General features: G+C 28.7%; 1 protein-coding gene across 1 annotated transcript; it reads left to right on the forward strand.

Annotated features, from left to right (window-relative positions):
* Positions 1–1890: 1890 nt before the first annotated feature.
* On the forward strand, positions 1891–39111 carry LOC129960525 (uncharacterized). Its single transcript, XM_056074015.1, has 8 exons — positions 1891–2023; positions 4698–5132; positions 17754–17922; positions 19238–19307; positions 26324–26456; positions 26567–26649; positions 35707–35783; positions 37436–39111. The coding sequence occupies exons 2-8, from the start codon at positions 4714–4716 to the stop codon at positions 38213–38215; spliced, it is 1731 nt and encodes a 576-aa protein (XP_055929990.1). The 5' UTR covers positions 1891–2023; positions 4698–4713; the 3' UTR covers positions 38216–39111.
* Positions 39112–72089: the final 32978 nt, after the last annotated feature.

Genomic DNA, 72089 nt, shown 5'->3' on the forward strand with positions numbered 1-72089 from the left:
TTAAAAAATGTCGTGAATTAAAAGAGCAATCACCATAACCATCAACTACTTTTCAAAGGCACGAAGGCGCATCGGATAAGGAGCCGTTCGGTAACTTAGAGTTCTCAGGTTCGAATCTTAAGGTGAGTAGAAAACCTAAGCCAAGTGCATTTCGGTTTAAATAAATGGTGCATAAAGTAAATGAAATTTTTTACACTCTAATAGGTAATTATATTTAATTTTAAGAAAATTTATAGTACTGGGAACTAATTTGTACAATACCGGAAGATTAGATTATACAATATAGGAAACTAACATTAAAGGAACAGAATACTGATTAATATGACAAAAGTCTTATACTTGACACTGTTTCAGTATTGTAAAACAGTATTCTTTTTCTAAATTTTACAATATATTAGTCTATATAGCATAATGTGCTATATGGGATAGACTAAAAAATTGTTTATTCTAATATTCGCCAACTCATTTTCTCAAATTACAACTTGGAGAGTTTCGACAAACAATTAAATGTATTTACGCACAGAAATGATTAAAGCCGAAAATTCTTGAAGCTGTCCTGTGCCCCTTTCCATTTTCTAAAAAGATATCCCCACTTGCTGTCCAAGATTTTACGCGCAAAATGAACATCAAAAAGAGTCTATAAATGTTACTAGTGCCTTGGTAAACTTAAATTGCATTTGGTTTACAATATTTCCTTCATCTCTTGTAATACGTAGTCTGAAAAAAAAAATCAAATTATTACACTTACTTGGTTTCCATTGTTTTCCTTAAGACTCTAATGTCTAAGCCCTTGCCTCCTATTCCGTTGCTTTGATACTGGATTATATTAAGATGTGTATCTCCCCTAAAGTCCAGCATTGCTGCCTCATCACGGCGGGGGCGTGTTCCTGGGCGGAATGGACGAAATACGTCGAGTGAGTATTCTCCTGGTAGGGTCACCCAAGGCGTGAAGGCCATTCCATTATGCTCAGCTAAATGCAATGCAATCATGAGGCAAAGTCAGCCTTTGGTGCCTCTAGGTCCCTGACTTCTTGAAGTTGCATTTTAAGCCCCTTTATCATGACTCGTTGATTAGTCATGGACCTGGTTTGATGTTACTGTCGACTAGGTAGGATAAGCCATAACACAAGATGTGTGTATACATTTAACGATAATTTTCTTCAAATGGCAAAAAATTTAAAGTTTAAAAAGGCATCTGCTATAAATCAATGTGGTTAGAAGAATCAAATCAAACCTGAACTTTTGAATTTGGTTCGTTTCATATCATGCTAGAGCTGCATAGTTGAGAGTTTGCAAAAGTTATTCTATGTTCAATCCCACAATTTAAACTTTTTAAAAAAGCACCACTTATAGGTTTTCTGGTTTTTAATTTATCTGTTTCGAAATTTAATATAAAAAATTCAGGCAATCATCGCTGTAACATTATGCGGGAGTAAAAAAAGAATTCCTAGAATAACAATTGCGTATAATTACATCTTTTTCTCTTGACTACGCTCAGATGTAAGCCACAATTATAAGCACTATGGTTTAACTTCAATTTGAATATCTCTTATTTCAAGAATTTCTGATTTAAATTTTTTTGTGACATGTTTCAGGCATTGACGAAAACGAAACTAAACAATAATATATATATTAAACACTCTAAAATAAGTAAGGATTCTTTAAAACTGCTTCATTTATCTCCAAATTTTCATATAACATTTATGAATTTTTAATTGACTCTAATTATGTAAATGCTGAATTTGAGCAATTGCTATTACAAATGAAATGTATTCTAGGCTGATACATATTTCATTTTCTATTTACTGTTCACAGTTTTCTGACACCGGCTTTTAAATCTGGCAATCTTCCTGCTTTGTTCTTGTTGTGAACTGAGTAGCGCCACTGCTTAGTTCATTATTACTTAATTTTCGTTATTGTATTTGATTTTTGCCGTAAAAATTATTCGATTGCATCTCACGCGAGATGTTTTCGTTTAAAGAACTTCACATTTCCATCATGTTGCTTTGCGGTTTTTGAAAAGGTAATTATTTATTGTTATTTTCATATTATTTAAATGCTTCAAAATTTATTCCAATTTGCACATTCATATCGTTAGTTTCAATCAATATTACTGCAAAAATTCGACAATGTGATGTTTGATGACAAACGATCTGGTACTCTAAAACATGCTTACATTTTTATGAAATCGAGAGAAATCCGAACATGCTTACAATAATTATCCTGTTGTTTTAAAGTTTAAAAAATATTATTTAATATTTTTTTTTAAATTTTTAAATGATGGGATTCATTTTTGAATATATTGATCGCTTTCATAACGTAGGAGTGTCATGAGTTTCTTTTTGAAGCATAATCTTAATTTTAATTCGGCAATCGGGAAATAAGTTTCAAGACGGCCATGTGGTTCTTCCGTTGTTTTTTAGTTTTTTCATGCATGCAAATAGCATTGAGTCTGTTTACTTTTTTTATGATCGCTTTTTTTGATGTGTCACTATGTTTCGTTCTGTGAACTAGTGATGTGCTTGAAATATGTTTTTGAATTACATATAGGACATTTTAATTAAAATTTATTTTTGCCTGTCGAATGAATGCATAATTTCTTAGCAATTGATTGCTTTTTAAACAGTTTGAAAAATTTGTACCGATTTTTTTTCTCATCTTCCGATTTTTTTCTTGTCGAATTCTTGAATTTTTTAAAATTTTGTCAGGTTAGTTTTAATTTTATTTGTTTAATATTTTCCCCTGGGGGAAATTAATTAAATTTGTTGTAAATAATAAAATTTTGAATTAATTACGAAAATATTTGTAATCGCTTTTATAAATTTCAGATTACAGTAAAATATTTTCTTAAAGTTAATTTTCTTTATTTTTGTTCTTATTTTATGGGAAATACATTTTGTTATTAGAATAACTTTTGTAAGTTTATGACTTTAATTCTTTCCTAATTCTGTTTCAAAATGTATTAAAAGTAGTGTGATTGTTTGAATTGTGCTTTTTTTAAATTTCTGGCCATAATTACTTTTTTAATCGAAATTATATTTAAGATTCCATATATATCTTTTAAAATCATGTCTTTAAAACTTATGTCAATAAGACATGTATATAAAATTTAACTTGATAATTTTTCCCCCCCTTCAGTTTAATGGTATGCGAATAAAAGTATTCAGCAGTTATAAAATTAGCCTGAGTTTTGATTTTGGAGTAATGATAAAATTATTTTAGTAGTAATGAATAAGAAATCAAATTAAGAAGAATTTAATCAAGGATGCCAATAGGTATCAAGGTGTATATAGATGCAATTCATATTTTTGTAGGCTATATAATTTTAAGCTAAACTTAATTGGTTTTGCAGGGGGGGGGGGAGTAATTATTTTTTTTAATTATAGGGCAAAATTTAACTAAAAAGCTGAAATGTTATAGAAGATGTTTATTTATAAGATCATTTTTAATTTCGCATTACTGTTTTATAATTGATTGTCAGAATTTCTGTTTGTTTAGTCTCAAATAGTATTTAATATATATTAATGTTATTTATTATATACCTTTTTTTATAATTTATTTAAAAGATTCACATCCTATCTGAAATCAGACAGGGAAAAAATTGTCCCATCTTATAGTATTAGTAAACTTCTCAATTTTAGTGATGTAACTTTTAATTAAATGTTCTGTGATTCTAACAAACATATACTTAATTTTTTAATTAGTTAAAAATAAAACACTATTGTAAATTATAAAGAAGATGCATTGTATAAGCTTTATCTATTAATTTTTAAAATTGAATAACACTTATACTCATGTGGACTGATGGTACTTTTTATAAATTTGAATTTTTTGTTAAAACCTATTAAGTTTTCTTTAATTGGAATTTTTTTTGAATAAATTTTTAACACAGAATAAATCATATGTATGTTATATTCTTTATTATAAATTAACAATTACTGATTGCAAATAAAAGATAGTTGAATTAATGTTTGGACAAAGTTTTATTTAAGTATGGTTTTGTTGAGTTGGAAAATAGATAAGAGAAATTATTAAGTGTACTTATTCATTTTAATTAAGATTTTACCATAGGATGTTGCTTGCAATTTTGTTTCAGCATAAATAATAATTTTTTTTCTTATAAATAAATGCTAGTAAATTTTGTTCAGCTAGGTGTGAGATGACTTCAAAAATTTTGAAATTTAGTTAGAAAGTTTTCTTTGCTCATTTTTCGATACTATCTACTTGTAGTTGAGAGTTTTTATAAGTTATCTGCTTGGTATTTATTTAAAAAGACAAAACAGTTGCCCCCCCCCCTCTCTTCCTATCTTTCTTCCAGAAATTTTAACTGCAGATCAATGTTTCCTTTAGCTTTGTTCAATTTGGCTTAGTAAATATTTATAAAAACTGTTTTTGGGTTTAATCATATGTTTGATACAGCAATATCTAATGTTACTTTTGTATCATTAAGCCTATACATCATTCTAGAAAGTTGTTTAGGAGTAGTATATATCTGCTTGCGAGAGGCTGTTTTTTTTAACATTATAAATGTACATTATTAATTTGTATACATATAAAATTAATTTATCAGAGTGTGCATGTATAAGAAAATATAGTTTATATTAAATAGTATCTTAAGATTTTCAAATTATATGATCTGCAAGTTACTGAATTGATTCCTTATTATATTTTTTTCCTCCTTTCTCTCTTATTTGAAGGAAATAATATTTTAAAATGTCATCACCTTCCCATACATCAGAATATTCATATTTGGGACCATTGTCAACATCAACTCTTTATGGACACAATGAAGATTGGCAATGGTCACCTGAAGACCAGTACAATCACTATACGTACCTCACATCTAGCAGTACAAGTCAAGAACCTCTGGACTATAGCATTGGATCCTCAATGTTTTTCTCAGGTGAAGAAAATGTCGATAGTTCCTCTTACAAAGGAAAACCAATGAATTCTGATAGTGGTTATCCTATGGATAGTAATGAAAGGCTGGAAGAAAGACCAGCTGATGAACAAGTTTTTGAAACATTAGGACAAACTGTGAAACACGATCCTTATCAGTATGAAGACTATGATGATATTCCACCTCAACCTAAAAAAAGAGGAAGAAAGAAGAAAGAACCAAATGGAATCAGGTAAATAAATTTTATAATATTTGTTTTGTTCCTATGCAAGTTTTTAAGGAATTGTCCCGATTAAGATTTTAATTTTTGATGAAGCAGCAAAACCCATTATATTTATTTATTTATTATTATTATTATTTTGAAAATGGTTTTCTGAAGGACTATTTAATATTAATCTACTGTAAAGTTTCTTCATTATATTTCTTCAGAATTTGCAACCATTCAGTGGTTATTTAATAATCATATCATGAAGAGTCTTATATTTATTAATTTCAGAGAAATAATTTAATAACTATGGTAGACTTCATGTGTATTGGTTTCTCTCTTTCTTCTCTTCCTCCTGCCAATGAACTATAATATTAGCATATAAAATAAAAGAGTTCGATTTTTGTTACATTGTGAATGGTTAGTTGATTTGGAGCACCTCGTGTGGTAAAGTTCCTCTCTTCTTTTATCTAATTGTTTTACTTCAAGTTATATGTTACAAGTTTCTTGCAAATTAAATATATATATATATATATATATATATATATATATATATATATATATATATATATATATATATATATATATATATATATATATATGTATCAGAAGATTTTGAGAGTGATTTTCTGCTTCAAGCATATTCAAGTTTATAAATTTATTTTGATTAACATATATTTTTGATTTAAAAAGTCACCTTTCTCTTTCAAACTAAGATCTACCCCTTACCTGTCTATGTGTTTGTTGATAAATCACTTCGAATGTATAAATTTATAAAGATATTTTTATAGCAGAATTGCTTAGAGAAGATATGTCCAAATCTGTGTTTTTCTTTTATTAGTGAATCATATTTATTTCAAACTGATTTTTGATTTGAGTATTCATGAATATAATAGATAGAGAAGATCCCACTATAAGGAATTAAAATGTAAATATATTATATATTTACATCTAAAGTATACTACAAATAATTTTTTAAATATTCTGCCAATATATAGGAAATTTTTTTACTGCAAGTTTTATTAGTTAATCTATGATAATCATATCCAAGAAATTGTGAACAGACTAATAACCCATCTAGATGAGCACATCTTTTAGTTAAATTTCAAGAACTGGACAGCTAAGGCTAAATTCTTTTTACTTATATTTTTTATAAATCTTATAGCCGAATAATTTTTATATAGATTCATATAATATCAGTACTTTCTTTCATAGAAGTAGTTTAAAAATTCTTGATTATAAAATATTTTACAAGCACTTAGACAGATCTTGAATTTCACTCCCCCCCCCTCCCTGCTTAAATATCTCAAAAAAGGAAAGTATAAAGGAATTAGTGGTTGCAAATATTAAAACATATTATTATTAAAAAGAAAATTTCCTGAAAATACATATGCAGTATTATTAATTAATTTTTTTCTTTTTTTTATAATCAATTGAACTCTAGCTTCACTTTAACTTCTGGGTTGCATAGGCTCTTATTTTCTCATGATGACTCTAATTTGTGTCAAACCCAAATCATTGTATCAGCAAATTCCTTAAAACTATAGAAGTTCAAAATACTTTTTCACAGTCTCTTTTTCTTGCTTCCTATCTTCCTCTTCAGACTTCTGGTTATAACTGCTATAAGGAAATCTTGATTACGAATTAATATGTACATTTTGCAAAAATTTGATTATGAATAAAAAATACTGTTGAAGAACTCCATGTGTGGTTATTTTTTTAAATAAAAAATGTTTTACATATACATATATTGGTAATGAATGATTTATAACAATAATTACTGTTATTTATGAAATTTTGAATATGAATAGTAATGTAAAATTTCTTAAATAGATGCATTATGCAGTTTCATTAGTAATATTCATTTTATATATGAAATGATTAAGTGTCCCTCCTCCCTCTTGACAAGCTCAGGATTCTAAACCATATTAGCTATTTTTACTTTAAAGGTCTGTTCCATTCATTTTATCTCTACCCCCCCCCCTTCCAGTATAAGTTACATATTGTCTGCATATCTTTACTTCCTTTTTTTTTTTTTTTTTCCACGTGTTCTTTCACTTTTTATTTTATCTGTATATGTTTATCTAACATTTTCTTCAGTTCAGGACTGATTGAAGTTGATTTTGTTTTATTATGCAACCTAAAAAAAAAAATCTTTGCATTTAAAAGCAAATATATTTTGCACATATATATGTTTTTTCAAATTCTATCAATGTATCATGTAAGTCAAATAACCTGGTACTACTTTTACTCATCTGTAGGGCCATTCTGTTGTGATTAACTTTGGAAATATTTTAACAAGCTATAATATGATGAAATATTCTACAATAATCTCTGAGAAAACCTTTTTATCCTTATATTTTATATAATATAAATCAGTATAACATATCTATGCAGAAATTATTTTAAAAGATAATAATTTAAACAAATTAATTTAATTTTTTGTTTGTTTGTGAATTATGTAACTATACGGTTACCACATAAATGATAGTTTAACATTAGATTTTTCTGAATGTATTACTATTAATTACAGGTTTTTTTATAATAAAAAACAATAATAATAATTATTATATAACAATTATTATTTCAATGGTATTAACATAATGTAACTATTGGACCATCGGTAATGAAAAATTAAAAAATGGAGAATTGATGTAAACTTTTAATACAAATGAAGCCCTTTCTTAAAATTTTTATATGAGACATTAATGCCTTTTCTAGTTTCATGTTTGATGTATAATGACAAATTTCTACATGATCAGTAGGTCCTGACAAAACAAATTTTTCTGAACCATTCGAACACCATCAACATTTGGCCATTTAAAGCTTAAGTCAGTTTCTTGCAAAAATTTTATTTTGTACATTTCTGAATTTGCATGATATTCTATTACTCATCCTACATATTTTTTCCTGGACCTTTTCCCGTGATATGTAGTTGTGAAGTTCCACACACAAAATGTTGCATTAGAAAACAGTAATCAGATATGTTTGCATAGAATTTTATTTGAAATTTTCACCAGGAGCAGCATGTTTAAAATCTCTTAGTACAGTGTATATAATCACTATTATACAGTGTATATAATCACTAATAAGTCTTAATTTGCCTCCAGTAGCCAACCATCATTTCATCAAATTTGGCATTTTATTTTATAGATTTGGAAGGAGTAAATTGGCATTTACTGCTGTTCACATGTTAAACTATCTTTTTCTTTTTTAACTGTCTTGCTTGATACAACATATTATGAATGCAATTCAAGGGGTTGTTAAACGCAAAATCGACTTTTTAATGAAATAGTTGATTTCAAGAATATTTTTTTTGAATTTTCTTATGTTCTACAGATTTATACAAACTTATTTTACATCTAAATCCAGTTCTTTTTCAATTAATTTTCATTGAACAGTTGCAGCAGTTTATTTTCATTCTGTTAGTACTATATTTGTGGTCAGCAATTAAGTCACTGGAACTTTAATATTGTTATTTTTCCATTGGCACATTTTTAAAAGGAAAGTGAAATTCTCAAACTATGAGCACTAGCAAACTTGCTGATCCAACAGAATTCAGTTTTAATATTGGGATGACCAATTTTAATTAACTGAAATGTATCTTTTAACTAGTACAGTAACAGAGACTTCTGCAAAATTGCTTTTTTATTGATTTTTGTATTTCGATTGGACTTCGTCTTTTTTGTTCTATGAAATTGTCTTGATTCATCAACTTGATATTAAAAATTTTTCTCTTGCTCAGTAGCATCTTTGGAAAAGCCATTCTTCTTGAATTCAGTATTTGGAATAAAGAGCCATGTGTTTGAACCAGTTTCTTTACAACTGTTTACTTTTTCCTTGAATTAGAAGACAAAGACTGCTTAACTTATCTTATTTCTTTACCTAATGCTTGTGGTAATGAAAATGCTCTAGAAGTCGGTTGTTGGCTTACAACAGACTCTGACTCTCATCTGTCTTATTCTCAGTTTTGTTGTTTCAATTTCCTTTTCACTTGTTTTATCCCATTTATCTAGTTTTAAAACTTTTTTTCCATTAAATTTTTTTTATTTTATTTTATCTTCACATTTTTTTTTGCTTCACTTTGTTTAACACATCCCTTTTTTTTTCCCTCTGCTGCACTTGCTCCCACCATTTTGATTTTTTCTGAAAAGAAGTTTAATTTTAAAAAATATATTAGCAATACTTTTTGCAATGCTATAAGGGCAAAGTTATTTGAAAGAGGAAAAAATGTTACTAGCATAGCAATAATATTTTTACTTTACTCATATTTGATGAATTATATTAATCATATCTCTAAATCATTATAAACAGAACTGAATAAATAATTTTAAATGATTATTATATGTTAGCTAACAAGTTAAGAAAATTTACAAAATAAAAATTCTAGAAATACTATCTGTAATTTAATAGAGAAAATGAAGAATTTTGTAACTAATGTAACAAATAACAACTGAGTAAAAATTTGTTGAGAAAAATATAATTATCTCTTAAGATATTCAGAAATTGATTTTTTGATGTGCTGTTAGCTGTACAATCTTCAAATAAATGTATTCATTGAACAGGAAAACTGGAAATAACTTTATAAAAAAATTTGCAAGCTAAGTAGAAAATATAATCTTAAAATAATATAAAAGCACTCAAATATATGTGTTCTTTTAAAAATAAAATTCAAATCACTATTGGAAAATTGTATTGTCAGATCCAGAAACTAGAAAAAACTTTCTACTGAAAAAAAAATAAAAAAATGATGTTTTATAAATACGATTACATTGAAATTTTATGTAGTTGTAAAAGGTGACTATTTTTATGGAATGACCCTATACTTAAAATCATGCACTATATACTAATTTAATTAGAAAGGATAAAAATATATTTTCTCTTGACTGTACTTAGAATCTAATTAGATTACAGTATATTATTTATTCAATTAGTAAAAATAAAAATGAGTTCCTGCATAGTATTTATCTTGATAATAAATTAATTCATCAAGAAAAAAAGTTACTTTATTAACTTTCTCCCACTCAGGAAATTTGGGGGGGGGGATGATTAAAATTTTTTTTAAAGATGTTGTAACAAATTTTGGACAAAAAAAATTAGTTCTTTTCATTACCAGTGAATAGTATATGCTAAAACCATCTTTGTGTAAAATTGAAATATTAGCTCTATGTGAGAGTAAAAATTATGCTCTAAAGGCACATATTTATTCTGGGAAAGAAGCTGTGTTAAAATCAGAAAAATGTCAAAAAAGACATGTAAGTGATCTGACATGTAAACTTAGAGGACACAGTATTCTAAAAGTGCATATTTCTAGTACATTATTAGTTAAAATTGCATCAATTTCTTCTTTAAAAAATTATGCTTGGTACTATCAGAAAAAATAAACCTGACCTTCTTAATTGAATAACAGGCAAAGAGACACATAATTCAAATTTTTATTTTGTATTTGATGCAGTTGCTATGAATTTCATTCAAAACAAAAAAAGAAAGAAAGAAAAAAGAACAAGATTATCACTTTTCTGAATACAATATGCATGATAATTCTATTAGTAGGAGGCCATATAAAAACTCATATATGATATTAGATAACAAAACCAGTAAAGTAGCTGTGTATAATCTTGATTACCTTATGAATACATATACTTGTAAAAGAAAAACAAAATACTGAATAAGGTGTTTTTTATAATAATTCTTTTAATAGTTTTGCTTGCAATGCATTTATTCTTTGGGCATCAGTAAGTACTAAATAAATTGAAAACACTTGACAAAAAGGCTGATTAATAGAAAAATTAGTTCTAATCGTAAAACTGAAGACCTGCATTGTATTATCAAGAGATTACAAGGTAAAAGACAGAGTGGTTTATCATGAATATCTACTGTTAATTTGTAATTGTAATTCTCCTGTAACAAATGTGCACATTTCAGTCTGTGTCCATCAAACAATCATAATAAATGAAATAAACTGTGTAAGAATTATAAAAACATGTCTGCAAGATCCATGGAGCATATTTTGTCAAAATTGAAAATTTAATGGATGTAAAAAAATTTTAAAATATGTTCGAATACCATTTTGATTTCAGATACATAGGCTTTTATATTCAGATGTTAATTGTATAATTTTTCAATTATGTTATGTTTATTCTATTAAACTTTTATTCATCTCAGAACATACTAATTTTCTGAAAATAGGATGGACATAGGTTGCTGAAATTGTTATTGAATGTTCGAGCCACATTAACTCGAACATTATATTTGCAAAGTAAATGCGAGCAGAACATCAAGGTTAATTGAATGGTTCATTTTGTAAAGGTGTCATCTTCGATTTTTTCGGACATTTTTTTTTTTTTTGGTGGTTTCATAATCTTTTTACCATCGATTTGTATATTCAATAGGAAAACAATTCATACCATATGTTTAAATACTTTTTGATGCATCTCATTTCAATGTTCATTGTGAGAACAGGTTTGCTGCTAGAATGGGTCTCTTATTTTTTCTACAATGCATCCACTGACTACCTAAATATGTGGATTACTGTAAAAGTGCTAATAAATTCAAAGTAACAATGTCACACTCTGCGATGTAGCTGACTTTAAAACTTGGTGGCCAGTCTTCTTTAAAAATAAAGTTGCCAACATTCATCAAAGATGCAGAAAAATGGTTTTTCAAGGACAGAAATTTTATTTTACAGTGAATGGTCATTTTACCTGTAAAGAACGAAGAATTTTGATGGCAAGTTCTGTGTTAGCATCATCTTGAGGAAACATTATTTCTATTTTTATAGAAGCAAACAATAATAATAATAAGATAGCTCGCTACTGTTCATTCCAAATATAAAAAACGACTTCTTACTAACGAAAATTTCCAATCCAAAATTCCAATTCTCAAAGCAAAATTTAGCAAAGTATACAAAAAAGAAACTGGAAAAACGTACTTTCACCGATGAGTCAAAATTTAATTTTTTCATCGATTGGAAAGATAAAAGTGTGGCGAAACTCTAATAAAAAACTAAATCCAGGAAATACGAGAAAAACTGCAAAACATGGAGGAGGAAAGTGTGATGGTATGGGAGTGTATGGTTGCAGCAGGTGTTGATCGACTGTCCTTTATAAGAGTCTTCGATGGTTTAGTATACTTACATCATACTAATTCTTCTAAATGATGTCTTCGGTTAAAAAATAATTTAAACGCCAGTTAAAAAGTTTCATTAAATAAGGTAGAACAATAGTATGAAAATACTTTGGTTTCTGTAGAGGTTGTTCGTAAAAAGTTAAAGTAAGTGATTTTTATACGTCCTCCATTGCGAAAAATTGTCAATTAGTGAAGGTTTCTTTTACATTTGTCTTTGCTCACACACAAAGCTTAACATTTCTATCTGGAAAATTTACAGAAATATACTTATTTTTAAATTTAGGGGGATTAATCACACATTAAGATGAAAGCATTTATTTCATTATTGCGAATTTATTCAATACAGAAAAATTGTCATATACAGATATTTCTATAGTAGGACATGATTCAGTCGTCATGATTTTGAAGAAATTACTAATCACTTATAATGTGAATTTGCTAATCATACACTTGGATTGTGCGAGAATTACAACAATGGCTTTATAAAGAAGGGAAGAAAGAGTTGAGAATTTGGACATTTAAGATGTCTCAGATAAATACTAGAATGCCTAGTAAGAAAATAAAATTCTTTGTTGGGACTTGTGTACTTTCTAAAATTCAGTAACAAGGAATGGTTAGATATGCTGACAATTTATGCTGCACATAATCATAATGCCGGCTTAGTTGTAGAAGAGTACAAGTGTCATTTTCCAAATTCCTGATATTCTTCTAGGAAGTAGTTTTATGAAATTGTTCAATGGTTACAAACTACAGATATCTTTACTTTCCTTTTAGGAGAGAAATGGGATGGAAGAGGCGTTATACATGTAAAGCAGAAATTGACATTTCTGCTTATTTTTCAAGTTACCCTGGTCAAAACCGACAGTTTAAAGAATATTCCAATGTAATAACTGGCATCCTTAACAGCATTAGTGGAGTCCATGACTGCAACAGTTACATGGACAACTACACGATTATCATCTGGAATTTTATTGTGTGACCCAATTTAGATAAAATCAAATCCTCCTTTTCTGAGGATTGCACTTTGGACTGATGATTGTTGTTTTAATTGAGATAAAAATATTAATCTTTAAAACTATAACTTCTGGAACTGTAAACATTCATTCTTCGTACAACAGGATCATCATTAGTGCCAATCTTTCTTTATAGTAAATATGAAAGTGTGCTTGTACATATTTGGGTTGACACTCTACTGACTAGGCCATATGACATAGAGCTACCACACATGGCACATGTATACTTTAAAGCGTAGAAATGTGCACCTCGAAACTTTTTTTAAATAAAAGAAAATAATAAAATTTTGATGTTTTATCGTGATAACGTCCGAAAATACTATAGTCCTTAAGTGATTTTTACATCAGCTTAAAATTAAAAAAATTATTTTTTTAATAATTCCAATGTTTTTGCTGTACTATAATTATTTTTTCCTATATTAATCGATTTCAAAAAAGTATTTATAGCATATTTTCCAAAAAGAATTTTAAGAATTCTGGACGAATATTAATCCTTCATGCATCATGTAGCTGTTTGGCTATAGATTTTAATTTCCGTTTATAAGTTATTCACCTGACTGTTTCAAAGGGCAACAATGAGTACTTGGTAATTATTTTTTTTAATGCGTTTTGATAAACGTGCAGAAAACACCGATACATGACAAGAGCGGAACTAGAATGAGATTTTAAACTGGACACTTAGAAAAGTTCCAAGGTGTCTTTTGTATGAATAAATTTACCATTAAAATTACTATCAAAATATTTGATTTCCATTGTAAAAAATATATTGGTAAAAAGAGATTTTTATTTTTATTGCAGAGTTGTTATAATGTGATTTATGTCCCTGGGATATTGTTTAATTCACAATGTAGCCAATTGACACATTTCAATTGTTTTGTTAAAATTTCACCAGAAAAAATAAACTGAAATTTTTAAAATTATTCTCCTAAATTATATAGAGCTATTCGAAACACATGTATTTTTCTCTTTAAAAAATGAAAAGTCATGCATTCTAGGATAAAATGTATTACGAAAGACGGTACAAAAGAGTTTAATTCTAGGAGAAGATCAAAGTTGTTGATTATAGTCGCTATTTAAGCTGCAGATATTTTTTGGTTTTGTTTTGCAATTGGTTTTGTTTTGCGAATTATTATCCTGTTCTTAAAACAAATTATTATTAGCAAAATAGATTTCTGAAAAGCAAGCGATATGTTTAATGAAATGTGTGTTAAATCAGTAAAAAAATTCAGTTTATATTTAAAATACAATTAACATAAAGCAAAAGATGTCAAATTTCACATTTTTTTTTAGGGTAGAAATTAGGTCGCATTGTTAACATGTGTATCCATTTTTTACAATTTTTAAGGAAGCTGACAAAACATAGAGGAAATGCATTGTAAATTGAACATAATGACATAAGGCTTTTAAGTATGGATTATGTATCAAAATTTGAAGCTTAAAAATATCTTATCGACGAATATATTTATACCAAGTTACACAAAATATATAATTAAACATTTAAGCTATCATTATTCTCAGTGAACCAGCTGGTCATCAAATTTGCTATCTTTCCATATGAATGTATGGTGTGGTATTTTTAGAAATCCTTTGGTTTGTTCCATTTTGTTCAACTATATGCTGAATTGTAACCGAATATGCCTTATTTGATGGCATTTTATTTAGCCAGTTAATTTTGATTGACATTATGTCTGAAGTAAGGAATGAATTAGTTTTGACTGTGGCTGTAGATCTTAGTCAACGGATTCAAAAAGTCTTAAAGTCACAAGAGATGAACTTGTTCGCGTACGTGCAAGTTTTTTAAATAATGCATGCGTATATAGATATCAAAAATTGATATCTATACAAATTGAATTCTTATTTTAAGCAATTTTTTTGCACTTCAACTAATGTTTTATCTGATAATTTCTTTTTAATTAATGAAAGTTTTGTTTTCTGGTTCTCCCATTTAATTATGTTCCGTGATATGTATAATACCCTTGAAAATTACAGCAAAGGTCAGAGGAATGGAAAAAGGACCTAAATCGGTAAATTTTTAATATCTAAGAAAAAAATTTAACCATTGACACTTTATTCTATGGGGGCTGTTTAAAAATGTAATTTTTGTATCTTTTTAATATCTCTATACAGAAGCCAAAGTATTTTCATACATTTGAGCACCTTATTTGATGAAACTTTGTAGTTGGAAGTACTATATGTCTAATTTCAGTAGATGAAGAAATAAACGCTTGCACTTTTTTGGGGCACGTTTTGAATATACAAAACTTCATGGAAGTATTCAACGAAACATGTCATGTTGGCATATTGGAAGGTTTTCAAATTTTTAAAATGTCTTTTTTACGAATTTTAGATAAATTTTAAAATTAGTATTAGCCAAAATAGTAAAAATAAAAAGGAATAAAAATAGAATCAAAAGTAAAATCAAAAATTAAAAAATATATATATTTTTATTTTTGATTGTACTTTTGATTCTATTTTCATTCCTTTTTATTTTTACTATTTTGGTTATGTTCATCTGTGTTTTAGTAGTAGCAGCATTAGCGCTCTCTAAATACAATTGTGCTTTTTTAGTTTGATTCAGAAATAATTTTAGTTTTTTTAGACTGCTTCAGAAATAGTTTTTATTGGAATTTTCATAATGCTTATATTTTTGAAAGTATCTTAACATTAGTATTGGTAAATTGATGGTGGAGTTGAATTTTCTAAAACAAAACTGAAAAAATGTCTTGAACTTAATCCCCTCAACCATACCTATTGTGTGATAACTAACATCACTTTCATGTAGATAATCAAGTTAGTGCTAGAAACGTATACATTTTTTTAGTTAACTTATTTTAAAATTAATTTGATACTTTTGTTAAAATGTAATGCAACGTAATTTATCAGAAAAGTATGAGTAATTAATTTTTATCTTCTGATATTTGTATCTTTTAAGTATTTGAAAGTATGTCATCTATACTTATAATAAAGCTCAATGTGTGTGTGTGTGTGTGTGTGTGTGTGTGTGTTGGCGCTCTACAGGCCAGACCGTTTGACATACAGCTACCAAATTTGGTACATGTATACCTTGGAGGTTGGGAATGTGCACCTGGGGTTTCTTTTTTCGAATTTTTAATTAGAATTTTAATTATTAATGAAAAACTAACTTTCCTGCCAAAAAAATCTTCCATTTTCCCCACCGCCAACTTTTCCGCCAAAAAAATCTTCCATTATCCCCAGCGCCAAACGAGAAAGGCTTCAGTTTTTTTTTTTCTCCCAACAGTAATGAGGCTAGGGTTAAAATTTTTCGGCTGATTATTTCAATCGGTTCTGTTTATTTCCTTAATGTTTGATGCATTTAAAATTAAACATTGTTAATGAATCAATCTTTCAGATTCATTCTGAAGTACTTTTGAATTAAAATAAAACAGAATAAAGGAAATTAAAAATGTCTAATCCGCATAGCGTTACCCCAACTGGCGTAGAAAAAATCACGTATTTGCGTTACGTAACCGGCGAAGAAAATTCACGCATGCGCATTCTGTTCTGATTGTTGCCATGACAACGATATCAATGGATGATTTAAATTATTTTTGGGTTAGTTGCATGCTTTTGTAAGTAAATTGTATTTATGTTAGTTATATATATTTTGTATATGCTTATAGTTTTAAGTACATCGTTTTTTAAGTAGTTTTTTTAAAAACTGTTTTCAACCGTTTATTTTAAACGATTCGTTTTATTTTCTTAGTGTTTGATGCATTTAAATTTAAACATTGTTAATTAATCGATCTGCTCATAATGAATCTAAGAAAATTTTGTTGACCAACTCTTGAGATATTACATAAATTTAAAAAGATATTCTTTAGTGCCCATAAAGTTTAAACGCTGAGTGACTCTATTTTCAGTAATCAGATTATAAAAAAATGCTTTGTTTCAGTAAAAAATATTATTATATTAATTGAAGATAAATTCTTTCCACTTTAATTTAAAGCATAAATTCTACGGGTGCTAACAGAAAATGAGAGAGATACATATTACGTTATGACTGAAGGCCTTTATAATATTATTAATGAATTATATGATAATCAAAATTTGAAGTTTTAAAATATTTTGATGAAGAAGCTATTAAAGTAGAAATTGCATAAAATATTTAATTATTAAAATTTTAACGAACATTAAGATTGGCGAACCGGCTGGTCGCCAAAGGCGGCTAGTTAAAAATAAAGTTAATGTTTTCCTATTTTCTTTTGGAAATTAATTTTTTTATATAACTTGAAATTTTTTTAATATAAAACCTTATTTATTGTAATCTGCAAATAATCTTGCTTATAAATAAAATTTCTTAGCTATACGTTCTCAGTTATTGCAAATTGTCTCCAGTTACTTGTTGTTTATTTGTTTATTCTCTGCTAATTAGAAGAAGCTCCTTTTTTTTTTTTTTTTTGTTAATGTGGGTTGGATGTTAATATTTCATTTGAATATTCATAATGTTAATACTTGAAATCTAATATTCTTTCTATATCTTGCTTAGCTATGAATACATTAATACTCCTGATGGTGTGAAATGTGTCAAGCAAGAAAGAATAACAGAAACATTTAAACAGAGAAAACGGATGGATAGATTTGATGGAATGCCTGAAGAAGAGGTTATGAAGAAGTCACTACCAGACCATTTAAGCCATGGTCTAGATATTGTTATTGTAAGTTGGCTTATTTATTATTTCTTTAAAAATATTATATTTTTTCAAATGCATGTTAATGAGGTATATTTGATTATTTGTTCTGAAAGAATTTTGTTAACATTTTATTGTTATGAGAAAATTCATTTCCTTTCTCTGTTTATCTAAATGTATTTGACTAAGTGCAAAACAAACTACAAAATTTGATATTTTTCACACTATAATAAGCTTTAATAAAATATTTATTCTTTGGTCATTATTTATTATGTTTTTCATACCAATTTACTATTATTGTTCTTGCAAAAAAAATGTGTTTGGTTAAACTTCAAAGGATGTTTGTTATTAAGTATTATTTATATTTTATCTCGCAACGGGAGGACACTAGTTGGAAAATTGAGTTCTTGGTGGGATTTTATATGATGGATAATATACGTTTATGGTATTCATACAGTAAAATTTTAAAGCGCAATAATCAGCTAATTCCGAGAAAATGATCCTCAAACTTTAAACATAGCTTATATACTTGTAATTTGCCATCGTCGCTAGAAGTCCGGACAGCGCAATCAAAAGAGCACTCCATGTCCACGAGAGTAGGGTTCGATCCAGGACTCTCCCCCCCCCCCCTCCTCAACGACGGACAATCTTTTGTATCTGATAAAAAGAATATCTTCGACTTATTCAAAAATACTGTAATTCAGAAAGAGAAAATGCGAAACTTTTCGTAGTGCCGTCATTAATTCTTCGGTTTGCATGGTTTCATTATGTTTCTGCCTGACGAATTTGATGATGGCCGGTTTTTTATCTTATTCCCTTTCTGGAGATGGTCAGTTCTGCAGGGCACGCATTTTTACTTTCATTTTAAGATTGGATCAGACCAGTTTTCAAATATTTTTGTGTTGCAAGTAGCAAAAGAGATCAAATACATTTAAAAATTTTAATAAAATTCTGAAGGAAAAAAATTACCACTTTTGTAGTTACATGATACATTTATTACTTATATGGTATTTGCAATCTCCATTTAATTTAGGTAGTTGGTACTTTTCAATAATTTATGTGGATTTTGGCTTGTACGTGAGGAATTCTGACAAATGACTCAGTAAATATCATAAAGTATTCTGTTTACCAATTAAAAAGAATGCAGTGATCTTAATGAGTGATTGTCTTAACCAATTATTTGTTTGATTTCAAATGTTTCGAAATTCTAATTTAGGTGATAAATTTGAAATTTACCCAGTAGAAGATAATTTAAATTGTTTTCCCATAAGCTTTTTATATTCACATGGAAGTTCATATGTTTTATTTATTTCTAAATTAACTGTAAATTTATTTTTTACAGATTGGCATCAATCCAGGCTTAATGGCTGCTTATAAAGGGCATCATTATGCTGGTCCAGGAAATCATTTTTGTAAGTCTTAATTTAAAATGTATTTGTATAAAATAAAGTTAATGCAGTTTAGTTATTTCTAAGTGATAAGCTAAATGCATCCATATGTGATATGCCTGTGTGTTATTCCTTACATATCTGTTGTACCCATCAACCATCAAAATTTTAACCAATGAATTATTTTTTTATTATTTCATTTCTTTTAATAAAAAGTATTTTATTTTTGCTGAATAATTTCAACTTTCAATTTAAAAAAAAAATCCGTTCTGCAAGCAGGGAGACAAAGGTAGATTGTTTATCAACTAAGTTATTGTTTTTAGATTACTTTCAATACATAGACAAAATAAATGAAATATCACATTTTGAAGAAACCATGGATAACGATTTTATTGCTGTCCCACAGTTCAGTATATTACAAAATAAATAATATTACGGTAGCATATATTATAAAAATGCTATATAAAAATAAGCTTGTTAAAAAGTTTATGTTAGTGAAAAACTTTGAAGTTTTTAAGTAAATGCCAAAGGCTTATATCAGATGATAAGAATTAGAAGTTTATTTCTGCATTTTAAACATCTGAAGAAATTAATTATCGTTTTCTATTTTTCTACTTGCAATTAAATGCAAATAGCGTTTTATAATAGAAAATACAAATTTATTGTTTGATTTTTCAATTATATTGGAAAGGAAATTCGTTTTCTATTCTTAAATGTTGGAATTAAGATCTTATCTGTTCCGGTTTTGAATATTTCAGTTATAAATATTGATTGGAGCAAATGGGAATGTAATGTCAGATTTTTTTCTTTCTTTCTCTAATATACTTCGATACTTATGTATTAACTACATGCCACTGGTGAACTTAAGTCTTACCTGAATGTCATGGACGAACATAGTTAATAGACTATCATGATATCTTCCACGATTATTTTTTTAAGGCTGTATACCCTCAGTAACGTTACATACTTCAAACCAAAGGATCACTAGACCAACAAAAGCTCCGAAATAATGAATAATGCATTTAAAGAAAATATCTTAAGTTTATTGTACAAAATATGCAGAATTTTATGAAAATTATTCTTCATATAATGAGTATTGCCGAATATAATTCAAAACTTGGGCAATAAGCTATTTTATGCGTTGGCAAGATAATTGAAAAACGATTAATAAGTTGATTGTTTACTATAAGAATCAGTTTCATACTAAATATTTCTTTGGATAGCAAAATATGAATTAAATTTTTCCGACAATATTTAATCATATTTAACCCGTTGAGGACAATGATCACGTAAGTCTCTCTTCACGGCCCGCGGTATCAAATATGCGATGAGCTTTTCCGTTTCTATGGGCCCTCGATCACACCGTCGCGATTTCTATTTGGAACGCTTTATTTAAATTTTTAAACAACACTAGATGGCTTTTGAAGTCCCTTATAACTTTGGAGTATATCTCACAGAGTGTTGACCTTCAATATGCGCTTTCGGTTCTGATCTTTTTCTTTTCTTTTCATTTTTTACTTGGTCTGGTGTATTTAAACATGTAAACGTGTTCGGATCTTTCGAGACTATTAGACATTTAAAGAACCATGGTTTATTTTGCTCTGGGTTTTTGTTTATATTTTTACTCAGTGGGAAAAGGATGAAATGTTTATTGGATTATGTAGGAGGAATAGATTTTTTGTTTGCAGTTTCGGGATAGCTATATAGTATTTTGTATGTTTTTGATCAGTTCTATTTTGCCTTTCCATTGTGAAAAGAGTGAAATATTTAAGTCTAATTGTATGGCATTTGATCTTCATATGCGAGCAGGCATTGGTTTCTGTTCTGCGTTTCTAGATTTGATAGATTTATTGGTGTAAATAAACGGCTCTCTGAAAGTTCATGTGTGATTTAAAGATACTACAGCGTTCTTGTTGATTTTTTTTTTTTTTTTTTTTCGTTAGGGAAAGTGTAGATGTCTGATGCTGGGGGTGAGAGTGAAATATTATACAATTTTTATATTTATAGCTTTGTTTTCATGGGTATAATATTTGTTTTCGTGGGTATAGTTAAAAATTAAGTGTTTTGCTTATTTCATTCATTTCTATTGTTATAATCTTTATATTAATACATATTAAGTAGTAGTATATTGTAAACGTTACTTGTGAAATTGAAGTCATTATATTTAAGTGAGAATTTCATATGAATTTTTTTTGTAAAATTATTCTTAATTGCGAAAACTACGGGGGTCCGTGGTGACGCTCCGCTTCGGAGCGCTCGGGCCTGTGAGAGCGCTTCGTTCTCCACTCGCTGGTCCTGAAGGGATTAAAGAAGAAATCTGTTTCCGAATAAACAAACACCGGATGAATTTCAAATGTATCCCTAATGATTATTCAGATCTTGTAATGAATTACTTTTTGCTTTTGTGTAGATATTTGGTTTATTTTAAAAGAAGAAATGGCCATATGAGAGAAGTTAGTATGCGGCAGCAGGGTGTCAAGTTGTAATTTTTTCAACGATAAGGTTCCAAATGTGTTAAGCCTTTTTTTTTTTAATTCTTATTATATTAGTTTTTAGTAGTTATTTTAATGGATTTGGCTAGAATTTTTCCCATCGTGGCCAAAAAACAATACTCCAACTTTAACCCGAGCACTAAATTAAACTCACTCACATTCTTGCTTCCAAGAGAAGGATTATAATAAAATATATTCAAAAGAACTAAAAAACATGCAGTTTCTGCAATTTTTATAATTGATCATTTTTGCCTATTGTTACCATTAAATCTTTTTCCTTTAGTTTTATTCAATTAGTTTTATTCAAGCTTTTGAACTTAAATTCATGCACATTTAAACAATTTTAAAGCATGGAAATTAAATAAATTTAGAAGTTTTATGTCATTTTTCTTCAAAGACTGTCAACATAAATTATTGATGTTAGAAGTAGTCAAAATTAGGTTTTGAAAATCACTTTTTGGTACTTAAGTTCTAAACAATTGCAACTATAAAAAAAAAACTAAATATATAAGTTGTGCACCTAAATGAAGTGTTGACTCAACTGATTTGATTTACTTTCATACCTTCAATGTTAAGGAAGTTATAGGTAATTGGTAATTTGAGCTAGATGGCCCATCTACTAACTCATCTATGGTTTTTACATTTTTTTCAACATATTTCCAACCAGTTAAAATCCAAAGAAATTTACTCTTTTTATCATGTTAATAAGATAACATGGACAAAGCATTATATATATATATATATATATACACCGGGTGTCCCATAAATTTGTAAATACTTTGAAAATTCATAAAAATTGACGGACTGGGTATATTTGAATGCGGTTTGCGAAACTATTATTCTCATGAAGGGGGATTTTTTTTTATACAGAAAAAAAAAAGAATTCAAAAATTTGTCAATAGAGGGCGCTGCACACAAGCAAATCAGTGGAAATATGCAAATTAAAGTCTTATGAAAGGCAGAGTGAGCGATTGACACATCGTTTCTAAAGGTTTGCATAAGGTTTGTATTAAGATGTTGACACTGGTGGATAAAGCACTATTGGTGAAGTTGTTTTATGTCAGCAACGAATCGGCGGCTGAAGCCTTACGAAAGTTTAGGACCCAGAAAAGATTGAAGAAAGGTTCAGGTCCGATCACTCCTGCTGGACTTGTTTCCCTAGTACGCCGTTTCGAAGAAACTGGAAGTTTGTGTCATCGGCCACGCAGTGGTGCACCTCGTTTAACAACAGTCCGTACCCCCGATGTCTCTTCGCAAATGGACACGCTAAGGGAACAGTCTACAAGTGCAGTCAGTAGCGCACGAGAAGTGGCACGAATAACTGGTATACCAAAGACTTCGGTGTACCGTATCCTTCATGGTGTATTGCAATTGTACCCATACAAATTGCAATCGCTACATCAGCTCTTACCAAATGATACAGCTAAGAGATTGGAATTCTCAAATTGGGCTTTGGCGAAAATTAAAGATGATCCGTGATGGCTGCTGAAAATATTGTGGACAGATGAGGCTCATTTAGCTTTGCTTGGAGCAGTTAATACCCATAACTGTAGAATATGGTCACATGAGAATCCACATGCTTACGCTGAGAAGCCCCTGCATTCACCACGGGTTACTGTTTGGTGTGGTTTCACTGCATCCATTATTGTAGGCCCTTTTTTCTTTGAAAAGCCCTGTAAAAAAGCAGGATGGAAGACATGTTCAGTTAATGGAACAAGTTACTTGGAAATGTTACAGAAGGAAGTGATTCAGTCCTTATTGGAACAATGTCCTTAACACAGTGACATTCATGCAAGACGGGGGCACCACCTCACATCGACACCGAAGTGAAGGCATTTTTGAGAAGAACTTTTACTGAGGAACGGATAATCAGCCGTCACTTTGCACATGAATGGCCCTCACACTCACCAGATTTAACACCCCTTGATTTTTGGCTATGGGGTTACCTTAAGTCTCGGGTGTACCGCCATAGGCCAACTTCGTTAGTGCAGCTAAAGGAAGCCATTCGGCACGAAATCTCATGCATTCATCCGGATATGCTGTATGATGTAGTTACCAGTGTTGTCTCCCGCTTCCAAACTGTTATTTGTGGTGATGGCGGACACACAGAACAAGTACTGTAGTACTGGTGTGATACGCATGTAAATAATTGCTTGCATGCAAATAAAAATATTTTTCCCGTAGAATTGTATGTTTTGCTTGTGTTTAGCGCCTTCTATCGACAAATTTTTGAACTATTTCTTTTTTTTTTTTTCTATGAAAAAAAAAATCCCCCTTCATGAGAATAACAGTTTCGCAAACCGCATTAAAATATACTCATTCCTTCAATTTTTATGAATTTTTAAAGTATTTACAAATTTATGGGACACCCGGTATATATATATTATATAGCTAAGAAAAATGCTACTGTAATCAAACGGAAATTCCCTGCATACTTGCAAAAGGTGGTTACAAGAGATTTATCTATTATCTAGAGAAGGTTCTATTTATTCTTTGTTGGGAAATATAAGTGCTTTGATTTCAGCATTATGAATTTTATCTCCACCCTTTCATTTTGACTTAAATTTATCTATTCATTTTCATATGCTAGAGTATGACATTTATCTATACTTATAATAAAGCTCAATGTGTGTGTGTGTGTGTGTGTGTGTGTGTGTTGGCGCTCTACAGGCCAGACCGTTTGACATACAGCTACCAAATTTGGTACATGTATACCTTGGAGATTGGGAATGTGCACCTGGGGTTTCTTTTTTCGAATTTTTAATTAGAATTTTAATTATTAATTAAAAACTAACTTTCCCGCCAAAAAAAATCTTCCATTTTCCCCACCGCCAACTTTTCCGCCAAAAAAATCTTCCATTATCTCCAGCGCCAAACGAGAAAGGCTTCAGTTTTTTTTTCTCCCAACAGTAATGAGGCTAGGGTTAAAATTTTTCGGCGGATAATTTCAATCGGTTCTGTTTATTTTCTTAACGTTTGATGCATTTAAAATTAAACATTGTTAATGAATCAATCTTTCAGATTCATTCTGAAGTACTTTTGAATTAAAGTAAAACAGAATAAAGGAAATTAAAAATTTCTAATCCGCATAGCGTTACCCCAACTGGCGTAGAAAAAATCACGTATTTGCGTTACGTAACCGGCGAAGAAAATTCACGCATGCGCATTCTGTTCTGATTGTTGCCATGACAACGTTATCAATGGATGATTTAAATTATTTTTGGGTTAGTTGCATGCTTTTGTAAGTAAATTGTATTTATGTTACTTATATATTTTTTGTATATGCTTATAGTTTTAAGTACATCGTTTTTTAAGTAGTTTTTTTTTAAAACCTGTTTTCAACCGTTTATTTTAAACGATTCGTTTTATTTTCTTAGTGTTTGATGCATTTAAATTTAAACATTGTTAATTAATCGATCTGCTCATAATGAATCTAAGAAAATTTTGTTGACCAACTCTTGAGATATTACATAAATTAAAAAAGATATTCTTTAGTGCCCATAAAGTTTAAACGCTGAGTGACTCTATTTTCAGTAATCAGATTATAAAAAAAATGCTTTGTTTCAGTAAAAAATATTATTATATTAATTGAAGATAAATTCTTTCCACTTTAATTTAAAGCATAAATTCTACCGTTTTCAACCGTTTATTTTAAACGATTCGTTTTATTTTCTTAGTGTTTGATGCATTTACATTTAAACATTGTTAATTAATCGATCTGCTCATAATGAATCTAAGAAAATTTTGTTGACCAACTCTTGAGATATTACATAAATTTAAAAAGATATTCTTTAGTGCCCATAAAGTTTAAACGCTGAGTGACTCTATTTTCAGTAATCAGATTATAAAAAAATGCTTTGTTTCAGTAAAAAATATTATTATATTAATTGAAGATAAATTCTTTCCACTTTAATTTAAAGCATAAATTCTACGGGTGCTAACAGAAAATGAGAGAGATACATATTACGTTATGACTGAAGGCCTTTATAATATTATGAATGAATTATATGATAATTAAAAATATGAAGTTTTAAAATATTTTGATGAAGAAGCTATTAAAGTAGAAATTGCATAAAATATTTAATTATTAAAATTTTAACGAACATTAAGATTGGCGAACCGGCTGGTCGCCAAAGGCGGCTAGTTTAAAATAATTCTAATTTTTGTACTAAAGTTTTAAATAAAATTGTTACACAAAATATTTCAGTTTTATTATGATTTTAATTTCATATACTACTATAAAAATTTTATTCAATACATTTTTTTCTTACAATATTAAATTTTTAAACAGGAACAAATGATTTTTTCTCATTAAAGTCTAAAAATAAATAATAATAATAAGTAGACAGTTTCAAAGTGAAATTTAGCACTTTCTTCACAACAGTTGTTACAATTGTTGGTAACATGCAAACTTAAAATATAATATTCTGCATTGATGGTAGCTATTAATACAGCCTTTGTTGAAATTGTGTTGATACCTTATAGTAGTTTTTGATATATCTTTTTCTGAGGTTATTGTTATATGTGCTTGTTATAAACTCCTTCCAGGGAAATGCCTTTTTTTGTCTGGTCTTATTCCCGAACCCATGAGTGCTGTAGATGATTTCAAATTGATCTCTCACGGTATAGGTTTTACTAACATTGTTCCTCGCCCTACTAAAGGAAGTGCTGACTTAAGTAGGTAAGTTACTTAGATGTCATTCTGCAGATTATAATTAATTCTCGGAAGATGTAAATAGTAATGTGTAACATTTAAAAAAAAATATTTAAATAATTTTCACTATCTTTTAGGAAAGAAATAAGAGAAGGGGCTGAGATTTTACTCTCAAAGCTTCGTAAATATCAACCTAAAATTGCTGTGTTTAATGGAAAAAGTATGTATTAGGTTATTTTTTGTATGCATTCTCTCTTTCTATCATAGAATTAATAAAGTAAATAGTTCTTATGATCTTTTATCTTTATCAGTAAAGTGAAATTTTCCTAAATCGTTTTATTCAGTTTAAATTTTATATTAAATATCTTGTTTATGGATAAATTGAAATGGGTAGAGTATATGCTTTAAAGTATTTAAAATATTCTTTTGCATTAAAGGATAGAAACATATTGCCGCCGGCTTCCTGGCATAGGTGTAGCGTGTCTTCCTCGTGATCTGGGTTCGAGTCTCGGTTTGGGCATGGTTGTTATGTGTTCTATCTGTGAGGTGTGTGAATTTGCCCCCCTGTAAAACGGGGTTGTGCAAGCGAATGTGTGTGAGTTTCATCTTCATATGAGCTAGAAGTCAGACTTCTGCCCTTCGGTGCTCAGGGATCTTTACCCTCAGAAGCTACTGCAACCCCTTTCCGTGGTAACGCGGACACGACATCATCATCATCAAACATATTGCCAGTTGTTTCATTTGTTTCTCGGTTTATATTTTTAGATTACTTTTATTGTCATTTATATTTATTTATATATTTGCCAAAAGTATCATTCTTCATGTAAGCTGAAAAATTCTTCAGCTTACATGAAGAATTTTTCATTACAATGAGAAGTTATAATTATTGTAAGCTAAATAGAAAAAAGTAATAGGTTTTTATACATTATCTTTCATTTTAATATCCCTGTTCTAACTGAGCAGCTTACATTTTTTGCTATAATTCGTACATACTTTTAATTTATCCCTGAATGTTAATAACAAAATGAACTGTAAAGCATGATTAAGATATTTCTTTTATGTGATTAATTATCAGTTTCAAAGTGCAAACTTACGAAAATTATTATTGATCTATTACGAATTATAATTTTTCATTGATCTTACATAATGGCTTTTATATCTGTTTATTCAGTTATTCTGTGTGGTGCATAGAAAGATTATTTTCAGTTTTTTAAGAATTGATGTAGTTAGCTGAATGATGTACAGGGGTGTTTGTGCTCCGGGGAAACCCCGGAATTCCGGGGATTTTGAACTTCGATACCCGGAAATTCCGGGGATCGTCGTTCAAAAGGAAGTAGGAATAATAATGAATTATTTATTTTGATCTGGGTAATTTTGTTTGCTTTGAAAGCAGAAAACGCAAGGTCAGTGTGTGTGGTTAAAACTTTTCCTTTCTTTCTCCAAAGGCAGTGATAATGCGTGAAAAGGGGGAAAAACTTCTTTTTTGTTCTTTCCTTATTGCGTGTTATGACTCATTCCCCGGTTCTCGGACATTCTCTTCTGGATTCTTTTCGGCAAGTAGGCGCGGCAGAAAAAAAAGGGAGAGACTTCGTTCGACCAGATGTGCGATCACGTAACCTGGGTTCAAAGGTCTTAATTTTGCAAAATTAATGGTTATTAATTTTGCAAAAAAAGTAATTCATTGAACTTTCATAATTAGGTCATTCAATACTTCATAATTGTAATTTTTCATTTCTCCCCCCCCCCCTTCTCGAAACTCCAAAATGTCGGTAGTAAGTCCGTAAAAGTTTCAGGGGATTTTTTGGGGTCCCACAAACACCCCTGGATGTATTTTAAAATGATCATCTTTTCTGAAAAAGGAATTGAGTATTTAATATTTGGCATTTAATTCAGCATTCAAAATCTTGTACTTTGGCGTGTCATATAATTGATTAGAAGATGAAACTGAGGATAATGAAACTGATGGAATAAAATGCATTCTATGCATAAAGTGAGAAAAAAAATCTGGACTTGTCTTCTAAAATTGTGTCTTCTTTCCTCTCTACAAGTATAGATTATTTAGATTTATTGTATTCCACTTAAATTTAACTATACATTTTTGTGCGACATTTCTCGTAACTGTCCCTTTGTTATTTCAGATGGTTATAATACACTTAATAATAATAAAGGCAACTTAGCCAGAAAAGTATTATTTGTAATGCTTCCCCATGTTATGGAAACTTCTAGTCTTGTAGCCTAACTCTCAATATTAATTCATATTAATTTGTAATTAATAGAAAATTATCAAAAAAATGTACTCTGTTTGCAACAATATTGTTTCACTGTTACAGAAAATTCTTGGATGTAGGAGTATTTCTTTGAAAAATGTACGTGAATTGAAGGGGTCGGGGCAAGAGAGAACCAAGGCACATTTATAAACCTCAGAGATATATTGATTTGAAAGTTAGGTTAAATATTGAAATCAAAATATATATCGTAAAGTTGTTTTGCCGGTTTCTTAGTAATATTTGAGCTATTCTGGATAACAACATGGCATTATTATTATTATTTAAATTATTATTATTTATTTTCTAAATTAGCTTTCATTAATAAACCTTGAAAATTTGCATGGTTTTGCACTATTTTGATCCAATGCTAGAGAGATATTCAGTCATAAAATTTGGCAAGTTATATTTTCCATTATGACTTTTCAAAGTTAATGAGAGTTTTGTTATTTTCTACAGTCAAAATATGATTATGGCAGTTATGAAAATATATTATTATAATAAAGAATTACTGTGTAAGAGAAATAATGATACTTCAATTAAGGAAAAATTAAGGTACATAAAAGTAACATATGTCAGAGTAAGTCTCAGTTTATGCCATTTCCTCAATTTTTCCTGTTTCTTCAGGGTCAACAACCAAGTACTGGTAGTAATTATGTAATACAGAAATTTTAATACATCTTTAACTTTATTTTTCTAAATTTGTCGGGAGCATTGTACTTTTCTGCAATTTAAAAATAATTGCATTTCCCTTCTTTCTTGTTCTATATTCCTCAAATTTCAGTAATTTAACATCTGAATCAGTCTTCTAGGGAATGGAAAATAATAATAAAATAATACTTTGTACTGTTGTGTTAAAAATAATAGCATACATTGTTAATACCTCACTATAAACTTCACATATTTTAAAAGTCTATAATAATATTAATAACAAATTTGGAAATCTTTCATTAAATATAATATTCTGAGCACATTAGAAAGAAAATAAAAACAGTAGTGATTGTGAAAATAAAAACAACAATTATTATGATTGTGTACAAAGTAATTGTATTGTAGTCAAAATAAAGCCAAGCCACAAAAACGTATTTCGACTTTTCTAAATGAAATACCGAATAGCTTAATACCGAAAATAAAACGTTTTATGAATAATAAAACTATACGCCAGTTACAGCTGCAAAAAATATCTTATTAACATAATATACATGAAATAAAAATTACTATCACTTTAATATAGGGATTGCAATACCGGACCAAAATTTCAATACCGGTATTCGGTATTTTTTAGATCTTAATACCGGGATACCGGTTTTAATACCGGTATTAGAAATTTTAGAAAAAGAAAGAAAACAAGGTGTTTCTTTGTTTTATTTGCCAGTTTTATAAGAGAGTGTAAATATCACAAAAAATGATATGGAACTTATAAATAACAGTATATAAAGAATCACAAAAAAGTAAAAGAACAACTTATTTATTTAAATCACAAAAAAAGTGTAAATATTACTATTTAGTCTGTGGTACTATTACAAATTTTTGAAATGTGATCTTAAAAAACATGATGCATCAATTGTACTGTCATTAAAGCTGAAAAGTAATTTTGCGTAAAAATTACCAGCTGTCGAAAACGCTCTTTCGGCATCTACGCTAGTTGGTGATACTGTTAGCAATACGCGATGTACTTTTTCCAAGTATTTACCTCTAAATCCTTCATCTTCAAATAAATCAATTTCTCGTCGGATGGTTTTGGATATAGCTGATTTCTGTATTGTATTTCGGTTCGTTGAATTTTTTTTTATTTATCGCTAATTCTAATTTTTGTTCAAGAGACAATTCCTTTTCACTATCGACATTAGTGTCATCATAATCTTCGATAACTGAACCGAATTCTTCTGAATGTGGATAGGTTTGTGGGTAAAAAATTGTAAGAAAATTTACTATAAACTTAATCAGATTTGAATTGATTATTTTCTTTTCTTCTTTTTCATTTTCATTTTTAAAATCATTATAATTATGTAAATACCATAAGACATTTTCTATTTTGGTATGCCTTTCTTCTGTGCGATTTTTCAATGTAATATATAATTCTTCAGATAGTGATGTGTGCTGTTCTTTCAGTGACTGCAGCATGAAATTTATTGTTGCATTAGCTGTTAATAAATTAGAATCTCTCCGACATAATGCCTCAACAGCCAGTTTTATTCGAAGTAGAGCTGATATAGTTCTAGATATTAAGTCGAATTCACTGTCTGAAAAATTAATTTGCAGGTCTAAGTCGATTATTGCTTTTTGGATTGGATTTCTAAATTTCAAAAATCGTTCCATCATTAGGAGTAAACTGTTCCAACGTGTCTTAGAATCTATTATTAACATATATTCTGTTTTATTTTCAGTTAGTATATATTTTCGTAATATGGCATTTTTTGTAGGGGAAAGTTTAAATATCTTAACAATTTCTCGAACTTTATAAATTATAGGAAGCAATTCTTGATGGGTTAATATTTCATCCTGATTAGCAATATCAACATCCACAATTACATTGTCATTATCTTCATTGTCAATATCACTCTCACTCTCACTCTTGCTCTCTTCAATGTCGGAACCCCAAGTTTCTATATCCACAATATTTGGATTCTTTTGTTCTTTATTTTTTTGGTATAATACATCTATTACTCCTAATTGAATTCCATGAGCATAGCACAATTGCTGATTTGCACCAATCACCTTTCCAACTTTTTTCATAACTGTTGCTCCATTAGACGTTATGGATACAATATATTCTTTCAAGGATAATCCATGTTTCGCTAATTTAGATTTAAGCAATTAATCAAGCCATTAATTAGCTAATTAATTTCGCCCGTTAGGGAGACATAAAAACAAAAACGTATACTATTTTGCCATGTTGGCGATTCCTGAACATATAGTGGAGACAATTTTAAAAATTTCTATTAAATACCGAAAAACCGGTATTTAAACTTGTGAATACCGGTATTACGAAATTGTAAAATGGCTCAAAATACCGGTATTGCAATCCCTACTTTAATAATATTGAAGAATGGACATATTTTTAGTGAAAATAATGCCAGGCCACATTTACTTCCATCTCAATTTCAGTATACGAAAAAAAATTTCTGTAAATTGATAATAATTACCCAAGTGTCCATTTACATAAGAATAATCTAAATTGCTATAGACATTTATTTTCTCCTGTATTATACGGTTATAACCGAAACACTGCTTGACATTTTTCTTCCTGCTAAAAAAAACTTCTAAAAACATATGGGGCAAAAACAAAACTTTTGACATATGTTGCCTCCCAGTGACGTTAGAAACAAAGAATATATAGGATATTATAATTTTCATTAATAAGCAACAGATTATAAAATTGGATTTATTTCGTCTAAGATGTGGTTTAGCTCTTTCTTACTCCGACTCCTCAATTAGTGAGTGCTAATGAATTGCATGAAATGACAGATGATGAAATAAATCACCTTCTTAATAAATGAATCGGATGAGATCAGTGATGATGAAATGTTGAAATGGAATTTATAAGAATTCACTAATTACTTTTAAAATTGTTTTGAAATATATTGAACATCTTGAGGGAGCTTAATTTTCAGAAATGATGCTTTTAATGAGATAATGTACTATTCCGCGTGGAAACGAATCATTATCTTAAATTTAAAAAGAATGTCTCAATAATATATTAAATGCTTTCTAACATTCTTTTCTTTTTAAGATACGCTTAATGGATTAGTTTATCATACAATTTCTGTTTTTATCTTGAAATGCAGTATCATGTGAAAGTTATTATGTTTAATGCATAATGCAGGATATGTCATATAAAATGTGCTCCTTCTTTTTCTCTTCCTATTGTTCGACATTTTTATTTATCTGGTATTTTTAATCTTCATTTATGTTGGATAATTGGAATTGTAGCAGTACATTTAAATTGGGTATGTAGTGTCATTAAAACTCTTTTAAAAACTACTAATTTTTTCTAGTCCTTTTATAAAGGCCTTAAAAGTGCTTTTTTGTTGTTTTAAGCCGCATTTTTTCCTTTTTTGATGGGGAAAAAATCATTTCACCATGCTATAAACTATACTGAATCTGTCCGATTATATGATTCTATTTGCTATGTCTGATATTGCAATGCTTAACGAATCGCAATGAATCCGGAGGTTAGTAGAAAAGGTTTTATCTCAGTTTAGGGAAATATTGATAGAATAAGGAAAATGTATCCCTTTCATTTACTGAACTTTTCTTTCACTTTCTACTGCTTGCTTTGGAAAGAAGAAAAAATTACTACTTTTTAGAAATAATTTTTTATATTATTGAAATAACACACCAGTCAGTTTTTAACAGTAATTTCAGTTCATCGTTACTTTTCTGTATATATTTATTAGTTATATTAGTTATATTCAACATAACTAACAACTAAGCATTTCAAATTTATTCAACAACTAAGCATTTATTAGTTATATTTCAACATCATTTAATAAATCATTTAGTGAATTATCTAAGTATTTTTACCAGGGTTGTCACGTCACCGGGAGAACCTAAAAAACAGGAAATTTGAAAATCCTCTAAAAATGCAGGGAAATTTGAAAATTTTCGTAAAGAAAAAGAAAAATACAAGATTTCAAGAATAAAAGATTGTAGTCATATCTTCCAAAAACGAAACAATATCATTCGCGATTCTGTAATGCGAAAACTCACCATTTTTCTTCTCCTCTCTTACCTTTTTTTTATGTAGATCAATCCAGTTTCGATTTACGATACAGTTTTCATTTCCATAAGATTTTCAATTTGCGGCTAATGAGCATGCGCGAGATTTCTGTAACTGCGTCAAAGGATAGAACATATTTCTTACAACAGCACAGTGGTGTTAAGTCTATCATACTTGATTTTTTTAATGGCTTGTTTATTATTTGAGAAACTGTGAGCTTATTTAAAATAGATTAGAGATTTTTTTTTTTTTTTTTAAGCAAGGAGCTGCTCAGTATCCGTATTTAATACGAATTGGATGGATAAAAAAGTCAATCCTGATTTTGCTGAATGTGTTCGAGTAGTTCCGCAAAATCTATTTATTTCGTACTGCTCGCTTTGTAAAAAGATAATAATCTTAAGTAATATGTGAAAACAAGCACTTACAAGTCATGCTGAAAGAGGAAAACATGCAAGACTGCGTGCCAGCTCAAAAGAGACATCATTGATGTTCGCGTCTAAAGCCCCGTTCCGACTGCCTGTGCGCGCCTGGAGTCCGGCGCATTTTGCCTTCCCATATTTGTGGTTTTTCCGGGGTTCTTTGTTCATTTTACTAACTGTTTGCGAGAAGCTCCCGATCAACGTCTACAGGCCAGAGTGGTCCTACAATGGGTCAGATGCCAGATTTAGGTCCATATCATAAAGGCAACAGGCCGTCGGAACGGGACTTAAGAGGAATGCAGGAAAAGATGAAATACGAAAACATCAAATTTAATGTCCGAAAATAAACCGATTTCAAACTTTTTAGTTCTAGCACAATCATTTAAAGCAGATTTTTTATGGGCATTAAAACCTATTGCGTCATATTCGTGCTTTAATGCATTCAATGATAAATATTTTCACATATGTTAACTGAAAATGAAATAGCTTAAAAACATACGTCAGATCATAGAAAAATGCCGTACTTTGTTATTGATTAGATCCATGAAACTGAAGGCTGAAAAATTTTCAGAAGTTGCAAAAATTGATGCCCAAATACATGAATTGTCAAAAATGAATAAATAAAAAAGTAATCTTTCTTTGTAATGTTTTTTGTTAAGTAATCATTAAATGATTTGTAGCATGATAACAAAAATGTTTCGTGTTTTATTTCACCCGAGTCCTTAATTTTGTGCGATTTAAAATTATAGAGCATAAGAGGTAATATATCTACGCCCTTAATATATAAATTTGGTTTTGCTAAATTTTAGATTAATAATGAAAGATGAATTCTTTTTTCCTATATATAAATATAAAAGCTTTCTCTTAATATGCTGTTATTTCGAATAATGTTAAATTGTTGTTTTCTTTCCATGCTTTCTCCACTCCATCAAACCATATTCCATTATAAGTAGCACATGAGTGCTATTCGCGCCTTTCCTCGCATCTTGAATATATGTACTGGGAAAACAGGAATTTTTTTTTTCCAGATTCGAGCGACAACCCTGTTTTACTTCAAGTTATATTTGTTAAGAAGTTTACAATTCTTAGAAATATTCTGAAAATGTGTATTTAATTCATTGCGGTAATTCAAAAGTGAATGCTCTGAATGTTTCTAGGCATTAAAAACAAAAGTAATGAAAAATATACATGATGCTCCAAAGTTAATTGTAAGCCATTTGTTGCTGTTGTTAGAACGCACCAAAACTATATTAATGCCAATAAGATTACGTTATCACTTTCTTGTGTGCGAAGTTTTCTAAGAAGAAGAATTGTTACTCTCAAAATTTCTGATTCGAAAAGGAAATTCAGGTTTGATTATAAAGCTAATAGACTTGTCCGGAAACTTTTCACTACCAATAAAATCTAATGAGTTGGGAAAGGGTATTGGTAATAAATTTGAGCGAGTTGAAGCAGTTGGGGAAAATGTCTAAAAAGAGGCACATTTTTCTTTGTATATTTAATAAAATTAGTATGATTTAAGTAGTTGACAAAGCAACAGTTCCTTGTTTTCTTGATTCCCAAGAAAAATAGGACCTTCAGCATATTTGAAGACATATTCTGTGAATAATTTTCTGTCACTGACCTCTGAACTCCAGTCAGAATCCATACATCTTTTTAGTAGTTGTGCTGATTTCTTTAATAACAATCCTTGGTTTTTAGTTCCTTTCGTGTATCTCGGGATTCTTTTTGCTCCAAGCAAATGTATAAATATGTATTAATATAAAACTTATCACGCACTCCTTATCTGATGATCAATAATTATTTTCTGTGTTTGTTCTGAAAGTTTTTAGGCTATATATATTCTCATTATATATATTTCACCCTTTTAGTGATATATGAAGTTTTCTCAGGAAAGAAAAATTTCGATTTTGGAAGACAACCAGATCCGATACAAGGAACTGGAATCGTAAGTTTTAATTTCTGAATATCGAAAGTTTCCTTTGTAGATATAATTGATAATATTGATAATATTTAAAATAAATTAACCAACTTGTATGCAAGTTAATATTTCGCTTGTTAGAAGAAAATTTAATGCATATAATGAATTAAGATTTCAGTATCCTAGTAAGATATAAAGCAAAAAATAAGACATTAACTAATAGCAAATCCATTTTTTTTTTCGCTCTTCTTCTGAATCTAAAGCAAAAACTGACACTGAATAATGGTAAATTTAAGCTTTTGTTGAATGTCCCTCCAGTTAATAATTTGTAAGGAACTGAAGTGATAACTATTATTATAGCATATTTATCTAATTTTCATCTGCTAATACTTTGTCGTGATAGTAACTCTTTTAGTATTATTTGCATCATGTGCTAATTTTTATTAACTCTTATTATTTCATAGTATGGTGAAAGTATTTCTCCTTTTTTTTTTCTGTTGAACTTTTAATTTCTGACTGCTATATGAAAATTTTGAAAATTTTTCTCTATTTTTTTAAATGGATTAAATTTTAGATGAACAAATAGGTTTTTAATTCATTGTTGCCATTTCTAATAGTTAACTCTATAGCGTATTCTAAGAGCGACTGAATTTAGATGAGAAATAATCTATTATTAAAATAATCAAACTGCTATTTGATGGAGATTAAGAGTGGAAAGCTATTAATGGAACAAATTAATCTTTTTTGAATGCCTAAAAGCTTGTTTAGTGCCAATAATATTTTAATCTACAGTGCATATCCATCATTGGTTAAGCTAATTGCTTTTAAATAATAAATGCTGATTGCATCTTCTAAATTTATCAACTTAAAATATGTTGAATTCTTGAAAATAAAACATTTTTCTGTTGGTGTAACTTTAAAAGTTAGGCCGTTTACATATTAAGTTAATGACTTTCTAACTTGGTAGTTAATCTGTTAGTGAATTTATGTGTTGGTATTTTGAAATCCTTTGTATATATCCTAAAATAATGATACATTGTTGGCCATGTTATTCCGTTGTTACTTTTGGAAGTTTTAAATATAAAATATTTTTTTAAAATGTTAATTTTTTTCAGAAATTATGAAGTTTAATATTTAAATTGTATATTAACCCTTTGCACTCGGGTGGTAACTCTCACTCGCTTAAAACAGTGCATCATTTTGACGTTTTATTTGTTTACCTTTTAATTTTAATTGTTAAAAATACCTACAAAATGATTAGAAAATGTGGAAAATAATTCAGGAAAATATAAATTAAAATAATTAAAAAAAGTATTGAAGCAATGAACAAGCATCGAATTACTTTTCCGAGTACAAAGGGTTAATATTCGAAGTGAAGCCAGCTATGAACGGAAAATTGTTATTTGATATAAATTTTTGATACAAAACATTCTATTTAATATTTTCAAACTACTGTGTTTTCCAAATAATTCCAAAACTCATTTAGACTATCCAATATATCCAGTGTTGTTACATTGTTAGTGATTGTATTAAAAGTAGGGTATGTAATGTATTTCTTTAGATAGTTTATGATTTGATTGCTAAAGAGATAAAAACTATTTTTTTAAAAAGTCTTTTTTCAACAGTTCACTAGAATATCATTTTAAGAAAATGTTTTTATGAGCTCGCTTTTCTTTCAGTCTGTTTTCGTCATGCCTTCTTCAAGTGCAAGATGTGCTCAATTACCTAGAGCTGTTGATAAAGTTCCATTCTATATTGCTCTTAAAAAGTTAAGGGATCATTTGTGTGGTGCACTTCCTGATCTAGACTTTTCTGAAGTGTCATTTCCAGATGTTAAATTAAAAGTTGAGGTGAAAGAGGACAATCATGAGGAATGTTATTCTGACTATCGTAGAAATGATGTTAGTGCTACGGTACATCGAAGTCTAGAAACAGAAACAGAAATGAGAATGATGATTCCTGTGCGTGGAAAACGTGGAAGAAAGAGGAAAACTGATTTGGGTCGATATCCTGTGCCTGTTGTTCATACGGATGGTGTTCCTGTACGGTCTCGTGGGCGTGGTTCTGGTAGACGTGGAAGAGGAAGAAGACCGGTTGAACATAGTGGATATAGTCCATCAGGATCGTCTTGGTCTGGATCTTCTACAGTTACCTCACCTTATTTTGCTACTGATGCTCCAGCTCCTCAGCATAGTTGGCAGCATTGGCAAGAGAACCAAAATGGGACTGAGACTTCATTCCAGGATCAGTCACAAACTCATAATATGAGTCCTGTTCATAGCTATCAGATGCCACATACTGAACATGCTGCCAAGCAGCCACAAAATAACCAATATTATGAAAGCTATAATAGGCCATATATGGGTTACTCTCAGACTGACTGTTCATATGTACCTCAGGTTGATACATATGCCAAAGTTAAAGATGAATGTTATGATACAAATTTTAGTGAGTACTAATGCAACACGTTTAATAATTGTAAGTGGTCTTGTCTGTTTTATTTTCCCCCATAATAATGCAGTTAAAAAAAAAGGCAAACTGCATAGTAACGTTTTTAGGATAACATTTTGCTTTGGTACTTTTGTTTAATAATGTAAACATGGGTATCAAGTAATTTATTTCCTTTATGCCAGTATTAAAACAAAATATAATTTTTATCGATTAATCTGTTATTACAATTCATATACATTTGTTATTTTCAAAATTATATTAAGTATGCCATATTTTGTTAGATTTTTCTGTTTCTTTTGGTCCCAATACACTTGTTATCAGAATTAACTCCTCTATATGTATTGGAGGAGTCTAATCTCTACTGCCTGTTCACACTAATTGACTGATAGTCTAGTCTGTTTTTATCATCTCGTCGTTTTCATTGTGAATGTTTTGATATATATTTGTGTGTGTTCACATAGATAATTTTTAAAATTCATGCCTTCATGTTCCTCAAAGATTTATATTATCAGTATGTCATGACTTAAGCAATGCAATTGTGTATTAGAACTGTTTGAATTTTTTATCATTACTTTTTTTTTACTAGTTAACAAATTTTAAAATTTTAATTCTTAATATTTTTAAAGGATACCATGGTAAGTACTTAGCCTTCAATGTTAACCAGTGGAATGACTAAATATGCTCTAAGCATACTTAGCTAAGATTTTTTCTTCTGAATGTCATTTCATTGCTTGAAAGGAAATTGTTTCTTTTAAATGATAAAAATTATTTTCAACTTCTTCCCCCCCCCCCTTTTTTTTTAATAATAGTTTTGCAATTTAAATGCAGCTGTTGTGCCTATTTTGGAAACAAAAATTATTCAAATTTCTTCATGTCCTATATGTCAGACTAAAATGTTTTTATGTATTTTTTATCCCTCTATGTTATAAAGAACTCTCATTCCTAAGGTTTGCTGCATGTTTTTGTTTTTTGTTTTTTTTTATTCATGCTGTTTTATTATATGTGATTGAAGGCGTTATTGATTTTTTTCATCTTTAATTTTGCAAAGATCTGTTTTATACATTTCATTCTATTCTGTGTATTTTCACTTATATGGCTTCTATTTTAGTTATTCTGTCTACAGTAACTCTGGAGATCGATTTCTTTATATTTTAACGCCTCCAACCTTGATATTTATAAATGGTTTAAAAAACATTATTTTAGTTAGCTTATTTTTATTAGCATAATATTCTTTCCCTTCATGCATTTTGTTTGTGAATGATTCCATGCTTTTGAAGTTATTTATTACGTTTTTTATGCATATTTGGATTTATACATTTGTTAATTTGAACTACTGTTCACATGAATTATTCCCATACTCAGATTAAAATATAATTTGTGTGTTATTTTATTGAGAAGTTTGGAGTATATACAATTGAGAAGTAGCATACATGTAAAGTAAAACATGATAATGGAATTTACAGGAGCAAATAATTCACATTCTTGTTACACAACTATAAATTTAAAAAAAAAAAAAAGCTTTTTTGATGTAGCATATTGGTTTTACCTTACTTCTCCTTTGATTTTTATTTACTTATTTTATTAACAAAATTAAGTTCCCAAGTTGGGTGGTATTGGGTGACAGTTATTGTTTAAATACCACGGATTTAAAAACATGATATTTCAGAACTGTGTTTAGACATAATCAGTAGAGGTAAAAAGTAATAACTGAAGAATGAATGATAAAATTAACTTTATTTTACCAGTCAAATTCTTTTGAAAATAAATTTTTTTTCCTGGCACCATATTATAAATTGAGTACATGCTTTTTAGATTCACTTTCTATAGCATTTAAAAGTAGCATTTAAATCTATAGCATTTAAAAGTAACCTCACAGACCATCTTGAAGTTGCTAAAAAATCCGCAAAACTACAACCAATTATCTAAGTATGTATGATGTTTCTACCCACATTGTGTGCCTGCAAAATAAATAAATAAAAGCAATAAAGAATTTTACTATTTATACGTTTGGTTAAAAATTAAAACTAACTTATTTGTATAGGAAGCGATGTATTGAGGAATTCATATCTAGGCTACAGAATTCACATGCTGTTACTGATTGGGCTGTTCCAAAATTTTTACTTTTCCAGTTTAAACAATATTTGTCACCTTATATTTCTAATTAATCCTAGATATTTGAAATCAGATCTTATGCTAATTCTTTTATTATTTCAAATTTCACCAGATTATCAATGTTTCTATAGTAAATTATTCATTGCAAACTATTGAAGCTTTCATGAAACTTATTTATTAATAGCTTAAATTTCATTAAATAAGACATAGGGTTTTTTTCCCTCTTGAATATCATATGTGTTTTTTGGTTATTCTGTTATTTATTTTATATTTTTTCATTATAATTATTATTTTAAAGTTTATATTTTAATTATTATGTAAATACTCATCTTTTGCATGAAATTAAATGCACTGTTATACAAATAGCATGCATTGCATTGAGGATTACTAAGGAAGTAGTTAATTTTGCCCAAGTTTTGAAGCATAATGATTTAAATTAATTTTTCCCTTTTAAATAAAAATTACAAATAATTGTAAACTTTTATTAATACTGCAATGATTTGATTTATCATATTAATGAAGTATTATGAAATTAATCTCTACTATGTACAAGGTAAACATATCAAACTAGGTAATGGAAATATTAACTACTTTTATAAAAAATCATTTATGTGTTCAAAGAGTTTCCAATATGTGACTCTAATTTTATAGATGATATATTTTACTGTTGTTTATTACTTTATGTCATTTTCTTGTACATTAAAGAGCCATTTAATACAATGATCACATTCTGTTTCCTATATATTGACTATGCAAATAATTGTTACTAGTCGTACAATTTTCCTTTTGAAAATATTGTGCTGCATTTATAATATTTAAACTAACTAGCCATGTTATATGTTATTAATCTAATCCTTTGTCTAACTATGCATTGGGGGAAACTGTAGAAGTTTCCAGTGAACAAGGAGTAGATAACCCCATAATTAGTAAAAGATCAAGATTTAACTTTGAACTTGATTCATTTTATAGTGTATATGTTTTAAACTTATTTACTCAACTTATTCTGGGAAAAAATTCCAAGTAATTTCAATATTTGTTGCATTCTGTAAGCTTCCTTATGACTCGAAACTAATTTTATAAAATTTCGAGAGTTTTTCTTCCAGAATAATTATAAAACTGCATATAACTTTATACTGAAGGCTAAACTGGTGGCTCTTGACTGAAAGAAAAATTTTACCTGCAACAAATGCTAGAAATTTTATACTTCTGCCATCACTCACATAATGAATGCATGTTGTATATAAAGTAAAACAAAAGATTCCTAATGGATTTTTTTTCTGATATGAAATTTCGTATTAAAATTTATGGACATAAGTTTGCAGATGGCACTTTTATCGACACTTGGTAAAACAAATACCTAAAATAGAAATTTTGTAAGACGGTTTATGCTAGGAAGTTAAAAGGGAAATGTGAACCTTATTGACGTGATATCTCAAAGTTTTTTCGACTTTTTTTAATGTTAACTGTCGGCATCATTCATTAATTCAAACTTCAATGAGATTTTCTCTAAGTATAAAGAGATGTAAAAAAAATCAATCCTGTTTGGTTATAATATTTTCAGACGCGAAAAATTCCCCCTGGAACGGGAATTTCAGCGTTTTCGGAATCAAATTTTATCATTCTTAGGATTAATTAGTTTTCTTTTATCTGATAATTCTGCAGTATTTTTAATATATCAAACCCTTTTTATATAAATTTATTCATTTTATTTTACAATCAATCGTACTTATTTTACTTTTTGGTGTTTATGTTTGAGCAAATCAATTACTTTATGAAATTCAACTTTTTTTTTTCCAAACCTGTCATGTTTATAATATAAAATAAAATCTCTTACTTAAGATTTCTGTATTTTTCTGAAATTCATTGGCTTAATTCAGATAAAAATATAAAGAGACTAATGGTGTATATTGTAAAGTTTTGAAAATAATTTGAAATGATGATTTTATCAATGAAAATTACTATGAACAAGAGATTCAGCATTTACTTTTTATGAGACAAACAATATTTTTAGCTCTTCTTCACATGTATATTTTATTTAACTGCATTTAATTTCTTTAAAATATGTTTCTAATCTTCTTTCTGTAAAGCTCGTTCTGTGAGATCACAGTTCATGCATGTGTTTGAAATCTTAACAGCTAAGCGTCGACATGAGTGTAGTAGAGGCATCAGTTTTGCTTTCCAGTCTTTTTCTTCCCTCGATCTCTATAGAAATCTGCTTGAATCTATCATGTCATTAGACATTTTTGTAATTTATTTATTGCGCTTTCCAAAGGACAAACTTTTATTGGCACAAGCTGAGCTTTAAATTTTTAACAAAAATTTAATAAATATGCCTAAATTATTTTATGTTAGGTCTTTTTTAAAATTCTTTAAACAGCGCACATTCTATAAGTAAATTAATTTTATCTTAAAACTTTATTAAAAGCGAACTTTTTTTTTTTAAGTATCTCAACATTTGTGAATTGTCTTTATCTGTTAGTACAATGCTTTGTTTGACAAAAACTATCATTAACCTATAGTCATAAAATTTTACTCTATTCTTAGTAAGTCTGTAGTTTAAAAAGCCTCATTGTTTAATCATTAACATATAAATATTAAATACCAAGTTTAGTGACTCCTGCTTATATTGTAATATTTGACTGAATTTCATGAAATTATAGTCTGTAACTTAGGTTTTTAAATTTACTAATGTCCAAATGATAGATTGAAGTGTTGAAGCAGGTTCAGTTAGGGTGCAATATTTATTTACTTCCTAACATACCTTAATTTTAGGAAGTAATTTCATTTTTCACTTTGTTAAAGAACAATTTATACCCTTTTATTTTTTTATTGAAATTCGTTTCATTTTTATTATTTATTTATTTTTTTATCATTTTCCATTTATACTTATGTATTTATAAGCTGTTGTTAAAATATACTAAATTTTATCAGTTTTTTTAGTTTTGAAATCGAGCTTTAGATTTTTTTTTTAAACCCTCTAAAATGTAAACATACCATGATTTTTCGAACTACATGCTAGTTTTGTTGTTGAAATACCCTTTTATTAACTAGTGGACTGATTTTTGAAATTCTTATTATCCAAAGAATATCTATGTAATTTATATATAGTATAGTGTATGCATGACTAATAAAATCATTTATTATTGTACTTTCTTTATTTGCTATATTTTTAGGTAACATGTTCTAGATATGAACTAATTTAATATCTGAATTTCCAGTTATTTTTATTTCAATGGTTTTTTATCATGTATATTTTTAACTAATCTTGCAAATGCCTTCTTATTTTGTTAAAAATATTACTTTCTGTATAAGTAATTTGTAAAATTTCAGAGTGTTTACAAGGAAATTGTGCAGTAATGATAAGTAAGGAATTCTGTATTACGTTTTCTTGGTTTTTATTCTTTTTATATTGTCTTAAAAGTAAATAAGCTTTTTTTTTTTTTTTTTGTAACCATTTGTTTTACCTTACATGCATTTCCTTAGGTGATATTTAAGTTAGAGAGTTCACATTGTATATTTCAAGTTTTTATTTTATTTATAAAGAAATAATGCACAACCTAATATTAGTGATATCTACCTCAAGTACCGAATTGCCCCTCTCCAGATAAATATCTATAGTTTTTTTTTTAGTGGGTTTAAAAACATGTTGAAAAAGGATTTGTATTTTAGAATTTGTATGTTTATTGTTAAGGTATGAATTTGTTTTACTATGAGTTGCATTTGTTGTACTATGTGTGTTACAATTTTTCGTTATATTTTAAGAACAGCTAAGATATTCCTAGTCTTTTAAAACTGTGATGTTTTACAACTGTTAAACTGTGATCATTTAAATATGACCTCACAATTAGTGAATGTTTTATCAGTATAAAAATATTGTATTCATTGTGACTGAAGTGCCCTCCTCGCTCTCTCTCTCTCTTTTCATTAAATTCTGTTTTTAAATATATTAAAGTGACATGCTTTTTTTTATTGGTTGAAATTTAATATCCAATCTGAATAAAACTAATCTGACGAAATCTTTATCTTAGTTTATCTGTAATTTTATTTTATTTCTGAATAAAACAGAATAAGTATCAAAGTTTTTCTGTTGCAAGTTTTTAGCTGATTTTTAAAACTGAGTGAAAAGCTGACTTTCAATTATTGAATTTTTTAACAATGATGTTCGATTTTATTAGTAATTTAAATAATTGCATTATTTTTAATCAATGTTTTCATTTAAAAATATCACTTAAATCAGTATTTTCATATTGCATAATTGTGTATAAATCTTTGTTGTGTTTTTGTTTTATGCATCAACCACAAATTGAAATTTCCTCTAAGAATATTTTGTTCTGATTTAGCTAAATAAGAAAAAATACTTCCCTTTTATATGCCACAGTGTATGCCTAGCAGAGTGTTTATAACATTTCTCTGATTTCAAATATACTTGGAAACCGCCATTGTTCTTCTGGCCCAGATTGATCCTTTTGGGGAATTTGCAATTGAAATGCTTAAAAACCTATGGCTTTAAATAGCCTAAAATTTTACTTAAGTTGAAAATTTCCTTTCACAGAAACACCTATTATTGTATTGATATTTATATTTTGCTTCATTTTGTACTAGATTTTTCCAAATATTCCTGTTGTAAATGTACTCTTTTTGAAGGAATTTAGATTATGATTGAATAAATATTCTTAGTTTATAAAAATCTGAATACAGAGCATTTAAAATCAGTAAGTAGGAATTTTAAAAAATCCAGAGTTATTTTATAAACACCCTGCATTTCCATTTAAACAAAACTGTGTTGTGAATGTTGGTAAAATTTGAAAAATTCTTGATATGCAATATTTTTAATGAAATAGCCTTCCTATTTTTAAATGTTTGTTTGTGCAAATGTGATTTTTATTAATTTTCAAAAGAATTTATATATTGTAGACAGTTTTATATGTGTTTGTGTACAATTTTTCCCGAGAGTACCATCTGTTGGTCTTCCTTACTCTTGAGGAATAACAGTTTTGGTATTAGGCAATAAGAAACAAATATTTGCCTTTTAGTGGATATTGGGAATACACTTGAATAAATAGTACAAAATTGTTAAAATTGTGGTTTCCAATATCCAATTGAATATCTATTGAGCAGCAGATTGATCTATATCCATATTTTTCTGCTTTCAAAATGCCTTCCACTCTTTCCCTTATAATTAATACTGTTTTCTTGTGATACATTTTTTAAAAATTATTTTAATGCAATAATGTTTTAATTTTTATTTATTCCAAATGTACATATTATTTGTTATATGATTCTGTACAGTTACAGAAATGTTTCACAATGAATTTTGGTGTTTTTGAGATTGTGTAAATGTAGCGAATTTTTATTTGAACATTCATTCTTATGTGCATTAATATTTAATGTTATCAAGACATCCGAATTACTTCCGTTCCGTTAAATGTTATTCTTTCCTGCATTTAAAAATCATGTATATGAATAATTAAATCTCATTATAACACCTTACTTGCATTTTAAAACAACTAGTATTTCCTAATACAATTCACTAGTTGTGTAAAAGTTTGTCATTGCTGCATTACTAATGCAAAATCTGGTGTATAAATTTAGATACTTGTACTCAAATGTTAAAGTGAGAAATTTTGCATCGTATTTGGTGGATTTCTTTTATTGTATTTCATAAATTTTAACTTAAAATTATGCTCAATGCATATGACATTCCAGTATTAATAAGTTGCCATTATGTATATTGTTTCCATTGTGGCTCTATGTTATTGAACACTGCACTGGATGTGACTGAACACTTTGTGGGTAATAAAATTTAAGCATTCTGAACTTTAATGTGGATTTAAAATTTACAGGGTATGTAAGTAAGTAGGATATACAAATTCATTAGCACTTGCACATTTCACAATCCTTGTTGCATTTCAGTGCTTTTATACTTATGAAATTAGGTTTAGTCACCTTTAAAACTCTATAAAATACCTTATTTAAGACTCAAATGTTATGATCCAGAGCTTTAAGTGTTTTAACACCCTGACTCAAAGTCAGATCTTTATAAATGTAGTGCTTTCAAGAAAATTATATGATTATGAATCATTGTAATCTAACACTTATAGCTGCACTTTTAAAGTGCATAATTTTGGAATTACTATGATGTGTCTTGATGTTCATATTCAAACAGATTAAAAATCTGATATGCGTGACATATTTCCAACAATTATGTTTATCTGTTTGTAGCTTGAAATGTTTAAAACATTTATCATGTGAAAAATTACTCATAGTAGTAAAAAATTGTATATAATTCTGGTTAAAAGTTATATCTGCTGATTAAGTTTCCTCATTGAATTGAATAACTTCATTCATTACACTTAATTTCTTTAATTAATGGAATAATTTTAACTTTCAGTTTCATTTTATCTGAAATATATATCAGTAAAATATGTGATTTTTCAGTGTTGTAAAGTAGGATTGTTTTAATTGACCAATGTTGTTTGAGAAAGTGTCCCTTTTTTAATTTTATTTTTTTAAGTAGGAGACTGCATGATTAAAAAGCCTTTGGAAGAAGAAGTGTTGCCCCCTCCCCAATTCTTTTGTTGAGCGTTTATACTTAACATCTGTTGCATTTTATCTATACACTAATACTGAATTTTCAACATTCATTGAAAAACTTTCTATATATTTTGTTTAATAATGATTTTTCCATTTTAAAACTAAATCTCACATTTATGACTTTTCACTTTCATTAGCAAAACTCAATTTGCATTATATTTTGAATGTTTAGAAAGTTGTGTTCAATTCATTTGATTTTATTGCATAAAGTGTTTTAATGTGAAATTATTAATAAGGGTAATGCCAACATATGTTTTTAAAACTATGTTGTCTAATTTTTTGTGTTAAATTGTATTACCTATAATTTTTTATATTATTTATTGCTTTCAAATTATCATATTTAAAAATTTTATTATTTTATTTCGCTTTTTGATCTTGGTGTAAAGATTTATAAAAAATCATATTACAATTGTCTTAGTTTAATTATGTTCTTTCCTGTTATTATTCTTATAAAAGTTATTGTTTACAGGAATTCGAGATTTTGTTTCATTTTAGATAGTCTTAAAAATTTTGTAATTTCCTTTTTTCCATTTTCAATGAACTTTATTATATATCTTGGAGAATTTAAAGGCAATATTTTTTTTTTTAACTCAATTATTTTTTTCAAGCTTAAAAGATGTGCGTGAATATATATATAAGCCTAAAACACTTGTTATAAAGTATTACTTTTGTTGTCAGATAGTTACCATATTTGGAATTTTAATATATTTTAGGGAAAGAATATATATTAGTGACATTTTAAGATTTAGTTTTTTTAAGTGGTATGGGAGTATAAGAATTCCTTTTAAATTTAAATGGATTATTCATTCATGAGAAATATTTGACATTGCATCAGGTATCAATCCAAGGATATATAATATGTTATTAATTTTATTATATAATTTTAAATTTAACATGTATAATAGCTAATAAATGCAACTCTTTATTAAAAACAACTATTTACTATAAAAAAATCCATGCAAAAATTTTAAAATAACAAATAATGGAACATTTTATTTACAGTCTACAAATGCATGAATGGCCGCAGATACATCCATTATCTGCACCTTTCATTTAAAGATAAGATAGCTAAATTCTAATCTCATTCAACTGAAAGCACATCATATTATGGGCTTTTAGTTCATTGCTATTTTTCGTCTTTAACCCCCTTGGTTTTTGTTTTCTGTGATATCTAATTAGATCACTTCTACTGTTTTGAAAATATGCTATTGATACAATTAAGAGTCCATGGAAATGTTTATGTATTCCGCATAATTTATGTATCGATTTACGTCTTTTGTCAATGACTTTATTTTAAGTTATTAAAAATATGATTATTCGATGCTTGAACCCATTTCGGGCATCACATGTAAGTAGTTGAAATTTCTGGAATCATACTTTTATTGTTTAATCTCAATACAAGATGAATGATTTGTGTTTTAAAATGGAAAAATTATTTCAGCAAAATGTTTTTTTTATAAATAAATGTTTTGCTTTTCATATTAATTGTCTGTGGAAAAAATAAAATTTGCAATAAAAACTATTCTCTGTTAATAAAACAAATTATTGAGGTTTTTTAAGAAATTGCTTATTCACTCATTTTCGGAAGTTAATGAGAAAAATATGATAGCAATATATTTTCCCCAGATTTAATATATTGCATACCTTTTAATAACGGTTCGTGTTAATCTTATTATTTATTTATTTTTTTAAATTTAGGTATGCAGACAGGATTTAATTTTTTCAAATTGTTAATTTGTTTTTAGAATCAAAGATTTTTAAATTTTGAAGTTCTTTTCTTCTTCTTCCAAATGCTCAAATTCAGTCTTTTTGAATTAAGAAATTTACTAAACAAACTGCTTTTATATGTATTCTGCAGCAAGTTTGTCTTTGCTCAAAATTTATATGTCTGTTGTTATGGGATCACTGAACTTTGAAGTTATTAAGCAGTTGAAAAGTCTGCTTTAAAGTGTCTTTGTGATAAAGAATGTCTGTTGCTCACATTAACTAACTGAGAAGTACATAAAGTCTTTATGCATGTAAAAATTTTCACAATATGTCTATTTTTTTTATTTATTTATTTTTGTTCTTGTCAGCATATTTTAATTAATTAGTCATGACATATGTATTTACATAAATATCTCTTTTTATTTAAATTTGTAAAATTATTATCTAAAATTGTATTTATTTCTGATGAATGTATCTTATTAAAATATGATTTCTAGTTTAGTTTTATTGGTGAAGTTTGCAACTATACATAAAATAATCTTGTTTTAGGTATTAGAGAGTTCCTCATTCTTAAACGTTTTTATCACAAAAGTGGAATTCAATTCAGGAAATTTCTATGATTTAAAATTTATTATTTTTGTTGTTTTTAAAACCTTGTATTTCGATTTTGCTATTTGGGCAAAGCGTTGTATTTTGGATGAGTTAATTATTTTAATCATTTTACCTCAATTTCTAATATAAAAGCCTGCTTGGGACCAATTAATTTTTTAGAGAAAGTACCACAGCCTTGCACTGAGAAAGAAAATAGTAACAATCTATTTATCTCTCTCATGCTAAACTCAGGTTTAGTGAAGTATCAAATTTTAAAAAGTTTTTGTTATTATCACTGTGAATTCACACGTTCGTTAGTGAATTCATTTGTAGGGTGAGGAAATTTTATAAACTAAATGCCTAATAAGTAAAATTTGATCATTGCTTATCATTTAAGCTAAAATAGATCATAAATTGAGTGTATATTTTTTAAAAAAATATTTTAGATGTGTTTATGTGTCAATACCTGAAAATTCTGATTGAACAATTGATCCATTTCAATCAACACATTTGTGAGTTTATTCATGATTCAGAAAATTATCCATTATTGTAAATTGATTCCAAAAAGTTTATGGGATCTGTATTGAATGAAACTGTATTTGTTTAAACGATGATAATTTCAATTTATTTGTGCTATATATAAAATATTCTGTTTCATTTTATGCTTCCCTGAGGACATACACATCTAAAGATTTTGAATTAAAAAAATTGTTTATTCCAGGTTAAATAAATAATATCTAGAAATTCATTTTCGAAGGGTAGGGATCATAGAGCGTATGTGCCAAAAATTTCATTTCTGTGAAATAACAACATTATAAGTGTTATGGCTAACTACTTCCTGAAAGGTCAAAGAACTGCTCTGTCATTCTTTTAAAAAAGCATAAGTTTGCTCAAAGTCAAAATGAACCAAGGCATGTTTTGACACACCTCAAAGTTTTCGGTGCGGAGTATTTTTAATTTGAGTATTTATTCAAAATGAACTTCCTTATCCAAGGACTTTTAAACTGGTCCCAGTTTCATGTTTGGAATGAAATATTTATTTAGAAAATAATTTAAAGATAGAAGGTATCTTAATTACTTATCAGTATCGATTGTATATTATTCGATATCAACTCGCATATTTATAAAATGATAAAGAAAATGAAACAATTATTAAATTTTATTGCAATCGTTCCTCTTTCGTAAAATCACCACAGCTTACTTTGTTCTGAAAATCTAAGGTCATTTGTAGGCGCTTAAAAATCCATCATTTTTCAGCATGCTGATTTTTTTTTTTTAAATTTAGTTGAAAAAGTGTATAAATAAATTGTGCGTTGGCAAGATCCAGAAAAAAAAATGGAGGGGCTCTCTAGAATGGGATTAAGATAATATACTAGCATAACTAGAAATATTTTAGGGAGATTCCTTACAGTAAAATTACTTATTAAATCTTTTCCCAGAATTTACTAAAATCAGTTTACAGCACTGCTTTTATCAAGTAGTTGATTTGTTGCTGAATTGATGACGTTTTTTTATTCGTTTCGTTTATGTTATGCATATTTTGAATTTGTTATTGAATTAGATAAATAAGCATGGTATATTTTTATTTTCTGCCAGCTAAGATTTATTTTTCAATGAAACTAAAATTGAAATCAAATTTGGTCAAATGCTATGTTTTTATCCCGGTCAAATAAGGCCAAATCATTTAATTTTAAAAAAAAACGAATCATTCTTTGATATCAACATTCAGAGGAAATCCTTTTTGTACATTTTGATATTGATGAGCTATTGGTATGGAGCATTTAAATTCAAGTCTTACCTTTTTTATTAATTAAAACAGAATATTTTTTAAGTTCTGCTTTAGTAAAGAAATTAATTTCGTCGAAATTATTATTAAATTAAGGAAGTAATAAAAGTTTCTACAAAGAAATGATATAACATATTATAATAATAGGACGAATTTAAAATTTTAACTCTTTGATATGCAGATATACAGTAAATATCTGTAATATTTATCTTATGGTTATAAAAAGGTGACTGGACTTTTCTAATACTGCACTGTTTACATTTTAATCCTTGATACATGTCACTAAAGGTGCTTTCCCTGCTGTTTTCTTTTGTAATACTCTTGCTTTCATTTTCTGTTTTAAGTGAATGTCCAGTAAATTTTCATAATTTGTGATGTTTTATGTAAATAAAGTTCTTTTAAAAATTATCGTCTATTAGTATTTAATTTTTGTTTTGTGTAAGAGTGCTAATTATTCTTTTAACTTTACTTCTGGCATCAGCTTTGGAAGTCAGAACCATGATACATCCTGTAGATTTTCTGTATTAGAATCTGAAAGGTCTCTAGCGTTAATTTTATGAATTTAAAATGTTAAAATAACTTGGATGTCACTCGAATTTGATGCAATTTGTGAGTAAAATATGGTAAATAGTATAAATTTATCTATCAAAAGCGAATTTCTGAGCCTTTTTTTGTGGGGGAGGTGGATAATCTTTAAAAAGAAATCAGATACCTTTGAAAGATGTTAATATACTTATTATATTTTTTCGGCAGGAATGGCATTCTCCATCGTTATTTTTCTAAAGTGAGAATGACCTGCTATGTGTATGATATTCTATAATGCAATGAGAAACTTGTTATTTTTGCATACAGTGAAACCTCTTTAGTACATCATTTTGCACGATTGTTTCCTGTCATCATTAAAAACTTCCTATAAATCGATTGCTAATTTTTGAGCTCAGTAACAAAAGGTGTATTTCTCATCCCCTCCCCACACACATCTGAGACAGATTATCACAGACAATTTCTAACATGTAATCCGATGAAGTATTTAATATTAAGTTCTATTGATGCGTTTGCTATACTAATATTAGATGGGTATAATTTAAAATATATTTTAAAAATCTAAGGATATTGATATTACAGTGCAGTAACCTATTGATAGCAGAATTAAAACTACTACTAGATTGAGATGATTAGGATAAAAGTCAATTATGGGTTTAAAATTTTTCTTTTCCAAAAATTATTTGGACATCTTAACATAATATATGAAGTAAATATTGTTCATATTGTCTTTTTCATTATAATACAATCTTCGGTTTGCATCTCAAAAGTGGGGATGAGAAGCTTCAGCGTTATGGTTAGTTCTCGCCTCACTGGTGGATAAAGGTGCGGAGACGCGTAATCTCCACTCCGCTTACGGGAGATGCCTTCTATTGGAGAGGTTGTACTGTGGCCAGTGATAGACATTGGGACTTAATCATAATCCCTGCATCAGTGCTGTCGTGAAGATTGTCATTTAATGCGTCAGATTTGCTATAATAATGTTGATAAATATTTGCCAAACTATTACTCACAGATTTATCTACCTTATGTTGCCCTTTAAACTGATTGTAAAGCTCATTATTGAATGTAATTTAGTTTTCTTTTAAAACCAAACTAATTTAATTTAAAAAATTAATACCTATCGCATATTTTAAACCAAAATCATTATAAATTTATATTCTATTTATATCCTCAAGATTAATACTTTTAAATGAGTCTTGAAATCAAAAGAATGTACTGAATAGATATTTTTATTATAAAGCTATTATTAATGATAGCAATATTGTTTAATTTTGTAATTGGTCAATATATTTTTACTTGCAAGTTTACAATGATTTTCCTGATTTAGTAATATATATATTACATTCATGAATTGCGGTGTGAAATTTCATTGAATTTATATGAAATGTATGTATAATTGAAACACGAGGAAATGAATAACATCATTTAGCAAATTCTTTTTAATTGATTTTCGCTCAGTTTTTTTAAAGCTTTTTTTCCCCTATATGTTCACCAAAAATTGCGAAAATGATTTACCTAATCTATCTAAAATTATTAATTTGATTACAACTTCAACATTATCCTGCTTATCCTTATCATTCATTAACTTCGTCTAATTCCCTGTATTTGTTTTCTTTCAAAATGGACTCCGTCTCAACATTATTCATCTCGGCATTTCTTCAATTTTTCAAGTGATTGTTTTCAGAGGAAATTCAAAATCAAATCTTATATTAATATTTTAAAGATATTATTATTGTTAGTATTAAGTTTATTTAGTTTTTCAGTATCATTAAGCGAATTATTAGTTTTAGCTCTTTTTAGGGCCGCATTAACTGTCATTACACGCTAGTTTTCTTTACTAGTTTTCTTAGTTTTGTTACTGGCATTATTAGTTTAGCTACATAATATTCACAATTTATTAAAGAGCATGCACCCAACTCATTTTCTTGTTTCTCGACACTATTAGAGCCTTACTGCAGGTAACCCCCGCTTTCTTGAATTGCTATTCGACCGTTACAGGCACAACTTCCTTTATATTTCATAAACTTTTCACTACAGTTGCTTCATCACTGAGTTTAGGAATTGCAACTGGGAACATCTCTACCTTTCATTCCGTCCGTACGAGGTTCTCACTTCAGCCCGTAAAGGCAATCCCGCCAATATTCGGTAAATCAGCATTTAATATCCCCTCCTAGAAGTCATGCACGAGCTTTTAAATACCTTTATTCCGCCAATCATTTCAAAATCACCGCAAATCTCACTGGTCAATCAAAAATATTGAAAGTTTCATTGGGTCATGGGTTACCATGGGGAAATCTTTTTTGATCAATTTTAGCTTGTCAATTAAGACCTCGCCCTCGCAAAATGCAGGTCTCAAAGGATCAAGGTCCATATTATAACGATGAGGACGAATTATATACTCATTCCTAAGCAGCGGATGATCACAATAATGAGCCACCTCACAAAATGATCTTCAAGAAAAGGGAGACTTCAATGGAAGCAAATTTGACCGTTGAGACATTACAGTAGCAAAATGAAGCTTTTCGGTCTCAAAGGGCAGGAGGGAAAATATTTAACAAATGCGTTTGTGCGTAGGATGAAGGACAAACAGAACTCCATCGTATTTATAGGTCACAACAACAGTATCATCCTTTTCTTGTAAAAGATTCATAAACGGGGGTCAAAAGTGACAGATAAAAATATCTTAACTTAGAATAAATTTAACAAGAATAAAAATATAGTAGTAGCGATTTTTTTCAAGTAAAGATCAATTTTGATCATAATTTTTCGAAACAGCATTGGCGACCAGCTAGCTAGAGATATAAAAAATTATTTTTGTTCTATAGTATGCTTCGAAGTTATTGAAGAAAAGCTTAAAAGTTTGATGAATTTTTAGTTTAAAGCATAACTAAAATTTAAAAAATCCTTTCTTAATGAGCATCTGTTATCCAAGATCAATTTGGTATTCTAGGTGCAGCGATCTGTCTTGAACAATTTTTTTCATCACGCAGAATGCATGAGATAATTTACATAAAAGCGTTATCAAGTGAAAAGTGAGAGAGAGAAAAAAAAAAAGAAATTCAAGTATGATTTGCATTTCAGATCCTTTAAATAGTCTTCAAAATCGTTTTAAAATTAATTTCCCTTGACAGGGGGAAAAAATGTTTAGAAAATAAATAAAACGATTGTGAGTCATTTTACAAATACAACAGCTGATTCACCGAAATTAATGGTTGCTAAAATTTTCGATTAAATATTTTATTTAGTTTACTCTTGGTCGCTTCTTCAGAGGAGTATTTTTAAATTTTAAATCTGATAGACATGTAACAATTACTGTTTTAAAGGCCTTACACCTTTGTTCAAGGTGCAATGCATCTCTCTAATTTTCTGTCGTCTCACTTAAAAAGAGAACTTTAATTGGAAAAAAAAAAGTTTTGTTTAAACTTCAACTAATACAAAAAAAAAAAAATTAATGAAATTAAACATTTTTATTTAAAATATCAGAATAGAAAGTGGAATCATTGAGTATTGAAGTTTTCTGAGTGATACAGGATGTTTTTCATTTATGCAATAACTCGGAGGATAATTCAATAAAAATTTCTCTGATTCAATGAAAAGTTCAGTGCACTAAAGAAAGAGAGCAATTTTCAAGTGATAAGAAAGATAATATATTTTTATACATCCAATAATTTATTACATTAAAGAATAGCACAGTAGACGCACTTTATAAAACTTTCATTACTGCGTACTTTTGAAATTATACTTTAATTGTAAGTACAAGTTTCGAAACTGATATTAAAAGCATACTTCAAAAAGAAACTTATTCATTATAGAAAAATAAGCCATGATTTTTTACTTTTATCATTAGCAACGGAAACAAAAAACCAGGATGAAATACTTCTAGCAACAATGAAATCGATTTGAGTTTCACTTTAACAATGAAATATATTATTGCAAAATACGTTTAAAATAATTTTTAATAAGTGATTAAGAAATAGGGAAAAAATTATATGACAAAAAATTGGCATGGTTGAAAATCTAATTTTTTGAATTTTAAAATGATATATATATTTGTGCTGTAATGTGTTTAGAAATTATCGTATAAAACGCCGAAATTTCGCTTTTAAATCGACTAAAATATTTAAATTTTAAAAATCACTTCCATGTGTACATTTCCACCCTATAAAGTATGCATGTGCCAAGTTTGGAAAATCTAGGTCAACCGCAAGTTGGTCTGTAGAGCGCCAACACAAACACTTTTTCTTTTATTATTATAGAGATAGGAAAGTAATATTTTTTTCCTTAGAAGATGTATAAATAAGATAACTAGATAAACTTCATTACAAGATCATATAAACGCAATAACATATCAGCAAAATATTCTCAAAAGAACCCAAAGTGCTCTAAATTACTGAATTAAAAAAAAAGATACAATTGTATAATATGAAAAATTGTAAAATATCCAAAGGGAAGAAAGCTATAAGCACAATCTTATTATTTTATTTTTGAAAATACGAAATCCCGTACAATTTTAGGAGGATTTCGTTATTTTTTCGATTTTGTATGTTTGAGATCAACAAGTAAATATTCAAAATAAAGGAATTTAATTGCACTCTCTGCCGACTGGATTACAAATTATTATTATTATTTTCATTTTTTTCTTTGTCTCTTTTCGGTCCTCGCTAAAAATAAATAAATAAATTTTGAGTTATATACAATTGGCCCTTCACTTGAAAAAATTGCTTGTGATTTTTATTCATAACCGTTTTTCCGTTTTTACTTAATTTCAAAATGGAAATGTTTTCGTATTGATAACCTCATATGGAATATTTTTACAAAATGCATTTCATTTCATTTCAACAAGCCCGATCGGAGATGTTCGGAGAGGTATTCAATATTGGGATGAACAGATAAACGCAACACTGGACTTTCAAACTAAAACTTAATGCCGTAAAAGCGTCGTCCTCTTTATCTTGGTCGTATTTCATGGCTGCAGAAAGAAAGTGCGAAAGAATTTATTTTTAACTATATCTGTTGGAATTTCTGGTTTACCCGTAATATGATGTAACCCTTTTGCGCACACGCAGTTGGTGACGTCAGAAAAAATCTCATGATTCTACAGAAACAGAAGTAAGTTTCAGTTCCAGTTCAGTTTTGGTTGATAAACTGTGTAAGAATATAACCAAAGATGGTTGTACGCTATATAAAGAATTGTTGCACGTAAAATGAAATTTGTAAATAATCATCTGTGCCTGTGTCCTCGTCTTGCAAATAATAAAGATAACAAAAAAGAGAAGGCTTGGATTAATGATTTCTATGTTTATGTGAACTAATTCATGATGGAATACATCGATTCTTATGTTTTAGAAGTTCCCGGAAAGACAGATAAGAGTCATTTTTCTCTTACATTTCTATATTTTTGAGTTTAGGGCTTAGAAATCCCAAAAATATCTTTGCAGCTGATGGATTCCTTTCTACATCAGACTACTACAAAATTTGAGATTGTCAGTAGCTTTCAAAAGCTTTTGATAAAGTTTGGTACATTGGCTTATTGCCTAATCTCATGCGACTTAGACATTCGGCTCTATTAATCAAAATCAATCATTCATTCTTGATCTCTAGTAATTTATATGTCCGAGTAATTGAATCCCTTCCCTCAGACCAATCGTCAGCGGCTGTGCTCAGAGAGGTAGTGGGACAAATTCGTACGAACATTTGCGTACAGGTCATAAAAGGCCAATAAATCACGCGTAACTCTTTGAAAAAAAAGGGGGTAAGGAGTGATTAGTCTAGGTTTGCTAAAACATATGTTATCTGTTGGCAAGAGTATTTGGCGAGAAAATGTATTGGTATTTTAACTAAATTTTGATAAACACAAGGAAAAAACTTTTGTCTCTATGCGTATATACTGGCTCTGTACACACCAGGCCGTCTGTCTATCAAATTTGGCAAATATATACTTTGGATGGTAGGAAAGTGATTTTTTAAACTTTTAATTAGAATTTTAATTAATCAAAAATTAAGAGAAATGTTGACTTTTTTCCGTGATAACTTTCTAAAAATTTACAGTAAAAAATAGTTTTTACTTAAAATCATATCAATTCTCTGCATTATCATTCACAATCAAAGTATGCTAAATATAGTTCGGAAATGAAAATCAATAAACTTTAAAAGAAAATCTGAAATAGAAATTCCATTCTAAAAAATTATACCTGAACTTAACTATTACCATTACAAACGATTCCAATTGTTTTAAGATAACTGGATCATTTAAATGTGCATTTCAGCTAATTAATAACACACAAGTCAATAAGAGAATTTAACAGTTGGTAAATTCCCTACTATTTGAAATTAAATCTGTTGAAAGCTTTTGATAAATCTGGTAATCAAATAAATAATTCATATACACATGAAATAAATATAGTTATAAATATATTTAACTTACATTTAAAATAATAGTATTCTCGTATATATGAAAACTTTTTCATACGTAAATATAAACGAAAGATCTTGACTATAAAACATACATGTTATCTAAGATCTGTATTCTTTTTATAGAATAAAAATACGCAAAGACTGATAAACCAATGAAATTAATGATTTGTTAAAAATTTTTTTAAGATAATTTATGTTACAGATAACATTATTTTTGTATTAATATTTTTAAATGCACTGAATTGCATATTTCTTTCTCCCAAATATACATGTGTTAAATTTAGTATCTCTACCTGCAATGGTCTATATTTTAAATAGACTGATAGTCGCATATATATACATTCACTTTTATTCTTGGAAAAAAATCTTATTTTGTTAATTAAAACTTTTAGATTAAAGTCTGAATATTCCACACTTTAATTTTTGAATAATTTTAAAAGAAAAATTTCGAGATATCTGTAAAATTTAAAGTATATGCTTCCGTGTTAAAAGTCAATTTCCCCCCCCACACACACACACACCTTTGTGTGTGTGCGCGCGTATGTTATCAGATAGTTTGTTATTTAAGTTCCTAAAACAGTCTTTATTTTATGAATTAAAAATAAAACGCCGGATATTTTTATGGAACATTACAACTGGAAAAGGAATAATAATACGTAAGAAAGCATTTTTCACTATTTTTAAACTTATCCAGCATTTACTATTTATTTGATTTTTATAATATTGCAGTGTATTGAATATTATTTTAAAATATTCTCAGTGTGATTTCTTTTATCTTTTGTGACATTGTTACAAATTTAGATAATTTTGAATTGTTGTATTCTCTTATTTTTCCATTGATGATGTAAATTTTGAAAGTAGAATGCATACGAAGCTTATAAAGAATACTTATGATAAATATTAATCGCAAAATGCATATGCAGGTAAGTTAACATAATATTCTAGTTGGATGAAGAAGTATTTAAATATCACGAGTCTGATTAAATGACAAATCTTAACAAAGAGCGATAAGTTAAAAAAAGCAACAAAGAAAAATACCCTCAGCTCTTGATAATTTTTAGTAGTTGTAGAAAGGTATTTAGTTTTATACTTTCATTTAATGACAGAGGGGCCCTGCAGTCAAATTTATTCAAGTCACATTCAAGTATTGATTAAATTAATTTTGGAACTTTATTCTAGTAATATTCGTAATTACCATTTACAAGTTATTTGTTATGCTATTTTATAATTCTAAAAAATTTTGAGCTTTACAGTTTAAAAAAATATATTCCCTCCTTTTACAATATTGTTTAGAGTGTTATAGAAAGTTGCCTTTTGTTTTCGATATTTTGCTTAAAATTAATTTTACGTTTTGACTGTGCACTTTTTTTATTTGTACAATACTGAAATGGACTTTTTAGAAAGGGACTTGCGACTTCAGTTTTCAAAATTCGCTATTAAAATTGCTAAATAAAAATTAAATTAAAATCAATAAAAAAAAATTTGGAGAGGAAAAGGGCTTTGAGATTTGCAATATCTCAGAGCCCCTGGAAGATTTAAAATGGCCATAAATTCTTCTGAAATTAGAAATAATTACATTGTTTAAAATATGGAAAAAACGCATAGCTAATCAGTAAACATTTCAATAAAGGTGTAGATGTATACTGTTGAAGAGTGTATTACCAGGACTTCATTAAACACTATTTTTAATGATTTATTGTACATATAAGAACAATCTTCAATAAAATTAAAGTTTCTGAAGAACATATATTACTTATATAAATGTAAAAATCATTTTTCTTAATTCTATTTTATTTTTTAACAGTAGATTTGGATTTTGGTTTAATAAAAGTGCAACCAGAAGAAAATTAAATTTGAAATCAGCTAATATCTCCTACAAATTTTCGCAGATACAAATGATCAGTTAGCAAAATATTAGTATACTTCTGATTTAGTAAGCTGTTTATTTTATGCACCGTATACTTACAATATTTCATATACAAAATGCAAAGTCATATAATGAACAAATAATTTATCTTTATCAGATTTTTAAAAAATGCAACAACATTTAAATTAAATCTACGATGATAAGCAGAAAAGTTTGAATTTGTAATTGCATTCTACTCTGGAAACTGATTTAAAAAAACCAAAAAAAACTGACATAGCATGGAAACTGAACATCCGTAGTTGGAAGCTTTTCTTGCTACTTACGGCATTTCAAGAATTACTTTTGCAACTTTTCCCTCCTTACAAATCATTCCAATACCACTAACCTCATTTAATTGTACTTTACATTTAAAAAACAACTTTTTTTAAGTGCCTATATTTAAATAACATATATTTTAATGTTCGAAAATACTGAATTAAATAAACGAAGCAAGAAGAAATAAAGCAAAAACTGAAACGCAAACTCTTTCGTTTAATGCAAAACGTAGGATTTGTGTAAAGTAATGCATTTATATCTAAAATCTAGAAGAAATTATTATTATTTCGAAGTGGATACACTATTTATATGAGAAGAAATATCATTCCTCAATGATTTTTATCATACATTTTTGAATAAATACATTGAAAAGCAATCTATCTTTCATAAACAGCAAAGTGGAAATTATTCATATAGTATTAAAATGCATGAAATTATATAAATGAACGTATCGTTAAGTATTCGAAATTGTCTCAAACATCATGCTAACTCTTGCCAAATATGACACTTTTAGATAACGTTTAAAATGTTGTAACCTCTTCTAGAACTGACCCTTATCAGTAACACAACTGCATTGTAAACGAGACTATTGATTGACAGTTTTATGACTGGTACTCAAAGTGTACTGTACGCAATTGTCATACAACCGCTCATAGAAGTGTCCTCCCTCCAATTTCATCAAGTAACATCAAAATGAATGAGATCCCTAAGGCTTTGGACTGTCACTGGCAAATTTTATAGATGCAGCAATTCTTATCAAACATAAATACCAATATAATACTATTCAAACTTTTCAAAAATACGTGTCTTTAAATACTCTGGTTCATTGACTAGAGGTTTCAAGAAAATTCATCGAAAATTCCTATCTCCTGTTCATCAGAATATATAAAATGCTTCCTCTAACTCCATTCTCAATTTTCGATCAACCCGACCTCTTTGTAAATAAGTATAAATGCTTATGGTTAATTCTTGACACAAAATTTCTGTTTCATAATCACCTCAAACACGCCCTCGACAAAAGCCCAAAAAGTGAAATTTCATAACAATAAGTCGGCGACTGGACATTGTTTTGGAAGTTTCTGCTCTATATATCAATATTTAGAAACATAATGCTATATACAGGGCTATCAAAAAATAAGTTACCCACTTCAGTGGGCTCTAAAATGCGTTCTATTGGTCCAAATAAGATAAAATTCGAACTACACATTATTCAGATGATGCGCTTTATATTTATTAAATAAAAAATATTACAAAAATTCACCAATAGATGGCGCTGTAACACAATGGCATTTATTTGCATATATTGAAAATGTGAAACATAATTTGCGGCGGATTCTGCAAGAACATTAGATTGTTCTCTGTTCGTCATGCCTAAGTTGCAAGAAAAAGCGCTACTGGTGAAATTGTTCTACCAAAACCAACAAAACTCCGTTGAAGCTCTAAAGGAATTTCGTAGTATGAAGCAGATACGAAGAGGTCCAGTGTCTTCAGGTGCCCTACGCAAGATGGTGCAGAAATTTGAAAAAATTGGGCAACTTGGCATTCTTCCAGATAAAGGATGGAAAAAAATCCCGTCTTCCAGTGACGAAAATGTAGGACGCGCTTGTTGAAGCCAGCAGTCAGACGCCGCATAATAGTGTGAATTTGCCAGTTGTTTCCCGTGTTCTGGATATGCCGTATTCAACTGTACGAAAAATCGTACTGCAGATTTTGCATTTTTATCCATACAAAATCAAGTCTGTGTACCTGTTGCAAACGGGGACTTAGAGATCCGTAAAACTTTTGCACTTCAGTTCCTTGCTCGAATGGTGGTTGGCACAACTTGGTCATGGAACAGTTCCTTGCTCGAAAAAGTTTGAACGAAATTTCTTTCCCTTTTCCTTGATCCGTTCTAATTGATTCCCAAAAAATATACTGACCCATAAGTCTCACCATCATCTATCTATATATAGCCTTCTGAACTGGAACGTATTCGAACCATTACATGATAATGGAACATTATCCCAGAACGAACATTATGCCCAGAATCTTCTGAATGTTTCTATGGCATTCTAAAACGTTCTCGAACGTTCCGCAAAAGAAAGTCCCTTCGATTATCCAAAACCGCCAGGAAGATTCTTCAGTATTTTAGAAAATTTTAAATGGCAAAATTTTTGAGTACCTCGGAGCATACAGGAGCTTCCCTGAACATTCTGACCAATCTCAACCACTTCCGCATTTGATTCCCAGTTACTGCATCGAACTTCCATAAGAAATCTATTGTCGGGATGCCCTCTTTCTACACCCGTATTTCCGCAGTCAACGAAATTTCTTCCTAGATGGGATATGGAGAGCTTCCATACCATAAATCCACTTTAGGACTGCAGGAGGTAGGGGATATAGCGAACGCACTGACAAACCACTCTTAAATTTATATACATATATTAATAATTTGTAGTTTTTTCTAATAATACAATATCATCTATACAAATTACTAAAACAACATCATCATTCTTATTTAAATAATTTGACCTAGATAATTCATCAAATTGAAGATGCGGTCTAATTCACAGTTCCAGCATCGGCTACTTTGATATAATCTGGAAGTACGCTATATTTTCTTGCCCTTTTAGAATAAAGGTTATTTAAGATACATTGATTCATTTAACTTACCTTATAAATATACTGATTTCTCATCAGGTTGAACTTAACTCTATTTCAGCCACTATTCTAATAAAATAAACAGTTATTTTTTGATCGAAAAATTTACAGCCGGATAAATTGTTTCCACTTAATCAATTTTTATCTTTTGCTTAAAACCTAAAGCAACATATTGAGTTTGTACTTTTTTGGATTATTATTTTCCTTATGTTTGATATTATAATTCCATTTACTTCCAATTATTATTTTATTAACAGGAGGATTTACTTAGTTAAAAAATTTGCGATTTTATCATCAATTTAAGTTTATTCGTCATAATATCCCACTTTTCTTTATCTTTGCTCTTTAGTGTATCTTCAAAAGTTCAAAATTACATCATTCATAATTTAAAACCTCATAACTATTATTCAAGATAGAATTTTCTTCACTACTCGTATCAAAATCTGAACTTTGATTAAAATCGCAGTTTTTTATCTTTACTTTAAAGGAAAATTTTTCTGCTTAAATATTATTTTATATTTCTCAGAACACTTTCTAACATCATTTAAAAATTTAAATCTAATTGCAATTTAAGATAAATAATAATACATATCTATTCGTCTTATATTTCTTTTAGTTCTACGACATTTTCCCCCAATTTACGATGTTAAAAGGGCTTAATTGGCCAGATATTTTGATTCAATGTAGTCGTCTTCAATATTTTCTAATTGATTTACGGAATTTATGTTAAATTTTACATTCTCATATGGCTTATTTTTGTCACAATAAATTTCTACTCCATTTTTATTATCATCAGTGTACACATAAGTAGTTTTCATGACTTTCTTTTGCTTAGCAAGAAACCATATTGGGAAACCTTTAGTTGTGATCGTAACCAACTTAAATGCTGAAATTGGCTTTATCTTAAACTTTACTTCAATTTAGAAATATAAATGTAGGTTAAAATTTCGCGGCTTTTAAATGTCTTACCGACTGTTTGAAGCATGACCATTTTTTACATACCATATATCATGGAGTAAGAAGTTTTGCTAATTTATGTCGGTATCTGTTTTTAATTTGAAAAAAGATTCCAATGACACCAGTCTAAAATTTCGGCTGTAAATCGCTATGATGGAGCATCACTCGTACATCAACCATTGCAGTTCTATTTAATTCATCAGCAATCCCGGTCGTTCGGGTCTGTAAATATTTGCTCTTTCTATTCTAATTCTTAACATATTTAAGAGCTTCATATTCCTAATAACAAAATTCAAGACCATTTGGTACTTTTCGAAAAAAATCCAAAGCAAACTGTTTATTGCTGTTACATCTAATTTTCATTATTGTATATACATCTTACTGTTTATTGCATTTGCATCTTACTGTTTATTGCACATACATCTAATTTTCATAAATAATCGTCTGTGAGAGACAGAAAATATATATATATATTTTTTCCTTTCATCGGAGTTATTGGGGCGAAGTCTCATAGATCATAATGATATCTATATAAACACCATTTAGTGTTCTACGATATAATTTTTCTTTTAAGCTGATCTTATACTAGATTTAACTATTTTAAAACTATTAAAATTTTCAACTTCAGACTTTCAGTAGTTTTCAGTATCGTTTACAAAATTATTTCCTTAAATATAGCTTCATACTTAGTTGGATAATAATCAATATTGCATAGTTTATCCATGCTGTTAACAGTAAAAACATGTTCATAACGAAATTACGACTCCATTCAATAAAATTACCAATAATATTTATTCAGGTGCCGCATATTTGACTTCCTCTCAACTTTGGTACGCATAATACATTTTTAAAGTTATTTTCTACTCTACATTTAATGTCCAAAATATTAAAGTCGATGTGACCAAGTCCTACGGCTTTAGCAGAACAATTTCTTTCTACAAGTATTTCGGTTGGACTATACAGCTTCAAATTCAAAAACCAGTTTCTCTGAGTATAAATGTGAGCTGTTAACTGCCAAATTGATCAGAAACTCTGCTGGTCCTTTTCTGGTAACCCTTGTCTCCTTTTCAATGACTGTAACCCTTCAGAGAAACTGTTTGAACTTGAATTTTCGGTGTAGAAAGAATTATTTTATAGATTTTTTTTCCTTGCAGTACATTTCTTCGGAGTAATCTTTTCTTCTGTAATACTTGCAAAAAAAATAAATAAATAAATAAATAAATAAATAAAACAACAATGTGAGCTTGAATTTTTAAGCTTTCTTCTTACATAAGGGTCTATATTCGTGAGATTCCCATACTGTTGTAGTATAGGCATCAAACTGGTTCAACTTTATTTGGATCCTTTACTTTGAGTTCCACTTTCCCAAATTTTGTTATCAGCCTTTTCGTTTTTTTTTTTTTTTTTTTTTTCCCCCTTTTCAAATGTGAGCTCTTTATCTTTAAGAATCTGCACTAAATTGTGGTATTTATGGCGGTAGAAAACGTATTATTCTAAAAAAAACACCAAAAAAATCAGATACCTGGAATCCGCTTCTTTTATCTCTTAATTCTTTTTTACAATTTTTCTGCTATAGATTCCATTATTTTCTTCATTAAGATCGAATCTGGTGATGAAAAATTTACCAACAAAACCTGCTAGGCGAAACTTTGAATCAGATTCAGAATTTGTTTGTAGGGTATTTATTCTATGCCACATCGACATCACTCATAAGGGACTGACTTTTCCGTCTTTTTCCCATGTAGATGGTTGTATGGGATCTATGCTTTCTAAATGAACGCCCTAATTTGTTTTTATCTGATACTTCTGCAGGACATGGTTTTGCAGTTATAATGAAAAATTCTCAGCAACCCTTTTCCATTGAAAGAGCTTTCATACCAATTTTCCAGCTCAGATAATTCATATTTCCAAATTTAGGAAATGTGAAGACTGTTCCTTCAATAGACTGACACAGTTGAGGATTTCCAAAGTTCCGGTAACAACTTGTATATTTTCTGAATTGAAATTTTATCTTAACGTAGTTTGGGCTTTAACGGGCCTATAACCTATTATCGGGGGATAATAGAGTTGGCCAGTCAGAAAATGCAAACAGTAGATTTATCGTCATCGAATTAACAAAAAATAAGGATAGCGTTATAATTCTTATCATCATCTACATCAGAAAATCCTTCTACACAATTCGTTTCCTTGTATTCTCTATGACATCTTAGAACAACTAAAAATAAACACGGCACGATCGATGCATGACCAAAGAAAAGCAACATTCTGTTTGAATAAAGAATTCATAAAATAATGCTATTCTTTGGTTAAACTGATATTTAAGATCGACCGGTTTCTATATTCAATTCTTCTGAAAATCTTCTGCAATGTCAACTTGAAGTCTAGCATCATATGTCAAGTGATCTCATATTGGTGCGGTCATTTTAAAATCTACAAAATCTAAAATGACACGATCTTTGGGAATAATGCCTTCATTTTGAATGATTACTCAGGTGACGGTAATATAGCAATCTTGAATCTGAGACTCTAAAATCCTCGGAATAAAATTTTTGTCTATTATCTCTCTTTTGTTGCATTTTTACCTTTAAAATTCAGCCGTATTATTTGACACAGAAGGCTTCACAGCGAGCTACAAGCTGTAAGAGATTCAAAAAACTGTTATTTTCTTCTCCATATGCAGATTCATTTTCAAACCAAATTTGTATTATTCATATAATTGCTGTTTTCAAAATACAATTTTATGTGTTCATCTTTATAAAGTTTATTCCTAATTGACAGAGAAAATATTCAGCCACGGTTTTAAAGCAGTGTGTTATAGACGAAGTGGAAAACTTTAAATGAATTATTCAAATAAATTCTTTCTGAAAGTATTTAAAATTTCATTATGGTGATAATATTTTGTTTATTAATTATGCTATGATTTATATTTTATTCATGTTATGGTTATTCAAGTGAAATTATTTATAAATAATAATAAATATAAATAGTTTTAATAAGTAATGTTTCAGGGGCCTTCAAAGAGTTTTAACATGAAGTAATCATGTTTCCTTGCTCTGTATCTACTGAAGACAGAACAGCGAATATGCTCATAGCCTAGGATTAAAACTTCTGAATGTGAAAGGAAATTTAGTTTAGATTCAAATTCCACTAAGCAAATCAAGTTTATTTTGGACAACATTTAACAAGATCTTATGAATAAAATAAAATGACAATTACAAAATGAACTTTGTGTGCAAAACAAGAAAGTGGTTCAAAAATGACTAAATAGTTTGAAATTTCTCTTCTTTTCTATATCTGATATATCTGTATCCATAAAAATATTAAATTTCAGTAATACATTAACTTTCTTATAAAATAAATGTATTTAAATGAATTGAGTAATTGAAAATAAGCACATTTAAAATGTTCAAGGTGTTATGAATATCTGGAAAACAATTCTTTCTCAAAAAATTGCCGCATTTCTATAATCATGAATATTTTGAAACCTGTTTGGGCTTTTTTCTCTAGACATCTATTTCAGAAAGGGGCTTTAAATAAATGTTCAGTAGATGCTAATAAACAATGGCTTCAACATCTTCACATGAGCTGTTGTTATAATTGCTTTCACCAAACACGTGTGATTTGAAAGGAAACGGCTCATATATTCAGCTCCCTCAACTAGTCAGCTGGTTCGGAGATAGCTTCAGGGATTGCTGCATGAGTTGTTCTTCCTGTTGTGGATGTCGTTCTCACTGTTCAAGGACTGCGGTGTTGCTTTAAATTAAGAAAACCAAACTTTTCCAATTTGGTTTGATAACGATGAACACTCTCATTACTAAAAAATTTCATTTGTGCGTTCATTTATTCTACTCTGGTGCATGTTTAGAGTACTTTTATGATTCTGTGAGCTGCCCTTTATGAAATACTCATGCTTAAACTAATATTCATATGCTTTCTCTGTCACTTCAACTAAATTCACAAATGAAAGTTACTTTATATTCACTTTTAATTAAATTCACGAATGAAAGTTACTTTGGCGAGAATAACATTTATTCCAAACGATTGATTTTTTTTAAATAAAAAATCGTACAGCATCTTGAGTTAACTTTTATGAAACACTGTTAGACCTATATTTCCATTCTGATTTGCACATCTATTGCACACGGTTTAACATTAGTTTGTATTTGAAATCTTCATCCATTTATCAATTCTGTAGTTAATAAAAATTCACAGTAACAGAAATTCTCCTGCCGAAATCTCCTCCTGGTTACAGCGAGTTTCATATTGAGTTGCTTCTTGCGAATTTTATGTTCAATAAGCTGAATATAATGATAAATAAATGATAATTTTGTTAGGATCATCTGTGCAATAATACTGAGCAGCAACTCAATTTCTTTTTTATACATATTATCAGGAGTTGCTTAAAAATTTTTCTTTGAAAAGCGCTGTAATGAGTAAAAGGAATTTATAAATAGTTTTCAAAGATATGAGGAAAACTTAGCTAAAAAAATCTGATTTCGAATATATTTGAAAAGGCGTTTCTTCTTACACTGGAATATTTCTTGATCTTCAAATAACTCTAGAGTAGAAAAGCATAATGCATGGTCTTTTCATAATAAATTCCAGTAGCACTTGTTATTAAGATTTGTTTTCAACAAATCTAACTTAAATGTTTGTTTAGTTGTTCTGGATTGGATATGTTTAATAATAATATTAATATAAACTTTATCATATATATAACATTAAAATTGTTGGCAATATAACAATACAATGACTTCGCAATAAATGTTGGTGTGTTACAATAATACAAAAGTAATACACAAGCCTTTTTCATTGTTCGTTGTTGTACTTTTATGAATTATTAAAATGATAATAAATAATAGTTGGTGTACTGTGACTGAATTGTTGAAACGCTAATATAAAGTTAAAACTAGACAAGTAACAGTTAAAGATCAGAAATGGAGAAAATGAATTATATTACCTTTATAATATAAACATAAATGACAAGTAAATAAATATAAAACATGCCTTTCATAAAATATCAATTCAAATTGCCAATTATGTCTTTTTAATGATTTCTGTTCTTAAGTTGAATTTATATATAAAGTCATATGAAAAACACTTTATTTTTTATTTCCCTATCATCTTTCTTGCCATGTCTACAATTTCATTTGTATGGGAAATAACAGGAATAAATTATTCTTCCTTTTACCAATTTTAGCGACTATCATTCTTAATTCTTTTGTCAGTTTGAAGATTTTGTAATATTTAATGATTGGAATAGTTTGCCCAATGATAAAAGGCATATTTTTATTTGAAAAGTATTCTAAGTTCTAGAATATGCGAGCAAAGAGAATAGATTGATTTCATTGAGTCAAATATTGATAATCTCCCTTTTGTAAGTGTTGTCCATCATTAAAAAGTAAACTAAAAGAATGAATAGTTTTTTACAGTATTCTGAAGTTCTCTCTACTATGAGCAATATATATATAATATTTCCTCCTTCTTTGATTCTACTATTACTACTACGCTACTTATATTGTTGATAACTCTTTATCTATTTGGAATAAATAGGAAAGGAAAACTCAAGAAAGCGTTCTATTACAAGCAAACTGAAAGTAAATTTCATTTTTTAAGAATTGTTTGAAATGGACTCATTTGTCATTTTTAGAATAATTAAAAATCGAAAAGGTAAAAACTTATTTTTATAGTATAACGCATTCAAGAAAATAAATCATTGGTTAGCAACAAGCTTTAGAAATGCAAAATAATGGCGGTATAAAAGGCAGCGATAATGAGTGATGGTGCATATTATGCACTTTACCATGTATCAGTCCTGAAAGAATCAAAATAATATTTAAAAAATACTAGAACAGTATTTTGTAAATCAACCTTTCACTTTTCATTTTTTGATAGATTTATAGAATGAGTGGAGAGTCGAAGAAGAATACAAAACTCATTTAGTAATAAAAACCGTGAAAACTTTGCGATTTTATGATACATGTAAGTGAAAATTTGTTTTACCTTACAGAAAAATAATGTCGATGGTATGACTCCTGATCGTATATTATGATTCACATTCACCTTTAATCCAGTTTCACTCCTTTGGCTAATTCATGCAGATGGAATGACTCGCATCATTATTCCCATTCCCTTTTAATTTAGTTTCACCCTTTTATAAAATGCATCAAGATGAAGTTGGAATCGGATAATCTGACATACGCTCTAATCTATGTAAATAAAAATGTAATGCTATTTATTTGTTACTGTTTGATAATAAATTTTATGTATTTTACTCGTTTATAAGAAGGGAAATATTATTCAATCCTATCTTGATTTTACATTACTCATTTAAAAGAAATGAAGTTATTAGAGTCAAAAGTCAACAGAAGTAAGAATTATTTCGCTCCTTAAAGCAATTTATATTTAAATTGTTATAATATTCAGCGAAATTGTAATTTTAAAGGAAACCGGATGTTTCAAGAGTCTCCTGAGTCATTATTAAAAAGCCACTTTCGAAATTATTTTCGATGCTATGGACTAGGAAATCCCTGATATTACTTTTACTAAAATGGAGCATTGCCTAATAGAAACTCAGATGTGCACCAAAGTTATTCAAACGCGAGAAAGTGGGACATTTTTAATTGAGCAACATCTGTTTTAGTGCAGCTGAAAGGGGTAAACTTTGTAATGAATGAATTAAAAATAAAATGATAATAATGCCAATTAATTCAGATGCTGCATCCTGTTTCCCACGAAGAGTTGGTTTATTTAAACAGTCAGTTTTTTTTTTTTTTTTTTTTTTTTTAAGCAAAAGAACAATGTTTGAAAAATCTGTTGTAAAAAGGAATAAATGCGAATATAAATGATACCAAAATAAAGCACGACCTCGGAAAAGGGTGCATCTTTTTTTTCTTTTTTTTTTTTAACGATTTTACTTTAAAGAACGTCGGTTAAAAAAAGCTAATGAACTACTGCGAAATCCATCCAAGATTTACGCGATTACAAGGTTTCTTTTGTTTCACTTGGAATATTGCTCAAGATTTGCAAACTGACAACAATAACTGTGGAATGACGACACCAAGAAGATGAAAACAGAGAATCTTCTAGGGGGTTGATTACGAGGCCACTGACCCCTTCATTCGAATTGATTATTGAAATAAAAAACATTAAGGTCAAACCTTGGAAAGAGGGAAATCAAGGAAGCAACAGATGGTTGAAGAGGAAAGGGGGAGGAATTATAGATTAAAAACGGTTTTATATCATGGACTCGTAATTAACTTTCGAAACACGCTTGGTGTTTCCGGTAGTTCGAAGAAAACCGACTTCGCTCACAGTTTAACAACAACCATTCATTGGTTTTCTAATGACTGAAGTAACACATTACCTCTAAGTCATTTGCAAACATTTCTTCCATGGGACTCTAAAATGAAGAGAGTTATAACGCTGAATAGAAAGCTTTCTTTCTTTTAAATAAAAGGTATGTGCCTTCAATATTTTTGCATTTCCATACATTAAGAGCTATATATATTTAGCAGCTTTGTATGTTAAACATTTAGTTTACAATGTAGTTTTACTTTGCTGGATTTTAGGCCAATTGATTACTTAATTTTAGATCGCTTGAATTTTGCTTAGTTTAGTTTTTTTCAGACAAAATGTATTTGAAATGATCAGTTTAGTTAAAAAAAAAAAACTGACATTTCTTTGAGTTAAGCTACATTAGAAGCCGCTTGAAAACATGGTCAGATGGCAAAAGTTACAATAGTGAAGGTCCAGTATTTCATTCTTTAAACTTCTAGTATGTTTTGCGTAAGTCACGATACGTTTGACATACAATAGTTTAGCACACAGGACGATTCTAGAGTGGAATAGAAATTTGAAGTCCGATCAAGGAACCACTGTTCTGATAAGAAAAAAAAAACTTTAGAAAATATGTGAAGATTTCTGGTTTTTCAAAATTTATTTGATGCCAGAAAAGAACGTGTCAAGAAAACATTATAATACTGACATCCACCACAGAACTTTTTGAAGTCATGTTATTTACGTCTGAGAATGCATATCAAATATTACCTCATGGAAAAAAATTTTGTGGGGTTGCAAATATTTAAGAGATGTTATTCTTCTTGAAAGAAAATGAATGATGCCTGGTTTTCTATTGATTTCAGCATTTACTTTGTACTATGTTCAGTAAATCGTGAAGGTCCAGTATTATTTATGGATTCAAATATAAGCATGATGGAAATATTTTTAGAATTCAAAATTGTATAACTTAAAATGCAAAGAAAGAAAGAAATTCCCCTGACTGTCCCGATCAAATAATTTCCGAGTCTCTTTACATTATCAAATGAATAAAGGAACTTTGAGCGTGATGAAT

Source organism: Argiope bruennichi, chromosome X2 (genome assembly GCF_947563725.1).
Source record: "Argiope bruennichi chromosome X2, qqArgBrue1.1, whole genome shotgun sequence".
Classification (NCBI taxonomy): Eukaryota; Metazoa; Arthropoda; class Arachnida; order Araneae; family Araneidae; genus Argiope; species Argiope bruennichi.

Coding starts and splice junctions, on each gene's coding strand:
- LOC129960525 (XM_056074015.1), top strand. CDS start 4,714: ATGTCATCACCTTCCCATACATCAGAATATTCATATTTGGGACCATTG. Junction 17,923..19,237: donor ATGGTCTAGATATTGTTATT/GTAAGTTGGCTT, acceptor TATTTTTTACAG/ATTGGCATCAATCCAGGCTT. Junction 26,650..35,706: donor TGCTGTGTTTAATGGAAAAA/GTATGTATTAGG, acceptor TCACCCTTTTAG/TGATATATGAAGTTTTCTCA.